The sequence below is a fragment of the Saccopteryx leptura genome, chromosome 1 (assembly GCF_036850995.1).
Source record: "Saccopteryx leptura isolate mSacLep1 chromosome 1, mSacLep1_pri_phased_curated, whole genome shotgun sequence".
Classification (NCBI taxonomy): Eukaryota; Metazoa; Chordata; class Mammalia; order Chiroptera; family Emballonuridae; genus Saccopteryx; species Saccopteryx leptura.
The window spans coordinates 330,963,361-331,035,449 of NC_089503.1; the positions used below are offsets into that span (position 1 = coordinate 330,963,361).

Sequence of the window (72,089 nt, forward strand, 5' to 3'; positions counted from 1 at the left end):
CTTAACTCCTTTGACTTGGTGAATAATCAACCACAAACCCACTTTTTCCATTCCATTACTTCCTAATAGAGTTCCTCCACTCCAATCAAGTCAAGCCTATTATATTTTCTCACAAGAAATGCATTTGATCTTGTTTTTGGAAATATATATACTGTGTTTTCAAGTTTCTTTTAAGCTTTCTTTTTTTTCCCTCCAATACAGAAGTTAAGCTATAAGTCAGCAAAGATATTGTCAGTGAACTTCCATGACTAGTGCTTGGAACATTTAAATGATTAACAAATGTTGTTTACTTGATGAAAATAAATGAAATATTATAATAAAGCATCAAAATCCACAATGATAGCTTTGATAATACAACATTCTAGTGAGTGTATTCTGTGGACCAGCTTTCTAATTTATTCTTCAATTTTGACAATGACTCTATGAGAAAGAAACCACTATTCTCATCACACTTGTCAAACTAAAGCCTTAAGGTTAAGTTGACAGTAATGTGTGAAAATATCATATATATGGTCACTTAACATATTGCCTTTTATACTTTTTCATGTCTTATTGGCATGCTTTTAGTTTTTATTGATAGATGAATCAAGAAATGGCGTTTTGTATTTCTGCAAAGATATATTAACAAATACATAAGGCCGTAGGGCCAGAACAAAGCAAAAAAAAAAAAAAAATAGTCCTCTTAGAAAATGGAATTCTCAAGTGATTTTCATTCTTTACTTTTATTACAACTGCTAAAGCATTACTCATTCAATAAATGAAGCAGTTAGAAAACACAAAATATTTTTTGCAAGGTTGGGGATGTTAAGGGTAACAAGAAAGTGAAATTGAGGCTGAGGGAGGGGAAGGTATGGTGCTCCAGCTGCTGGATCACAAACCTGGAACTCTGGGATTTAGAAAACCGAACCCATCTTTAATTTCAGGAGGAAGCAAGATTCAAAAGTCACTGAACCCTCCTTCTGCCTGTGCATATAGAAAAACTGCAGTCTCTTCTAAATAAAATTAAATAAATGAATGAATGAATGAATGAATAAATAAATAAATAAATAAAAATACTGCAGTCTTGCAAAGCACTGAGGCTTCACCTGTCCTGGCTCCACTGCCAGTTTGGAAGAGGGTTTGTCTGCCTTTGATCTTGCAGCAATCCATTTCTATGACCCTCAGTTCCTCTACAGAGAACGAAAGCCAGTATGTCTCTTATACTTCAGTTAGCAGCATCGAATAATGATATTATATATATCTCTATTATCACAACTCACCAGGAAGTATTAGTGCTCTGTTTACTACTGGAAATAAAATACTAGTGTATATTTCTTGCCCGCAGGATGCAAGCTAGGATTAAAGCTAATGACCCACCAGTTCTTGGCTCCATTGTTTTATTACCGTCTGTCCGAATCAAATGCACACCTGCATGGGCCAGGCGACTGTGATGGTGGCCGTGGCTACTGGCTTTACATCATCTCTCTCTCTTCCTATCGGTCTGTATGTCTCTCTCTCTCTCAAAAGAAAAAAAAAGATTCTGATCTTCTAGAATCACTCTGGGCACCAGAATCTTTATTAGTTAGTGTTCTAAAAAAAAAAAAATCAACAATGGATTGTGCATATGTATATGTACACGGAGTCCTTGGGTTACAACAGTCTCGACATACGATGTTTTGAATTTATGATACTCACTCTCAAAAAACTTAAAACTATTGAGTGAGACATGAGTGTGCCAGCTTAAACTGTTAGCATTGTACCTACAGACTATGTGTGTGTAGTAGTACCAGACTAGCCTGGAAAAATTCTTTAAGAAGGTAGAGAGGCCTGCAACAGAACCTGTACCCTCTACATCAGCTGCTTCTTGAGAAGAAACACCTGTAGTACAGGTAGAATCATCTCCAGCATCTCCTGCATGTTCCTTAGGCAATCCTGATTCACCTGACCCAGTATCTCCAGCACCTTCTGCAGGTTCTCCTGCCTCTCCAGCTTCCTCCTCCCAATAGGTCACTCTCTCCCACCTTGCAATGCCCTTCCAGTGTGCAAGCCAATCACAGGAATAAAGGAAAGGGATTTTTTTTACTCATTTTTCTTGTTTCTACAGTACAGTGTACAGTACAGTATATTTATGGGTTTTTGTACTTCTTTTGTGGCTTAGTTGTGTTTTTATGTTCTAGATCAGGGGTCTACAAACTACAACCTGCAGGCCACATGCGGCCCCCTGAGGCCATTTATCTGGCCCCTGCTGCACTTCCGGAAGGGGCACCTCTTTCATTGGTGGTCAGTGAGAAGAGCACACTGACCATCTCATTAGCCAAAAGCAGGCTCTTAGTTCCCATTGAAATACTGGTCAGTTTGTTGATTTAAATTTACTTGTTCTTTATTTTAAATATTGTATTTGTTCCCGTTTTGTTTTTTTACTTTAAAATAAGATATGTGCAGTGTGCACAGGGATTTGTTCATAGTTTTTTTTTTATAGTCTGGCCCTCCCACAGTCTGAGGGAGAGTGAACTGGCCCCCTGTGTAAAAAGTTTGGGGACCCCTGTTCTAGATTATGATTTTACAACTATGTTAGGATAGGTTAATGACAGACTACAGTGTGTTTCGACTTACAGCAAAATCCAAGTTACATCACTGTCGTAGGAATGGAACTGTGTTGTAACCCAAGGACCCCCTCTATATATGTGTATACACATACACAAAAACACATAAATACAAAGAGAGAAAAATTGGGAATTAGGTTACACTATTGTAAAAGATGTCAAATCCAAATTCTTCAGGATATGCCGGCAGGCTGGGAAACAAGAGAAGTTGAGGTTGCACCTTGACTCCCAAGGCAATCATGAAGCAGAATTCCCTCTTCCTCTGGGTATCTCTGCCTTTTTCTTCCTAACATCTTCAACTAATTAAATGAGGCCTACTACACTATGAAGAGCAATCTGCTTTTCACACATTGCTGCCATTCTATGCCTATTCATTCTCAATTCTTGCCAAATTAAATAGGTTGTAAAGTAAGCATTTAAAACTATAAATCACATTGTCACTCTTTTGTTTAAAAGAAACTGTCTTTCCATTACAATCAGAACAAAAGCCAAAATCTGAACATAATTGGACTCTTTCTGATCTTTGAACACCCTCCTTTGAGGAAGACACACTTCAAATGAGCCAGCTTTGAGTAGTTCTTCTTTCTTCTGTGAACCTGGGCTCAGCAGGATGGGAACACTGGGACTAGGAAGGGCAGATCCAAATCAAATAGTCTTCAGTTGGGGGTGATGTCAACAGGCGTGTAGGAAGGCCAGCATTTATTCCTATCCCTGGGATAGTGTGGGCTGAGCTTGCAAGAGAGATAGGAATGGCCCCCTTGTGATGTAGCTACACAACCCAGCACCCACCCATCTGAATCCCAAACAAAAGCCTCCCTGGGAGATGGCAGTCCAAAAGTCCCAGCTCTGCCTAGAACTCTGACCCCCCTGTGAGACTGAGCTCAGCAGTGCAGGGGGCCACAAAGTGGTAGGGCAGGCAAAGTGATTCTTCAGTTGCGGAGGTGGGGATTGTGTGCTCGAGGTTAGGAAGAACGGTCTCCTTTCCTCAGCTACACAGTTCAATCTCTCCCTAAGTTTCTGCCAAGAGCTCCTCCAGATAAAGAGCACCCCAACGGTCTCCACTGGGAGCAGCCAGCAGACTCCTCTGCAGGTCTCAAGCACAGCAGAGTGGTGTTGCCCTTAGTTGGAAGACCAGACAGTGTACTCCCCAGGCTGGTGCCATAACAAGAGGAGTGCTTGACTCTGGGAAGGTGGTGTCTGGGTCTCTAGCAGACCCTATTCTCTCCCTGGTGAACTGAATCTCCACTGAATTTTACTACCAGATGCGATGGGATCACCTCTTCCCATCTCTGTTGCTCTGAGTTGGGGATCCTTCCCTGTGTGGGGTTGAGAATGCATGCTCCTGGGGGGAGGGAGATTTGCAGTTGATAGATCTCTCTGGCTTCTCAACCTCTTCACATGAGTGTGGGGGCCAGCCCTTCCACATCTCCATCCTTCTTACCAGTTCCTATGTGGCTTCTTCTGTAAATCCTTGGCAATGATATTTCAGTTCAGTTAAGCTTCAGTTGTTATTCAGTTTTATTGCTCTGTAATTTAGCTTTAAATTCAATGTGGGGCCAGGATCAGGTGAGTATAAATACTTTACAGTGATCTTGGAATCTGTTTATATTTGTTATATAAATTAAAAATACACTAACAAAAATCCTTGCCATATATGCTTTCCCCCCTTATTTTAAGGTAAAAAATGTACACAATAACTTTATAGTTATAAAAGCTTTTTGCTTATTTTTTATTCCCCATGCGTCTTTTTTATATTGAAGTGTTGGCATATAGGCTTTATGCAATTTTACCTTAATAAATATGTGCTTAATAAATCTAATTAGAGACACTAGCTAACACTGAAATTTGAGGTAAATTCTATTCCAGGCTTTTTATATTAAAATATTTTTAAAATAACTCATACTGAGACTAAACTAAAACCAGAAAGCATTTTTTGGCTTTATCCGTATTCAATTTGCCCTGGCCAGTTGGCTCAGCAATAGAGCATCAGCCTAGCATGTGGATGTGCCCGGTTCAATTTCTGATCAGGGCACACAGAAGAAATAACCATCAGTTTCTCTACCCCTCCCTCTCCCCATTCTCTCTCTCTCTCTCTCTCTCTTTCCTCTCTGTATCTCTTAGATCCCTCCTGCAGCCATGGCTTGAATAGTTTGAGCAAGATGGCCCTGGATTATGGCTCCATGGCTACACCTCAGGTACTGAAATAGCTCAGTTGCAGAGCAACAGAACAGCAGCCCAGATGGGCAGAGCACCACCCTGTAGGGAACTTGCAGGATGGATACCAGCCAGGGAGCATGCGGGAGTCTGTCTCTCTGCCTCCCTGCCTCTCTGCTTTTCACTTAATTAAAAGAAAAAAAAAAGCCAGTATAAAATTCCATTTAAATTCATGCTTATTATTTTTTGGCATTCTCAAAGGAAAAGCAATGGCATTGTTATGTTTAATTGTAATGCAAAAGAGAAAAAAAAATGGCTTTAGATGTAACCTTGATAATGAACTTATTAAAGTAGTCATTATTATTATGTTAGTATTTGTTTAACTCATGTTTATAACAGTATTTATTGAATGAATGAATAAATGAGTTGGAAAATAAAAGATCTTTAGCTTTTTGCCTTATGAATAGTTTAAATGCCAATCTCATTTAGATAAAGTAACTTGAAGAGCTAGACAAGTATCCTAAAAATTGTTTCAAATGACAAATCTTATACCATCCCTTAAGAATTCTATAAGATTATCAAAGGGAGACCTGACGTGTGGTAGCACAGTAGATAAGCATTGACTTGGAATGCTGAGGTCACCAGTTCAAAATCCTGGGCTTGCCTAGTCAAGGTAAATATGGGAGTTGATGCTTCCTGCTCCTCCCCCTTCTCTCTCTTTCTCTAAAAATGAATAAATAAAATCTAAAAGAAATTATTTAAAAAAATATTCAAAGGTAGTCTCCCTTTTATGGGGCCAAATTAACAGCCTATTTTTGCCTATTGTTTACACAGTCTTTTCTATATTTTTAATTATATAGATTTAGACACTTTTATATAAATTTTTCTCATACTTCCAGAAGTTAAGTAATATCTTCTCTTTAAAACTTTTGGAAAGCTAATTTTTCAAAAAGTCAGTTCTTTTTTCTTTATTTTTTATATTTTTACTTCTTTACTGTCCTTACTTTATCAACATTTTTCCTATACTTAAGTATGCAATCTGAGCAAGTAATCAATGAGAGCAGATATTGCAAATAATTACATTTTCAAATGCCCAGTCTCCTTTTTGATTCATACCAAGTTTGATTTCTGTTATTAGTCTAATTCTCTTTTAGCCTAACTTGGTTTCAAGATCCATTTGACCATAAGTATTTCAGTATTAGATTATGTTATTTTCCTCCAGGCACAATTATTTTCTCAAAATAAATTTATTTCTACTTTTTTCCAAACCAGGGAGTGAAACTGAGAGTTTTGAACACCCCTCGATGCTATCTTCAGTTCATGGTGTAGCATCATCACCATCCTACATCTGCATAACACCATCCTGCACAAATCTGCCACTCCATATGTTGCATTGTGCAAGATTACAGTGGGCTTGAATTTGGATCTTAGTCAGAGACATTCCACAGGAAAAAATATTGCTCAAGCCAACATTTAAATCTTTGCCTAGAGCTACCCCCACTTCAAAGAGAAATATAATGAGAATAAAAGCACAAGCCCCCAAATTCAATTGCCACTTTTTTTCTTTTGAAGTTTGTCCTGGTCTTCTTGTTGTGATTTCTTTCTGTTGGTTCTGGCAGTTGCCAGATGGGCTTTATTTTTTAAATTTAAATTTTGAAATTTGTGGCAGTGTTTCCCATTGCATCATATTCAATGCCAGCTCTTTTTTCTTTAAAATATATGTGTTTGGCACATCCTAAATGGCTTAAGGATCAGAGATTAGAATCTTATATAAGAAAAAAGGAAAAGTATACATTTCTATCACTTTAATATTAAGAATAAAAAAAAAGAGTAACTGAAGCATAGAATGTTTATTAAGGGGAATCTTTGAACCTAATTCTTTGTTTTAATCACAAACAATGGATAAATACTGCTTAGAGTATGCATACAAATACTGAAACCTAAGAGAAAGTAAGCTGTTAAAGAGATTCAAAAATGCAGAAAATGAAATTAACTTGAAAAATAAAATTGATACATCCCAGTGCCCATACTTCTCCCTTACCAACACAATGGACAGAAACTGGGAGGAGTGAGAACATTGAATTTTAGAAGGCATTTACTAAAGCAAAGAAGTATTCAACTTGCAAATGTAAGTAAAAAAATAGATTGTGTAAAGATACTTTTTTCTTTTGTGAGTACAGTGATATATTAACATTTATTAAAATGAGTAGAAGTTATTGTGGTATGTATAGTTTTCAATAATGTTCTTTAAATCTAGCTTGGCAGATCAGTGAATTTAAGTAGTAAAATTATATTTAAAGGTGAGTTTTGATAACAAAAGACCAGTTCTTTTGTATGAGCAAATTATTCTCTGCATCATAGCTAGAATCCGTGTTGAGTAAACTGGCTTCTCATTATATCTTTCTAGTACTGAAAATTAGTTTGGTTTTTTTTTTTTTACAATCTATTCAACCTGGTGGTCAATAGCACAACACACCTCAATTTGCCTTTCATCTTCATTTAAAATACAGGCATTTGGCAAATTCAACACTTTATAACATATTTCACAAGGAAAGCAGAATTTTCAGCCCCTAAGCAATAACAAAATCATTGTAAAATCCATTTTTTCACCTTTGCCTTCACCCACTCTTTCCTAAAACTCTCATGTCCTAGAGATATACTTTTCTTCTTTTAAAATCAACTTAAATGCTTCTCTGACCCCCAGAAGCAAAATTAGTTGCTCTGTCCTCTGCTTTGCCATTTTATTTCTATTATAACTTTTATTTCCTTTGTGTATTTCTTTTTTATTATACTAAATTATAAGTATTAATGAGAAAAGACAAAAGTTTTTATCTTTTTATTTTCCAACAATTATTTACTTCATAGTAAAAACTCAGTAATAACTAATTAGTGGAAAAAATGTCAGTAAGTGAAGTTCTTGCATTTACCCCTGCTTTCAAATAAACTTGGATTGGATTTTGTAAACAGACCAGAGATAAAAATATATGAGACATTAGAGAAGATCCAGGTACCAAGAATTGGGAAATTATGAATCAAGGTCATAATGCTAAAACAACAACAACAATAATAAGCAGTATTCACAAACATGAGAGAGAATTTCAAAAGCAAAAGTTGAATTAAAATAAGTTTTGGTTTATTAAGATAGAATATGATTATTGAAGTTCAAAATCACTACTGAGAGTCATCAAGAATATTAATGAAAAAAGTAAACAACAAAGAATAAAAAAGACATTTGTCCACTTGATTTCCTCATTGTTATATATGACAATAGAGTAAAGCACTGAAAATCCATCTTTACTTAAAAACTGTGGTGCTGGAATTTTTGAGTGATATATCTGACATTGTAAATAGTGACATTAGAAGACTAAATCTGTTTTAAAAATATATGCATTATTCATAAGGAAGTACTATTTTTTTCCAAAAAAAAAATTCTCTAAGTAGATAGTTCTTCTTAATTTCTTTAATAAAAAGGCAAAATAATAAAAGAAATACTATCTCTGTTAAGTGTTACGCTTTGATTGAAGAAGAATGCTTATTGTTTAACCATTTCTATAAGACTTTGTTCTTCTATTCTGTCCATCTTTGTAGGCACCAGCTTATGGAGCCCTTTAAATGATGTTGGAAGAATGAGACAGAAGCAGAAACCTGACAGAATATGTTGAGTAATGGGTTATCTTGAAACATCTACCAAACATCATGTTTGGTAGAATAAGGCAGCAAATTATTCCCTTTACACTTCAATTGTCCATTTTCCACATTTTTCAAAGTAAAGGAAGGACTGAAGAGTTGAAGATAGTATTGCAGCACAGTTTAGGGAATATTGACATGTCATTTTCCCTCTTTAGGAAGATTGTTCCAGAAGAGAAGCCCAAACAAGGTCTACAACTAAAAGAACAGAGCAAAACTTTTTGACTAATAATGAGTGTTTTGTGAGATTTTGCTAATATTTTATAGTTTACTGGCACATTGATCTTTAATTGTCTCCTTGGTTCAAAGATCATTTGTGATAGATAGATGAATTACAACTGCCCTTTTGCTGTTTCACTTGGCTGCCTGACCCCATCCTTAACTACCTGACAATCACCCCTGGGACAAAGGAATTCCAGGAAGCTGGTCAATCACCCCAAAGACGACTATTCCAGAAAGGCGAATATACCAGCACACCCTTGCTTGAGGCTATCCCCAACCCTATAAAGTTTTACCTCAGTCTGTTTTTGGGAGCCCTTCTTTTGAAGAAATGCCCTGGCAGGTCTTTCTTCTCTAATAAAGCCTGCACACCTGGTGTTCAAGTGCTGGCTCATTCTTACATCTGGTGCCGAAACCCGGGACGAGGCACCGGCTGCCTGGACGATCCCCTTGCTGGCTGAACTCCTGTTTGGCTGTATGAGCGTGGTTGTGCAACCGGAAGTCCAACCTTGTCCTGAACCCTGCCGGACCAGGAAGGTAAGGAGTTTCTCCCCCTTCCCCGGTTGAACTCCAAGTTTTTCTCAAAAAAAAAACCAAAAAACAAACAAAAAAAACACCCTTCCTGATCGAACGGTTTTGACTTCGGACCCCATATCTACAAGTGGTCTGCCTCTACTCTTTTATGGATTTCTACAAAAATCTAGGCGCACCTAGCCAGGCCCCTCTCCTACATCCCAGGATCTCAGCCTTGGGGTGATGACCTCTTGTCTGAGACTCTCTTTCTACAGAGATTTTTTTCCTTTTGGCACTGTGACTGAAGGCGGGGATGCCCCCTTCTCTCACCAGTCTCCTCTACTGTGGGCTCCTCCCAGTCCAAACCATCCAGCCAGACTCCCCTCGGAACATGAGCTCCTCCCAATCTCAGGCCTCAGAGACTACTCCTCTACTTCTTCGGGACTACTCCTTCGGGACTCCTCTACTCCTTTGGGACTCACTCTACTACCTGAGGTTCACAGTTTGGGAGGTTTCTACTCTGAGCGCCTAGCTTCTACGGACTTCCTTAAAAATTTAGGCACCTAGCTAAGTTGCTTTCTACTACAATTACAATATCCTAGGAGATCTTGACAACTTTTGCCTCTGGACGGAGAGGGCATCAGAGATTTTTTAAGTACAAGCTTTCTTCTCCCTTCGCTCCTGTCCTTAATTTCTGTGCTGCTTGTTCTACACGCAGGCCACTTTTGGCCAGAGAAACCTCACCTAAAACCTCCACTCCTAATCCTTCCTTCTCTGCAGACTCCCAATTTTTTCTCCCTCCTGCCTGACCTCCAGGGGCACCCCTTTCTCGGGACCCCTCTCTAGTTCCTCTGCATATCTCTTTCACTCCAGTCTTTTCCCTCCAGAAAACCCCCTTCCTTCTCTTCATTGAATCCTCTTTCTTATTCACTTGCAAATACCAGTCTCTCTTTCTCCTCCCCTGCTGGCCAGGGGCCCCTCCCTTCTCCACTGTGTTCTTAAATCCCTTCTCCCTCCTTAAAAGCTATGGCTTCGGCTGTGGTGCCTGTCTCTCTTCTTCAACCCCTCCCACCGGCTTCTACTACAGCTATGCCCTCCCCCCCCTCCTCCTGCAGATTCTAACCCTCTTTTTTTCTAACCAGCTATTCACGCTGTTCATCCATCTGCCTTCTCTCTTCCTTCCTTCTATGCTGGCAACTCTTTGCCATCTCAAAAAACTTAAAAAATCAGAATTACATATTAAGCTTTGTGGGTAAGTAATCCATCTTGTCTCTTTGTTAGAAAATATCTCTAGTATAATTTTAATTGAAACAAGTAAAGCACACTCATTTAAGTTCCTTAATTCATAATTTATATATAAAATCTTTGTTTACTGTGTAACTGTGTCTGTTTCCGAGGCCTTAAACCAATAATTATCCACCTCTTAAATCAAGGCTTACTCATCCTCATTGACTCTCCCTGCAATACCCCCATCCTTCCTGTTTGAAAACCTTCAGGGGCTTATCACCTCATACAAGCCTTACACATAATCAATGAGGCAGTAATTCCCCTCCATCTAGTAGTCCTTAATCTCTACAAGTTACTGTCACACATTTTCTCAAACACCACTCACTTTATAGTCCTAGACCTCGAGAATGCCTTCTTGGCCCTGGCCGGTTGGCTCAGTGGTAGAGTGTCGGCCTGGTGTGTAGAAGTCCCGGGTTCGATTCCTGGTCAGGGCACACAGGAGAAGCACCCATCTGCTTCTCCACCCCTCCCCCTCTCCTTCCTCTCTGTCTCTCTCTTCCCCTCCAGCAGCCAAGGCTCTATTGGAGCAAAGATGGCCCGGGCACTGGGGATGGCTCCTTGGCCTCTGCCCCAGGCACTAGAGTGGCTCTGGTCACAGCAGAGTGATGCCCCGGAGGGGCAGAACATCACCCCCTGGTGGGCAGAGCGTCACCCCCTGGTGGGCGTGCCGGGTGGATCCCGGTCAGGTGCATGCAGGAGTCTGTCTGACTGTCTCTCCCTGTTTCTAGCTTCAGAAAAATACAAAAAAAAGAAAAGAAAAGAAAGAGAATGCCTTCTTTACCATTCCTCTACACCCTGACTCTTACTTTCTGTTTATTTTTATTTACACTGACCTGGACACTAATGCAGCCCAGCAACTTACGTGGACTATCTTACCCCAGGAAATCAAAAACAGCCCATACCTGTTTCGGCAAGCAGTAGCTTAGGATTTAGCAGCATGCAATCTCAAAACTAGTATTCTCTTACAATATGTAAATAACCTACTCCTCTGCAGCCCCTCCCTGGCTGCCTCAAGGAGACACATGCCACCCTTTCTAACTTCCTCACCATGGAGGGATATCGTGTCTTCTCTGCTAAGGCTCAATTTCATTCTCAGTCCATAGTCTATCTAGGCATTGCCTTAATCCCCACCACCTGAAGTCTCACCCTAGATCAAACTCAGACCCTCTGCCATCTCCAACCACCTACCACTGCAGATCAAATCTTTTCTTTCCTCAGTCTAATAGGCTTCTTTAAACACTGAATTCCCAATTTTGCTCTCTTAGTCAATCCCCTCAGTGAGATCTGCTGAGCATGGCTTTTAAGGTCTATCCTGGCCAAGGAAGTAACAGAAAAGACAAATAAGGCCAAAAAAAAGTCAGGAAATACCAGCTTTTGGCATACACTCTTAAAGGCTCCAGCACCCTAAAAGGGCTTCATAGGATTCTATCATGGCCCTACTTCAAGAATGAAAAAAAAGGTCATTAAACTGAAGCCTGCCAGGCTTCCTGGCCCAATCAAAGGACACATCATTGCTGTGGAAAGAGGGACATGAGAAGGTAAGCTGCCCCCTTGCTCCATGGAGGGAGGGTTCAGTCCCTTCTAGCCCTGCTCCAGCTACCTGTGACCTGACCTTGCCCAGCATGCTGGGAATTGCCACTGAAGGTTCAAGGACATCATTCACAAGCCTAACAAATTTCTTCCAAGTAGCAGATAAGCTGATCTCATTTCTTATAAACACAAGAGCCATCTGCTATGCTTTGCCTGAATATTTGAGTTTTATTTATCCCTAAAAGATCTCTACTGTGGGTATTGACAGTCTGAGTTTGTTACTTTACTTAATGTATAGCATCTCGTTTATTCCTCTTGTCTCAGTGCCCCATGCCTACTGTAGTCTGAGACCTGTTGCTAATTCCAGCTAGAAGCAGTGGTCACTAGGACTTAAACTCTAACTGCAAAGTGTAGAAATGTAACCACCCTTTCCCTAAGTACTTGCAGGATTTACAGGTAACTCTGCAAACTGTTCAAAGACTGTCCAAGTGGCGCTTCCAGCATTACATCACCCAAAGACTGACTTTCACATGGACAGGTCCACACACACCGTAATCCTGACAACTCCCACTGCTGCTAAAATAGAAAAACGGCATGCCTTACTCCAACCACAAACCCGAAGCTGGTTAGTCTATGTATGGTGAATATATGAAAACTAAGGACTCTTTTAATCAGACTTTGGGAAAAGGGAAACTAGGGTAAAAAGAAAGTCAACTTAACTATCACTAAAGGTTAAAGATTTTTAAATTAAGAGTTCTGACTAGAAAAGAATTGTATGGTTTTAATAATAGAAGGTGTAAGGTATGAAAATGCTTTTGAAAGAAAAAAGAAAAGCAAGTTGTTATGAAGGCCAGTTATTTCTGGATAAGAAAGTTTATGAAAGTTGAAGGTTTATAAGGTTTGTGCAGGTTTTAGGAGGTTTGTACGGAGAAAAAAAGAATTTAAACAATCAGAAAATGGGTTTTTAAAAAATGTTTAATTAGTAACCCTAACTAACAATCCTCTACTCTCCCCACTTATTGGGATGACTCTTTCCTCCACCTTAACCATCTGGAGCTCAGAAACAGAGAAACAAAACAAACCTCTTGTCCTTCTATTCTCTATTCACCTCTCAGCCTGCCTCACCCAATCAGGGGCTTTCTACTCGTAGGGACCGACACCTATCATATATATATCTCCTTATTAATTGGACAGAAACCTGTATCCTAGTCTATCTCACCCTAAATATCAACCTAATCCCAACCCATGAGCCTCTTTCAATTCCTAGTACACTACCCATCAATCTAAGGACCAAATGAGCTGTATAAGTAATCCCTCTTCTTATTGCTTTAGAAATCTCTACAAAAGTAAGTCTAAGGGCAGGGGGACTGGCCACTTTCTTGTCTTATTCCTACTCTCTCTCTCTCTCTCTCTCTCTGAAGCTCAGCAAATTCATATACATGGAATCAGTGGTTTCACACAAACTGGACATCTTGACTATTGCCTTTCATTAGTCCACTCACTCTCCTATTTATCTTTCTAACTTTTGGACCCTGCCTCTTACATTTGTTTACTAGTTTTTTACAGAACCAAGGGAAATATCAAATAGGTAGGGATAACAGAAGGAAGAAGCCGCCCCTCAGCCCAAGAAGTTCCCTCCTGAATGTTCTCCAAACCCCCTTCCTTTTAACCACACATATTCAGTTCTTCTAAAAACTTACACCAACAGGTTCCCTGTCTCTAAAAATCTCCACATGTCCTCCCATTTGAGAGGAATCAGAATGGCACGTCTCAGGAAGCTCATCCAGGAGACCATGTATCACCATGTCACCCTGTTCAATTAGCACTCGCAGCAAGCAACTAACAATTATTACCTCGCAAGATTTTTTTTACTTCCTCACTCAAGTTTTTGAAAATATTGCCTGGTTCAAACCTCACAAGCACGGAAATTGATGACCTCCTTTACTGGATGGGGACTTGGCTTAGCAAGGTTCTTTTCTTGAGTTCTCTCCAGAAGAAACAATAATTTTCCAAATTTTTTCTCCTCGTCACCCCTCACCATATATTATAAAATTAATAACTGCCTTTCTTTTATATGTTGAAAAATGATAGATACATAAATTACAACTGCCCTTTCACTGTTCCACTTGGCTCCCTGACCCCACCCTTAATTACTGGACAATCGCCCCTGGGACAATTCCAGGAAGCTGGTCAGTCACCCCAAAGAGGAGTATTCCAGACAGCCAAACATACCAGCACACCTTTGCTCGAGGCTATCTCCAACCCTATAAAGTTTTACCTCAGTCTGTTTTGGGGGCCCTTCTTTCCGAGAAGTGCCCCGGCAGGTCTTTCTCCTCTAATAAAGCCTGCACACCTGGAGTTCGAGTGCCTCTCATTCTTACAATTTGATAATAATGAAATAAAAAAAACTCCTCCTTTTACCATTTGCCTTTATAGTCCCTGGTTGCCATTTTTCTCAACTTCTAATTATTTTATAGTTAATAAAGGAGACGGACTTCTTTCTAAAACTTTTGTTTGCAGCTCAGGGTTTGAATTCATGCTACTGATTGTATTACTTAACATGAAAAGGGAAAAACTTTATGACAGCCTATAAGCAGTTATAAAATTATTTTATTAAATTAATGACTGATAAAAAATCTTTTTCTCTGAGGAAGAAATAAAAGAAAATTAAATTAAATTTTGAATAGCAAAGTTTAATGTACAGAAACATATATATTTTTAACTGGAAGAACCACTAAACATTGATGATTATAAATCTGTAGAAGAACAAGAAATTGTACTATCTTTTTAAATTAATAATTTAAGTAAATGTATATTAAAATCACTATAGTTTGCTTTTGAGGACAACTTTTGCAAAGAGGAAAGCTTCCAGATTTGTTCCTAAATTAATAATTGAATGACCATCTATATATACAAGTTAATGTGTTATAAGTAGAACAGTAAGGTCAGGATCTACAGTAAATTAACATAAATATATATAAACATTTAATCTCTCATATCTGATATAGCTACATCTTTAATTAATTAATACAATTATCTAAAACTAAATATATGTAGTTTTCTCAAAACTAGGTAGCCTCTGTTTAACACAGAAACATATCCTATAATAAAACACAGATGAAAACCTCAGGAGGCTATTAGAAAGCTTTTTACACTATTGAATAAAGTGATAGAGAAATGCAACTTCATGAAGTTGATAGCATGTAAAATAAGAGGAGTTAATTTAAATATAGCTGACATTCAATTGTCCCTAGGCTTCTCCCTATCAAAAAACTCTTATGTAAAGTCATCTATTCAAAGTTTCTCATCAACTACATTGAAAACATTATTCTTGGGAGTCAAATCAAAAATTTAACCTAGGTTAAACTAGAATATTTTAAATAATATATGTATATATACTAAGTTTACTTCTTTGAGTAAAGATATGAGAATTGTGGGAGATCATGTGAGTCAAATCAGGAGACTTAATGTAACATATGTTTTAAAGATTAATTCAGTAATTATGTTTTTTTTCCCTAGAAATACTTCTTTTTATGACAGAGAATGGGAAGATAAAAAAAAAAAAAAAATGAAAGTTTGTACAATCATTATCCTTAACTGTCTCTGTTCAGCTGATCATTTTTCCACCCCACTTCTGTTTGTTTTCAGTAATCCATTTACTAGTAGAGCCTTCTACATTACTTCATGGAATATGTGCCCTAAACAGCTTGTGTTGCTATAACTACATACACCAACCCCCAAGAAGCCTAAGAGAACTTTGAGGACAATATTCATAGTTTATTAACATTTGTATTCCCACAGAAAATATGGTTAAAAACATAATAGTAGGAACTCTCCTTTTTTAAAAGGAATGATTAATGTTTTAAGTGAATGAAATAATGTGATGAATATCTTTTCTGGCTAACACAAATATTAGTTTTAAAATGCCAATTACTTGAGTGACTCTAAAGATAAAATTAAGAACAAGAGTTATGTGAATCACACCAGAATATTGAAAAAAAATGTATTTTTTTCAGCCAATATTAGACACTATTTCTTCTAAATCATATTACCTGGTTATCAATATCTTTCTATATATTCCTGAATTTTTCCTAGTAATCAAACAATAAGAGAGTTGGTAATTAGCATAAGGGTCAGGATAGAGGAGTAAAGTAGAAGTAAACACTATTTAATTTGACATTTCATGTATATATATCCAACAATATGCATATTTTCAGGTAGATACTAAAATCTAAAATGGAATTTTCACAAGGAAAAAATATGTAACATTTAAAAATTCTCAGGTAACATAGAATGAATTGAAAACCCCTAAAAAGTGGTAATAAATATTTCACATTACATCTGTTATTCTAAAATAAACAAGTTATTACAATAGCACCTCTTTAAACTATAACAGAAAATTAGTTTAAATACTCCACCTATAGTTCAGAATATATACATTGCAGTTGTAAAAAAAAAAGAAAAGAGAGACAGACAGAATAAATGTCTCAACTCCCACACCATCTTTATGTGGCATGGGCAGAGTGGTTATAAGCCTCTCTGTTATGTACATTTTAGATTTGTGAACAATTACCCCATTGTATCTGACAAGTAGCTGCTGGAGGGTGGTGGCCTGCTGAGACAGGTCAATGGCATTTTAGATTTGGCAACTCAGCCATCTGGTTTCCAACTAAGTTTTCAGATTTGTGGTCATCTTGAATTTAAGTGTAACATTTCAATCCATTTTATAGAACAAATACACCCAAAGGAGTTCTTCATTCAAATCAAGTTTGTGTCCACTGAAAAGTGAAGTACTTCAGGGATTGAGAGAAGTGAAGTCTATACATAGTTTTCTTTTATTTCATCTATAGGAAAAGAATTTATTATTAACTAGCTGTACCCGGCCACACCTTGCTGTGGCTCAGTCTGGTTAAATGGAAAAGAAAGAAAAGAAAAAAGCACATGTTTCTAATATGTTTAATTTCACAATGCTTGTGGGTATACAATATTTTTTGTTGTTCTATTGTCTGTGCAGATATAGAGATTGTCTGGTTTGCTGAATCTAGAACACGCAACATATAATTGTCCATGTAAGAAGCAATTCATGTGTAGATTTAAAGCGCACAGTTCTAAAGATTGGCCCTGAGCTTTGTTGATGGTGATTGCAAAAGCTGATCGAATTGGGAATTGCAATCTCTTAAATTGAAATGGCATATTCGTTGGAATCATAGGAATGCAAGGAATGAGGACATCTTCACCGTTGAAAGGTCCTGTCAAGATTGTTACTTCTACGATGTTGCTCGTTATTTTTTTACAGCGCACAGACCCAAACACTTCATGTTTTACCATGAAATTCATCAGCAATTTCAGCTTCTGTCTGAAAACACGTGCTGTGATGTCATGCCTAACCACTGGTGATTTGCCAGGAAGTAAGAGCTATTGTATATCATCCCAAACTGGATTGCATGTGAATATAATGAATAGGTCTGGACACTCATAGTGACAAACATACGCAATTGTATTTTGAACATACTCATGCATATGATGTGGACTGCCTGTCTATGAAGATGGCAAAATCATTAGTCTTCCAATGTTAGTTGCATTACCATCATTTACAACTGCATCTCGCAAATGAATGTATTCTTCAGAGTGAAGCTTGGTCTGATTCAAACGAATGAATATCAAATGTTCTGTTTCAATTTTTGCATACATATCTATGATGTATTGGTGAAACAATTGACAGCATTTCAAAATGTGATTGTCTTCATTCCCTCGAATCATTAATTGGTATGGATACTAGTTCATTGTGCTGCATTTCATATTTGTTTCTTCACCACTGACTGGATTTATCATCTTAATATTAAAGTGATATCCATCGGCACTATCCCAAAAAATGATTGGATATCACAGGGCATCGTAGCATCAATGAGTTTCTGCAACTTTTGTCAATTGATTGTTTCTCCGATGAAGAACAATATTTTTAGATTAGAATTGATCTCTGACTATAACAATTGCCACTTCATCTATAATTGAAGAATTGAATCTTTGCACATGTTCTCCAGCAGCCATATTGTCACATGAATAACAATCTTGTGTATATCAGACGGCATTATGTCACTTGCTGTTTTGAACAAACACACTAAATTGCTTTTTTTGTGAAGAAGCTCTTGCAGTTGGGAAATGATGGACCTTTTTATGCCAGTAGAAATTCCACAGGGTGCATTCAATTCATCATTGATGAAATACACTCCTAAGAATTTATGTTGACCATCTGGGAATAAAAGCAGGAAGCCGGCTTTATGATAAATTTGTCCTTTCACTTTGAAAGTTGGCATGAATTGAGCTGTTGGGATTTCTGCACCGAACAACGTCATTTGGAAGCATGACTTCTATTTCCTGATGTTAGAGAGAAAATGCTATGATTCGGTGGTATATCGGCAAGCAAAGTTTTTAATGGCTCTGGTGGTTCTCCAAGTTGAGGCACTTTAATTTTTCCGGCGGCGCAACAAATTCCTTTTGTTTCTCCATTAAATTTCAGAGCCTTACAATAAGAACACACTTCAGTCATAGTGCCGATGAGAACATGCCGGCTCAAACTATAATCATCAACTGGGTTGTACCAGAATGCAAGGCGATTGTAATCATGTGATTGCTGAGCACGGAGTGGTGTTTGATGCTGATCTGCTGTTTCTTGTTGATGTCTTTCAGCTACTCTCAGCCTGTCACATTCATCCTGTTGAGAACAAACCAGATCTGAAGCTGCAAAATGCGATTGCCGTGCTCGCAATCATGCATCCTCAAGTCTGGCTGCACATAAATGGATTGTAAATCGGAAACATTGAAATGGAATCTTAAAATAACTAGTATAGCGTGTGTTGCTTTTAAGTCCAACAGATGGTGCTTTTTTTAAAAAAAAATGTTTTTACCTGTCACAGGTGTGACATCTATGTCTATATAATAGTAGGTATATAAAAATGAGTGCATATTCGTATGCAATGTTGTGTCAAACTTTCAAACAATCAGTGAAGAAGCAATTGGTTTAAGATTTTGAACAAACAAACATTACATTTTTATTTATATAGATTTTCATGTGAAATATATCATTTATTGAGTCTAAAATGTTTCACTTTAAACCATCACAAATTGCAGAAGTTTTTTATTTTGAAGAGTAAATAACATTAAAAGTTAGTAAATTTCAAAAAATGTTTTGAGGTTGGCTCATTATCTCAAATTATCCAACAGTCTGGGCATTGATGTGTCAATGTGAAGAAGGGAAACATCAGACACAGATGAATGCTGTCTACATACCCTTAGATAATGCAGAAGCAGGGTTAAGAACTTGATGATATGGAAGAACATGTTAAGATAATTTTGACAAGTCGGCTTTAGTCCATCCAGCCCTTCTCTCCGCTCCCACTCATGCACTCTTCTTGATACTATGACTCTACAGATTATTCTTTATTGTTCATATGGTTATTAGTCTTGCAAAATATTGATCCTGATTTGAATAAGATTAATTGAATTAAAAGTTAGATATTGAATATGATTTTGGAAGCACAGTTATATTTCTTTTATTAAGTTTAATGCAGTAACATTGATAAATCAGGGTACATATGTTGAGAGAAAACATCTCCAGATTATTTTGACATTTGATTGTGCTGTATACCTCTCCCCCAAAGTCAAATTGTCTTCTGTCACCTTCTATCTGGTTTTCTTTGTGCCCCTCCCCTCCCCCACCCCCTCTCTCCTTCCTTGCCACATTCCCCCTCCCCCACCCCCCACTCCCGTTGCCATCACATTCTTGTTCATGTCTCTGAGTCTCATTTTTATGTCCCATTTATGTATGGATTCATATAGTTCTTAGTTTTTTCTGATTTACTTACTGAATTCACTCTGTATAATGTTATCAAGGTCCATCCATGTTATTGTAAATGAGCCGATGTCATCATTTCTTATGGCTGAGTAGTATTCCATAGTATATATATACCAAAGCTTTTTAATCCACCAGTCCTCTGACGAACACTTGGGCTGTTTCCAGATCTTCGCTATTGTGAACAATGCTGCCACAAACATGGGGGTGCATTTCTCCTTTTGGAGCCATTCTATGGTGTTCTTGGGGTATATTCCTAAAAGTGGGATAGCTGGGTCTAAAGGCAGTTCGATTTTCAATTTTTTGAGGAATCTCCATACTGTTTTCCACAGTGGCTGCACCAGTCTGCATTCCCACTAGCAGTGCAGGAGGGTTCCCTTTTCTCCACATCCTCGCCAGCACTTATTCTGTATTGTTTTGTTGATGAGTGCCATTCTGGCTGGTGTGAGGTGATATCTCATTGTGGTTTTAATTTGCATTTCTATAATGATTAGTGATGTTGAGCATTTTTTCATCTGCCTATTGGCCATCTGTATGTCCTCTTTGAAGAATTGTCTATTCATTTCTTTTTCCCATATTTTGATTGGATTGTTTGTCTTCCTGGTGTTGAGATTTACAAGTTCTTTATAAATTTTGGTTATTAACCCCTTATCAGACGTATTGTCAAATATGTTCTCCCATTGTGTAGTTTGTCTTTTTATTCTGTTCTTATTGTCTTTAGCTGTGCAAAAGCTTTTTAGTCTGATATAGTCCCATTTGTTTATCCTGCCTTTTGTTTTACTTCCCCGGGGAGATAAATCAGCAAATATATTGCTCCGAGAGATGTCGACGAGCTTACTGCCTATGTTTTCTTCTAAGATGCTTATGGTTTCACGGCCTACATTTAAGTCTTTTATCCATTTTGAGTTTATTTTTGTGAGTGGTGTAAGCTGGTGATCTAGTTTCATTTTTTTGCAGGTAGCTGTCCAATTTTCCCAACACCATTTGTTAAAGAGGGTGTCTTTACTCCATTGTATTTCCTTTCTTCCTTTGTCAAATATAAGTTGTCCATAGAGCTATGGATTTATTTCTGAGTTCTCTGTTCTGTTCCATTGATCTATATGCCTGTTCTTATGCCAGTACCAGGCTGTTTTGAGTACAATGGCCTTGTAGTATAACTTCATATCAGGAAGTGTGATACCTCCCACTTTATTCTTCTTTTTTAAGATTGCTGAGGCTATTCGTGTTTTTTTTTTTTGTTGTTGTTGTTTTGGTTCCATATAAATTTTTGGAATATGTGATCTATATCTTTGAAGTATGTCATTGGTATTTTAATTGGTATTGCATTGAATTTATAGATTGCTTTAGGTAATATAGATATTTTAATGATGTTTATTCTTCCTAACCATGAGCATGGTATATGCTTCCACTTGTTTGTATCTTGATTTCTTTTATCAATGCTTTGTAATTTTCTGAGTACAAGTCTTTAGTCTCCTTGGTTAAGTTTACTCCTAGGTACTTTATTTTTTTGGTTGTAATAGTGAAGGGGATTGTTTCCTTAATTTCTCTTTCTGACTGTTCATTGTTGGTGTATAAAAATGTCTCTGATTTCTGAGTATTGATTTTATATCCTGCCACTTTGCTGAATTCATTTATCAGGTCCAGTAGTTTTTTGACTGAAACTTTAGGGTTTTCTATATACAATATCATATCATCTGCATATAATGATAGTTTTACTTCTTCTTTTCCAACTTGAATGCCTTTTATTTCTTCTTTTTGTCTGATTGCTGTGGCTAGAACTTCCAGGACTATGTTAAATAATAGTGGTGAAAGGGGGCACCCCTGCCTTGTTCCTGATCTTAAGGGTATTGCTTTTAATTTTTGCCTAATCAGTATGATGTTGGCTGTGGGTTTTTCATAGATGGCTTTTACCATGTTGAGGTATGTTCCCTGTATTCCCACTTTGCTAAGAGTTTTGATCATGAATGGGTGCTGGATTTTATCAAATGCTTTTTCTGCATCTATTGAAATTATCATATGGTTTTTCTCCTTCTTTTTGTTTATGTGATGAATCACATTGATTGATTTACAAATGTTGTACCAGCCTTGCCTCCCCAGAATAAATCCCACTTGATCATGGTGTATAATTTTTTCTACATATTGTTGGATCTGGTTTGCTAATATTTTGTTGAGGATTTTTGAATCTATATTTATCAGAGATATTGGCCTATAATTTTCTTTCTTTGTGTTGTCTTTGCCTGGTTTTGGAATCAGAATTATGCTCACCTCATAAAAGGAGCTTGGAAGTCTTTCTCCCTCTTGAATTTTTTGAAATTGTTTGAGAAGGATAGGAGTTAGTTCTTTTTTTAATTTTTTTTATTTCTTTTTATTTTTAATAATTTTATTTTTAATGGGGCGACATCAATAAATCAGGATACATATATTCAAAGATAACAACTTCAGGTTATCTTGTCGTTCACTTATGTTGCATACCCATCACCCAAAGTCAGATTGTCCTCTGTCACCTTCTATCTAGTTTTCTTTGTGCCCCTCCCCCTTCCCCTTTCCCTCTCCCTCTCCCCCCTCCCCCCGTAACCACCACACTCTTATCAATGTCTCTTAGTTTCACTTTTATGTCGCACCTACATATGGAATAATGCAGTTCCTGTTTTTTTTTCTGATTTACTTATTTCACTTCGTATAATGTTATCAAGATCCCACCATTTTGCTGTAAATGATCTGATGTCATCATTTCTTATGGCTGAGTAGTATTCCACAGTGTATATGTGCCACATCTTCTTTATCCAGTCATCTATTGACAGGCTTTTTGGTTGTTTCCATGTCCTGGCCACTGTGAACAATGCTGCAATGAACATGGGGCTGCATGTGTCTTTACGTATCAATGTTTCTGAGTTTTTAGGGCTGCCATGGCTGGTTGGCTCAGCGGTAGAGCGTCGGCCTGGTGTGCAGGGGACCCGGGTTCGATTCCCAGCCAGGGCACATAGGAGAGGCGCCCATTTGCTTCTCCACCCCCCCTCCTTCCTCTCTGTCTCTCTCTTCCCCTCCCGCAGCCAAGGCTCCATTGGAGCAAAGATGGCCCGGGCGCTGGGGATGGCTCCTTGGCCTCTGCCCCAGGCGCTAGAGTGGCTCTGGTCTGGGCAGAGCAATGCCCCAGAGGGGCAGAGCATCGCCCCCTGGTGGGCAGAGCGTCGCCCCTGGTGGGCGTGCCGGGTGGATCCCAGTCAGGCGCATGCGGGAGTCTGTCTGACTGTCTCTCCCCGTTTCCAGCTTCAGAAAAATACAAAAAAATAAAAATTAAATAAAAATTAAACAAAAAAGCACAGGTGTTCCTCAGGAGTTAGTTCTTCTTTGAATATTTGGTAGAATTTCATTGTGAAGCCATCAGGCCCCGGACTTTTCTTTGTTGGGAGTTTTGTGATAACTATTTCGATCTCACCTGGTGTAATCGGTCTGTTTAGGTTTTCTGATTCTTCCAGATTGATTTTTGGAAGATTGTATGTTTTAAGGAATTTGTCCATTTCATCTAGGTTGTCAAGTTTTTTGGCATACAGTTCTTCATAGTATTTTCTTACAGTATTTTGTATTTCTGTTGTGTCAGTTGTTATTTCTCCACTCTCATTTCTAATTTTATTTATTTGAGTCCTCTCTTTCTTTTTCTTGGTGATTCTAGTTAAAGGTTCATCAATCTTGTTTACCTTTTCAAAGAACCAGCTCCTAGTTTCTTTGATCTTCTGTATTGTTTCTTTAGCCTCTATGTCATTTATTTCTGCTCTGATCTTTATATTTCCTTCCTTCTACTACATTTGGGCTTTACTTGCTGTTCTTTTTCTAGTTCTTTTAGATGCAGGGTTAAGTTGTTTGTTTGAGCTTTTTATAGCTTCTTAAAGTTGCCTGTAGTGCTATGAACTTCCCTCTCAGTGCTGCTTTTGCTGTGTCCCATAAATTTTGAGTTGTTGTTTGCTCATTGTCATTCGTTTCTAGAAATTTTTAAATTTATTCTTTCATCTCATTCTTAATCCATTTGTTATTTAACAACCTGCTATTTAGTTTCCATGTGTTTGAGAATTTTTGAGCTTTTCTTTTGTGGTTCATTTCTAGTTTCATGCCGTTGTGATCAGAAAAAGTGCTTGATATGATTTCAATCTTCTTAAATTTGTTGAGAGCACTTTTGTGCCCTAACATGTGGTCTGTCCTAGAGAATGTACCATGAGCACTTGAAAAAAATGTATATTCTGCTGCTTTAGGGTGAAAGGTTCTGATGATATCTATTAAGTCGAGTTGATCTAGTGTGTCCAATAAGTCTGCTGTTTCTTTGTTAATTTTCTTTCTTGAGGATCTATCTAGTGATGTTAGTGGGGTATTGAAATCCCCTACTATTATAGCATTGCTATTGATCTCGCCCTTTAAATCCATCAAAGTCTGCTTTATATATTTAGGTGCTCCTATATTAGGTGCATAGATATTTATAATAGTTATATCATCCTGTTGGATTACTCCCTTTATCATTATTTAGTGGCCTTCTTTATCTCTTACTATATCCTTTGTTTTAAAGTCCACTTTGTCTGATATTAGTATTGCTACCCCAGCTTTTTTTTCATTTCCATTTGTATGAAATGTTTTTTTCCATCCTTTTACCTTCAATCTATGTGTATCTTTTGTTACAAGGTGTGTCTCTTGTAGACAGCATATGTACGGGTACTGCTTTCTTAACCACACAGATACTCTATGTCTTTTGATTCGATCATTTAATCCATTTACATTTAAGGTTATTTTATTATTGATATGTAATTGTTTATTGCCATTTTATTCTTTAAAGCTGTATTCCTTTTTTGCTATATTCTTTTCCCACTTTGATCTGTTTATAACAGGCCCCTTAACATTTCCTGCAGCATTGGTTTGGTTGAATGAATTCCTTGAGTTGTTTTTTGTCTGGGAAGCTTTTTATTTCTCCTTCAATTTTAAACGATAGCCTCGCTGGATAAAGTAGTCTTGGTTGTAGGTTCTTGTTCTGCATTACTTTAAATATTTCTTGCCATTCCCTTCTGGCCTCAAGTGTTTCTGTTGAGAAATTGGATGTCATCCTTATGGGGGCTCCTTGTAGGTGATAGCTTTTTTTGTCTTGCAGCTTTTTAATATTTTCTCTCTATTGCTTAGCTTTGGTATTTTAATTATGATGTGTCTTGGTGTAGGTTTCTTTGGGTTTCTCTTTAATGGAGTCCTCTGTGCTTCTTGAACTTGTGAGAGTTTCTCCTGCATTAATTTAGGGAAGTTTTCAGCTATGATATGATTGAACAAAGTCTCTATCCCTTGTTCTTTTTCTTCTTCTTCCAGAACCCCTATGATGCAGATGTTATTTCTCTTCATGTTGTCAAAGAGCTCTCTAAGAGTTTCCTCAGACTTTTTGAGTCTCTTTTCTTTTTTCTTCTCTGCTTTCATGCCTTCATTCCAGTTGTCCTCCAACTCGCTGATTCGATCCTCAGCTCTATCTATCCTGTTTTTATTTCCTTCCATTGTGGTCTTTATTTCTGATATTGTTTTTTTCATCTCTGACTGATTCTTTTTTATACTTGCTATTTCTTTATTTAGGTGTTCATAATGAGAATCCATTGTTGTTCTAAGATCCCTAAGCATCCTTACAATCATTATTTTGAACTCCGCATCTGGAAGTTTGATTATTTCCATATCACTCAGTTCATCTCCTGAAGGTGTCTCTAGTGGTTTCATTTGGATTGCACTTTTTTATCTTCTCATTATGTCTGTGTTTGGGTGTTTTCCTTATAGAGCTGGTTGAGTCTAGGCTTGGTGTTGTCTGCCTCCAGTTTTCAGTTGTGTTATTTCTAGGCCTTCTTATGTTGGTATCAGCTATTATTTGTAATCACTTTTGGATTTGGGCAGCTTTGAAGTCTTGATTTGTTTGTTTTCTTAACAGGTGATAGTCTTGTTCACTGATCTCAGAAGGAGGCTTACTTGAAACTGTATCCAGGAATGTGATGGGTGTAACCTGAGACTCTGAAGGCCTCTTCCACCAACTAGTCTCTCTGGGGGCAGGGTGTTTTTTCAGCTTCAGTAGGGGGAGCTGTATCTCAGATCTCCATGGAGACCTGAGTTACTGCCCCTCCCCCCTTCTTGTTTTCAGCTCTGTCTTGTTGCGCTGATTGGAGCTGGAGAGATGTCTGGAGATCTCTGATCTGGAAGCAATTCAGTACTGTTTTGTGGGGAAAGATCAGTCCCTCCCCCAGCTATAGCCACCTCCAGCACAAATGAGTCAGCTTTTTTTAGGTCGTTTTCTGCATTCCTTAGCCCCTCACAGTCTGTCCTCTCTCTTTCTTTTCCACTTGGGAGATAAGCTGGTCTTTTCAACGCACCTCGCTCCCTGGTCACCAGGCAAATGGCTGTGAGCAGTATTTTTTGCTCTTTTCCCTGGAGTGTGATCCCCTCTGGGCTCTCAGCCTCACCCCTCCCCTCCATTCCTATAAGCAGGGGAGATTCAGGCGCTCCCTACCAGGTTTGTTGTGGCTTCTTCTTTGCTCCTTGGTTTTTGAGAGCTGTTCTTTTAGTCCAGAGTTGGTTTTTCATGCTGATTTTTCTAAATTGATTTGTATTCCAGTTTGATGGTGAGAGCTGGGCATCTGTGAGTCCGCCTACTCCGCTGCCATCTTCAGGTCCATAGGTGGCTTACATTTCGTACACTTCTATTTTCTTGTAGTCCTTTCAGTGGTTTCTGTCTTCCATCAGGCAAGGGTTGAATCTGGGCTTGAACTTGGCTACACTCATAAGCTGCACATGTGCATCTTCTAAATTGTGTGCATCTCTGCCGAGCAGCCTGCTGAGACAGTTGTATTTTTTTTTAAAGAAAGTAAATGTCCTTGACTGTGGTAAAAATTAGATATTGCCATACATATATATATAACTTCAAGTTATATTACAAAACCTCAAGTTACGCAGACTTCAAGGTGTCTGTCACCTTTCCTTTAATACCTGGATAACATGGATCCTTACACAAAGCTTTATTCCTACTTGTCAGCAGGTCCATCCTTTCTCCTTAACTCCTTCATGCTTTACCCCTTATTTTCTCTTTCCTTCATCCCTCAGGCATACCTTGTTTTTTATTGTTGAAACTTTCTAGAGTATTTTTATTGACTCAAATGGATTGCAATCTTGTTGATTTCTGCCGAGGCATCTCTTTGAGTCATCTGTTAGACTTTCAGAATTGCTCTTACCAAGTACTGCAGGTATCACTGGTTTAATTTTCTCTAAACAGAACAAAGTAGAACTAATAAACATTCCTGAAATGTTAAAGAAAATGAAAACTTTATAACATTGTGAAGAAGTGGTGAAAAAATAACAAAAGATAATACCATGAGTTTACTATTATGACAATTTTGCCATGTCTCTCTTTGACTCCTTGCCCTTTTAGTATTATCAAAGATCTTATACTCACAGTACCCCATATGCAGGGACTTATATTTGAGCCCACTTTATTCTTGCTCAAGACCCAGTGTTGCAGCTAGAGAAGTACTAAAAATTCACTTAGTAGTAGTATTAGTCTTTTTAAAAATTAAATTATATCCTCAATATAAACAAATATTAACATATTTTTTGCTCCATAAGATGCACCTGACCATAAGACACACCTAGAGTTTTAAGGAGGAAAATGAGAAAAAAAAAATCTGAAACAATTGGTGTGTTAAAATATTTAATAAAATGCTGTATTTTTTGCTCCATAAGATAAACAGGCATTTTCCCCTCCACTTTTTTTTGGGGGGAGTGCATTTTATGGAGCCAAAAATATGGTAATTTTTAGATTAAAGTGCCCTTATTGGATTAATTTACTGGTAAGGCCTCTGACAATTGTCCACTTGTATTATTATGATACATTATGACACCACCTCCTCGCACACCACAAACAACCACCTGTCATTCCAGAAATAGGAAAAAGGGCAAATTTACAAGTACAAATCTTAGTTTAAAAACATCTCTACAAGGCAATTCTACAGCCAACAAATTTAGATCCCACCCTCAGAACAGGAAGAATACCATAGTTCTTTTTCTGCATTAAACATCCTTCTACATACAGAAAGCAATTTTAAATATATATTAAAATAATGCATTACCAATACATACTCAGAATTTTAAAGTCATATTTTATTATAATATTATTGTTTGTTGCACACATCATTTTAAGGCATAAAAAGACATACATACACACATACACATATATGCTATATACTGAACTCTATAATTTCCTTCACTTTTCCCTTAATTTGTAATTAAAATGATTAATGTATTTAAACAAAAGGCAAGATGTTCACATCAATTGCTTTGGTAAATGGGAATTCATTTTGTTTGAATTTTTGGTTGAGTGTCTAATTATGTTGTTTTAGGGACTTTGGGGATTTTACAATTACCTCTTCAAATGAAAATTGATCAAGGTTGACTATCAAAGGAAACAGAAAAAACCTTTTAAATAGATTTGGTTTCAAAAACTTTAAAAGTAGTGTAGTTTCTAGTAGGTGCTATTTCTACTTAGAATTTAGTATCTATCTCTAGTGTTTGCTAACTTTCAGGTATATGATTGACCTAAAAGTTCAAGCTTCTATTAGAAACATTAGCTGATAAATATTTTTTAACTGTAAATGACCTGAACCTGTATGTAATTTGTTTATTAATTCTACAAGTTCAATATTTACTTGTTATATTTTCCAGCGAATATAATGTTTGATTTGCTTTCCTTTGTGGATTTTTGTTTGTTTGTTTTCTTATTATAAGATCTAAAGATATAGTTATTATAGACAAATACCTGTGTCAACTGGTACTTACAGCAATAATACATAAACATTCATGTATTGTTGCTGATTGAAACTTTTCTAAAGTAAAATAAATTTTTAATCAAATAATTTTGCAAATTCTTGCATTGCATTCTGTTTTATAGCAAAGTGCAAAGTTGATCTCAATTCACATCTCACCCTGTATTGTTTCCAGAGGGTTTTTAATTTTACTGGGACTAAATATTAAACTATGAACATTATCTATTAAAATCAAATGATTTTTCATGCATGTATAAGGCAATCGTCATTAGTACTTGTGCAATCATGCCCATAAACAAACAGAAACGTGACTAGTATATTCAAACCATAAAAACAAAAAATAATAATCAAATTAATGAAACAAGGAAGAAATTAATTATTCAGTTGTAGATACACAAGTTGATTTTTTTCCTTTTTCATACTTTTCTAGAATTATAAAAACCATAATGGAAAATCTATGTAGTCATAAATGAGCATTTTTTTTATTTCTATAAATGTAACTTGTAAATTTTGTCAAGAAAATTCTATTTGGGAAACACAAATAACAGTTTTTTTCACTTGCTTTGCAGATAATATCTAACTTGGGTTACTTTAAACTCTTTTACTTTGTAGGTAAAAACAAACAAACAAACAGGCATTTAGACTGACACTAATATTCACTCTGTTCAAAATAGTCACAGAATGTTTGCTCACTAATTTGTTCAAATAGGTCAGCCATAACTTGCTAGATGACATCAGTATAGACCTACAGAGAGGAGCTGTATCTGACCAAGTTAAGCAAGAAATTGTATTGTAATCACTCCTGATACTGCATGTGTAAAAACAGCCATCGGCTGTTCTCCTAATACATCCTGTTAACTTTGGTATATTGGTATTATGTGAGATATTGGCACTCTTCTGAAAAGAAAAAAAAAAACATTAAAATCCAATTATGGAAATTACACAAGTTATTTATACCCAGGACGGACCCCAGGCAAAATCCTGAAATTGGCACTTGTTCTAAGCCTGTGCAGGTTTTTATGCTTAATATCTGTGGAACCAATTATATGCAAGGTGCAAAATGATAAAGGCTTAAGGTGGTACTCCTCCTAAAAATTCCAATATTTTTATAAAAGACTCAACAAGCAAAATTCTTTATAACTTTTTATATATCTCAGTGAATGATGTCAGTGGCCTATTCATTTGCCTGAGACAACCAGTGGGCATTCTTGATATATCTCCTCCTTATATCATATGCACTTGTTTATCAATTCCTATTGATTCTCCATCTGGAGGATACCTTACAATCCTCCTTCTGTCCTTCACACTCACTGCCAAGACTTTAGTTCAGGCATTCATAGTATCTATCCCCTGGGACAACTGAAATAGCCATCTTTGCCAGCTGTCTGCCTCATCTTCACCTTGAACCTTCTTTTATTCCAGTTCATCTTCTATGGTTCCTCCAGAGGCATTTCTCTAAAGTACAAATATGGCATCATTTTTTCACTTAATTTTAGCCAGTATTTTCTTGTACTTTTACAAAATGTCTTTGGTTATCAAGACTAATTTTTTCAGACTCTATAGAGGGCATTATATTTGAATTACTTCAATTCAGATTGACAAGAAGGAAAAAAAGGGACCAGAAATTCCAAGCGAGGAAAATAGCATAAAATAGAAGCAAGCTACCAAAAAATCAAACAACAAACAAAGGAAAGTTATATATTCAGAACCCACTCAACTTGTTTTCAAGTTGAGTGGGTTCTGAATGCACAGTTCCTGGTATAGGCCACTCAACAGTTCCTATATAGGCCACTCAACTCTACAAGAAACTAGGTTTAACCACATACAATGTACGCTTTGTTTGTTGTTTGATTTTTTGGTTGCTTGCTTCTATTTTATGCTATTTTCCTCGCTTGGAATTTCTGGTCCCTTTTTTTCCTTCTTGTCAATCTGAATTGAAGTAATTCAAATATAATGCCCTCTATAGAGTCTGAATAACTGAGGACATATTAGTATTTGGATCACCAGCAATTGTGTCTAACACGCTGAATGAATGAAGTAAGGATGAGTTGAAACATAAAATGAAAGAACTTTGAGCAACGGACATGTATGGGAAACTTTCTAAATCCTATATTGGCATTGGCCAAATGCTGCAACATTACAGTGAATGATGCTACAATTAAGGGCAGTACATTTTCAAATGAAAATATTTAAATGTATGTATATATATATATACACACCTGCGTGCACAGGTCACATATATAAGCATGCCTCTAAATGACTAAATGGTTGAAAAGTGTCCTCGTGCTTCTCTTGCAGGTACTTTGAAGCTGTGTTGCATGGAATGGCTGAGCAGTTTCGTGAATTGTGAGACTACTTGTTTTCAAGTTGAGTGGGTTCTGAATGCACAGTTCCTGGTATTCATTGTGTCCCTTCCCCTTCTCTTGACAGACCCTGAGAGATACGACAGCATGAGAAAGTTTGACACAGATAAAGGAGAGAAAGACTGGAGTGTTCCATAAAATCATTACAAAGTCATAGGGATTGAATGAAGGATAAGTGTATCTGTTAAATGTCCACTATCCTGAGTCATAAGTATAAAAGAAAGCATGAAATTTTATCAAGTGATTTAACCAAAGTTTTTTGTTGCTGTTGTTCATTTGGTTCCAAGATTCAGTGTCCTTCACTCTGATAACATAGTTACTTCTTATCCCAATCTAGTTTGACAATTAAGATAACATAAATACATTTCATGATATCTTCATTCCACAATCTTTGGGTTCTTTTTTCTTTAAAAGGATGTTATTTAATGGTTTTGAGTCAAGAAAAATGTAGGAGCACTAATATTAATGGTAATTTTCTCAATTGCTATGAGACAGACTCAATTATTTCTTCATATCTGTACCCTTTACTCTCACTTGCATTTGGATACTTACAATATCAAATATGACTTACATGTATATCCTTCTACTTCTTCTGAGATATCTTATTTATCTTTCTACCCTGAATTCTCCCTAGCATAAGTAGAGAAACAGTGCATAAAAGAAGATTTCTACCATGCAAGATCTGTTAAGACACCACGTAAAGAGAGAATTGGGGAAGGAGGCACTAATAAAAACACTGGTTCAGACTATCTTTAATCATGGCGCTACCACTGCTTTTGCTACAGTCTTTTCCACACATTCTTAACAACTAACATCATCTTTAGTACTGTTGAAAAAGAACTGACTTTGCCAGACCAGGTGGTGGCACAGTGGATAGAGTGTCAGTCTGGGATGCAGAGGACTCAGGTTCAAAATCTGTACCTGTTTAAGTGGAGGCTCATCTGCCTTGAGCAAGGGGTTACTGGCTCTGTTGGAGGCACATATGAGAAAGTAATCAATGAACAACTAAAGTGCTTCAATGAAGAATTGATGCTTCTTATCTCTCTCCCTCCTTTTCTGTTTGTTCCTATCTGTATCTCTCACTAGAAAGAAAGAAAAAGAACTGCTTCTGTAGAAAGTTTTCCAAGGTAGCTAGCTACTGTTTTATTTGCCTTTTCCTCACTATTCTCTTGTGCCTTTTTGAAAACACATATTATTAAGTAAGCATTTGCTTAGTAAGTGACCCTTTTATTGATGAGGGTTACTGCTAATATAAATGTTGGACTGAGAACCAGTCTATAGTTTGGCTAAATCCCAATGATCATAGACACATTTATCTACAGTTGAATAAGAGAGACTAAATTTGCTTGAGCAAAGTCATACAATCAGGCAGAAAGTATACAGGTTATAAATCAAGTTCTCAGCAATATTGCTACATTTCCCTGGAAAGTTAACTTTCTACTTTCTAAGATAAACTACTTAAACTTTTCACTTTCTTAAATTTTCCCATATTAATTTATTCTTTTACTCAAATACCTATACTGAAATGATAAACTTGTTTCATTGCAACATACTTTATTGACTAAAAAGTAATTGATTGAAGTTTCTCATTTTCCTATTGTTACAGGTCCTGTGTGACCTATACCTGTATTTTCTGTTAATCCATCATTTCAGTAAAAGAGCTTCCTCTTCTTGTATTAAAGCTTAGTCCCTTGATTTGTGCCCTGGGTTTCATCTCCTCTCTGAAATTCTTTTTTCTGGATTACTCATTTCTCCTATTCCATTGGACCGCTTTTATAGCTGATATAAAAACAACAGAATCCTTAAACCAATAAATGTCTTAAAATTAACAAAACTAACACTGTGATTTTCTGCTCTCTTTTCAAACAATTGAAAAAAATTGAAATGCATATTTCCATTTTCACATTCCTCATTCAATTTGTAATCCATTCTTTTTTCCAATTCTTTACTTTAATAAAACTGTGGTGTTTGTTTTCTTGATACACTAGAATGTAAGCTCTATAATGCCATACTTACCATATTTCCCCATGTATAAGATGCTCCCATGTATAAAACACAGCTTAATTTTGGGGCCCAAAATTTCAAAAAAAAAAAAGGATTACATAAAGTTATTGAACTTAAGTTTTATTCATCATAAAATTCATACAACTCCACAACACTGTCAAAACTCCCATTGATTAGCTTGTCCTCATCTGTGTCTGATGAAGAATCACTGTCTTCATATATTGCCTCGTCCTCAGTTCCATCTATAGCATTTGAAATGCCACACTTCTTAAATGACTTGACAATGATCTCAATCTTGTTATTATCTCAAGATCTTTTCCCCAGGTACAAATTTCTCCTATAGTTGGTTTCTCCACTCTTCCTGATGGTGTCAAATTGTCTCAGAAGACTTTGTCCATTGGTTCCATTCACCTCTCATGGCAGCTTGAAAGGATGCTGACATCAAGTGGTTGGAGCTGGAATGTCAAGCCTCCAGGTATGATGGCAAGTTTTGAGTTTTGCTTTGCAGCAATCTTCTTCATGATTTTTGTTGTGTGAGCCTTGAACTGATCAAGCACCAATAAAGCAGGTTTGTGTAAGAGCCCATCTGGTCTCCTTCTCCAAACTTTCTCAAATCAGATCTTCATCCAATCCTGATCCATCCAACCCATGTCATAAATGTGGACTATCACATCTCAAGAAATGTCTTCTTCTGACATTGTTTTACATTTGAAAATCAGCATAGTAGGCAGCTTGTTTCCGTTGGCACAATAAGCTAGAACAACTGTATAATGGCTCTTTTTATGTCCACTTGTCTTCACAGTTACAGATTTCACCCCCTTATCAACATTTCTGTTACTTGGAACATCAAATTGAAGGGGGACTTTGTCCATTATTGCAATCTGTCCCAACTCAAACTGAAGTGTCTTTCAACATTGAATGATAAAACAATGAAATTCAAGGACCTTCTGCTCATAGCTTTCAGGCATCTTTTGGGCAAGTCTGGTGTGTGTACACATGCTTGGTCAATTCCATTTTATGAACCTGAAGCAGCAATTGTGTCCTCCTTTGAATCAGTAACTTCTTTTTCATCAGCAATTTTTCTTGCCTCATGCCAAACCATCTTTGTGGACACAGGAATTCCATTTGCCCTTTCCTCTTCAATGTATATCTTTAGAATTCCCTCTCTAAATTAAGCCATTTTGCTGAATTACCTCTCATGGCCTTCTTTTGCTGTGGTGTTTTCAGTAGGGTTTCTTATTTTCATAGCCAGTCTCAAATTGATTTCTCAGTTGGAAAAGGATCAAACTTATGTTCAGCAGCAAAATTTCCACTCACTTTTGCAAACTGGATCACTTTTAACTTGAATTCAGCACTGTATGAAAATCTTTTCTGAGCCATTTCTGGGCAGAACTTGGTAAAACACAATCTACTGTGATATATACCAGTAACAAGTGCAAAACAAAGCACAAAGACAACAAGTGTGAAATAGTGGGCAATACAAGTAAAATAATCTACAACCACTGTACAAAATGCACCCAGTTCTTAGACTCTAAAGTTTTCAGAAAAGAGTGTGTCTTGTACATTGGGAAATATGGTATATGTATCTTATATATAATACCAACTTCAAGTTGGAGAAATACTCCTTGCATATATTAGATACTTGAATATTTATTCATTAAATACATGAATGAGTGAATGCACTGACATCCTTTTAACCAAAATCAAACAACTTCTATTTTGTAATTTTAAATATTAACATATGATATAAACAAATGCATACTCAAAGAAAATTTAGAAAGTGCTAAAAAGTGTCTCAGATAATTTTTTTAAAGCATATAAATTTTACTTCATGGAGATTGCCATTGGTATTTCAGGTATTCATTCCATTATTTTTCTATACATTTACTACATATAAATAAATACGTTATCATTTAATATAGACTAAGCAATTCTTTCTAAAAGTATTTGATGAACATAATTTAATGATTACATTTTAATTTACTTATAGATATACTACAAATCAAGTATTTTATTATTGCTAGACATTCAGTTACATCCACTGTATTACTACTTGTTATAATAGACATATTTTTTATATTCTGGTTATGTCCTTAATATAGACAACAATAAGTGAAATTATTGGCTAAAAAGACAAAAATTAAAATATTTTGAGACAATAGTGCACTGCCTTCCACAATGTTTATGACTATTTCTATTCTCACAATCAAATTATGGAAGTGTCATATCTACAAATTTTCCCCAACCTTGAATATTATCATTTGTATAATTACTAATTTAATTGATGAAATAAACATCTCATAATATTTAATCAATGCTTAAGCACTCAAATAGAAAATTAAAATTCATGGGGTACTTTTGTTTACCCTTCAGGCCAATACTTATTTATTTATTTTTTGTCCATATGTAACTCAAGTTCTTAACTTTCTCATAATAATTTGAATGATGTCTTAAATATAAGGATATTAAATTTTTCCACACTTGTTTTACTATTTTCTAGTTTTTGATTGGTATTCAATTACTTAGGATGACTTAGAAATAATTTTGTTTTTAATGTACACAACTTTTAAATTTATTTCTAAAATTACTATTGTTTTAGTAAATTTAATTTAATTAGTAAATTTATTTTAATTCATAGTACATTTAATTTCATTAAATTCATTTCTATTCTAGGTCTTTTCTTATTTAAATGCTTTATATTACATTTTTAGTCAACTATAGTTTTTGCTGAGCTATTTAATCATTAGGAACATAGCAATTTTATCTCACTAATGTGTACAAACATGCAATTATGGTCTCTTGAAACTGAGGGTTTTTAGGGGCTTAATGGGTTTATTCAAAGGTGACTTTCTAAGTCAAAATTGTCTTTCTTCATAAAATATAAGGAGAACTACAAAATAAAAGGTAATTTTCCAGACAATGAAAAGATAACATTTGGGGGAGAGGGGCCACTTGTAGATAGCGGTACAGTCGAAGATCCCTAATTTAGGAATGGCTTCATAACTCTTTATAATTTTAGGGTTTGTTCTCTACTTTTATTTTTGAGTACACAGATTTTCTCAAAACTCTGTCCCAGGAGCTGCAAGATCACTTTTAGCTGAGTGAAAAAAAACTGAACAGCAGGCAAAAGATAGTATAGGGAAAGTAGAAACCATTTGTGTGCCTATATTTTTGTAAATGACCTACCAGAAGGGTTTTTGTAGACAAATGGTTAGCAGATTGTTCAGCTATAACTATAGTTTATTTATTAATGGTCTTTTAAAATATATATCCATATACTTATTTAATAAGAAATTCCCTATAATAGTGACAGAGAATGTAATCTTCAAAACAGTTTGGAATGAGCACTATATCAGTAACTTAAAAATGAAATGAAATATAGTGAATTTAAATAAAGAATCCAGAAAATGTGACTAGTTCATCTTCTAGTTATTTCAGATCCAGTGGACAGAGGAATCTATAGTGTCTAAGCTGAAATGTGAGTCTTTTCCTATCATTGCCAGGAAGTGAATTCCAGCAACATCATCTTTCCTTTTGTAGGCCAATTGTGTCTGATTCTGCCATTGTACTCATTGCATACACCTGCTACAGAAATTTAATATACTAAACAACATGCCTCCTTTTCCTGTTGCTACCAATTGGATCTTAGACATTTGTATTTAACTCAGAAGGCTGTCGAATTATATGTAACAATTCAGATTCAGCATACTTTAATCACATCTAGAGATGATTCAAAGTAAATTTAATCATACATTTTTTTAGTTAGAACTAATTTTTTAAGTCAGTACTTTATCTTGTATTTCATTTTTACTGAATAATTTATAAAACGTTAGCATATTCTATTTAAAAGAATGCAACTTTCTTAAGAAATATGTTAATATGATAGCAATAGAGATACAGTTTGCAATCATTCTCATTGTTTCTTTAGAATGCACTGTTTGTGACAACTCCTTTGACATCACAAGGATCAACACTTTTCCCTTACATGCATTTCTTTTTCCCTCTCAGTTCTAGACTGCTGAGTTGAGACATTAAAATCTGCCCAGAACAGATGCCCCTGAAGTTCTCCTACAAGCAGAAAAGTTCCTTGAAAACAAAAAATATAAGTATAATAAGAAAGACCATTTTTAAAACACAAAGTTTATTGTTTTCTGTTTTGCTCTGACACATTGTTTTTAAAAGATTTTCTTTTATGTAGTTATTTCTGAATTTGATTTAATTTATGCAGTTGCTTTCATCTCTATACTTTTCAAAACTAGAATTATTCAAGAGAGTTTAATTTTTATTAAATTAAATCCATTAGTAGTTTACCTGTATCTTCAAGCCATATTAAATAATTGCTTTTTATGGTACAAAGGGCATAAAAAGAATATTTCAGAGAGAAAAATATGTGTTAAAATTTATAGAAGATATTCAACTGCAATTATATTTGGAATCTAAAGAACAAAATATGGAAACAAACAAACAAACAGAAAAGGACTTGTAGACACAGAGAATAGACTGATGGTTGCCAGAAGGGATGGGGGTTGGGAACTGGGTGAAGAAGGTGAAGGGATTAAGAAATACAAATTGATAGTTACAATATAGTCACAGGGATGTAAGTTATAGCTTAGTGAATATAGTCAATGATACTGTAATAACTATGTATGGTGCCAGGTAGGTATTGGAAACATCTGGGGGAACACTTGGTAAAGTATATGATTGTCTAACCACTGTACTGGACACCTGAAACTAATACAAAGTAATATTGAATGTCACTTGTAATTGAAAAAGAAAATTTAAATTAAAAAAAAAGATATTCGATTGCATTAGAAACAATGTCACTTTTAAAACTGAGGTGTTAAACCTATTCTTACTGAATTGCCAAGTATTTAAGAGAGGAGAAAAAATAACCCTCTCTCCCTTTTTTGTACCAAAGTTCTCCTTCACTTCCTCCTGCCTGCATGCACTTCCTGCTTGCATGCACTGCACCTAGAGATCAACCAGCAGGTTGAATGTTTAAGGTTTTCTCAGATCTTTTTCTGAGTAAGCACCAGGGGTATGCTTGTGTCTTTCTAAACTCCCTTAGTGTACACGGACACTTTGTAACGCCCCAATTTTCCAAAGAATCTCTCTCCCAGGTTTTCCTGCCATGTCTTGGATTGTTCATTCATCTTCTGTTTTTGAAGAATGCATTTAACTCACTTTGAGAAGGTTCCTAGTTAGGTAAAACAAAGACAAGCACTTTGCATCAGTCCTTCAGTAGCTCCCAGAAATGACAGTGCTTTGCAAATAGGTCTGCTCTGCTTCCTTTAGAATACCTGCTGCATTGGGGAGGGGGTGGGGCAACAGCAAATAAAAAATTGTCACAAACCTTTTTTCCTGTTTAAGTGGCTTTTACTTGAATCAACATTTGCTTGGTTGCTGTAAACCTATGACTAATTTTTTTTTTCAGAGTACTAACAATGTTGGTTCTGTCCTTTTTTGCTTGATTTTTTAAAAGCTCTGTGGAGGTACGACAAATGGTTTAGAGGTGCCCACTCCATCATTTTTACCACATTACATTCTAAGCAGTGGTGATATTTAGCCATTTTGCACCGGTTCAGCGATACCTAAATTCTTGCTGAGTTTGGCGAACCTGTTGTTAAAATGACAGTTCTAATCAAGGTTCTCTCTAAGGCGGGCACCTGAGCAGCTGCCCAATGTGGAAATCACAAATATACATTCCTCACTCTTTTTAAAAATTAAGCTGCAGAGCAGCATATTCTAAATGCCCACAGTAATGTTCATTACGTCTATAGGTGAAAAAAAAGTTGCATTTGAGGACACCAATCAAGAAACATGGAAATATCTTAAAAAACAGTTTTATTGTTTTTTGTCAGGTATTAGTTAATATTTTTTTCATTAATGTTTTAAAACTCATAACAATCTAGTTTTGAGTATATCTTTTATTGTTCTTATTTAAGTATTAAATGCATGAAATAATAAACTACCTTTCAGTATATCATTTTTTTATACTTCAAATGGACATTAGTGCAAAGAACCGGTTGTTAAATTACTTGAATCCCATCACTGATTTTAAGTCTTTGCATTTCTGGTACATCTTAAATTGTATATTAAACATTGCAGTTGAGCAATTGCATTGGGCTTTGTTCTGGCAGGGAGTTCTACAGGGTGGAACAAATGCAAGTTTATAGTTGTGAGTATGCAAAACATAAAGTTTATTTACATATTATTATTTATTCATTATTGTATTTTTTTATACGAACTACTATAACCCTACTTTTGCCACACTCTGTATTAGTGGAAAATTCTCTTGACATTCGTTTCTGGTTTTGTTTGCTTGCTTTAGTGTTTGTTTTTTGGATTGTTTGTGATGAGTTTATTTTAATTTTGTCCATAGTTTTTAGGTCATATTCCCTAGAGCAGCAATTATCAACTGATGTGCTGCTGTACACTGGTTTGCTGCAAAACTTTTTAAACCATGCAATACCTGACTATTCAGTCAGAGACACAGATGTCTTTTCCTTTAGTTCAGTGATTTTTAATCCTTTTTTTTTAATTTATGGCATACATAAACTAAACTACTAAAATTCTGTGGCACACCAAAAAGTATATCTTTGCCCATCTGACAAAAAAAAAAAAAGGTATAATTTTGATTCACTCACACTGGATGGCTATTGTTATGTTGGCTGTTGTCATTTTTTTTATTTGACAACCCAAGGGAAAAGAGGTCAGTGCCCCTGACTAAATAGTCAGCTATTTCATACCTTGAAAATTCTTGTGGCACACCAGTTGAAAAATGCTGCTTCAGATTTTCAAATCTTTTTGTTTGCAATATTCTTTCCTTCTAAGCCTTTACGAATTCTGGCTGTACACATTCTGGGCTTATCTCTTCCTTTCAGTCTAGAAAAGACTGCTCTTCATTTGGATATCATTTTCCTGCATGATAATCTGTGAAGTAATTGCAAGTGAGAATCTGTGATAATTGGGGCTGTCACCTAATGTATTCCCCTTCTCTCCAGGATCCCACCTATATCTGTTATTTGGTGCTGGGGAACAGTTACTCTTTATATTTTGTTTATTCTCATGGTCAGACACAAATATCTCTGTCTTGACTGAAAGTAAAAATCAAAGATATTTTTAAATTGTTTATGTTTCTTAATGCAATAATGGTCTAGGAAATTATTTGCAGAAATGTCCAGAAATTTTAATGATGATATCTTCTCAGGTTCATTCAATAGAGTTGTTCAGGTTTTAAAATGATTTGGTTGTTGTAAACCTTTGACTTTATTCAACAATTCATAAATCAGGCAACATACATTTCAGCAGATAGAAAGAGGCCCTGAGGACCCATATGAAATGAAAGACTATAATAGGCAGAAGAGAGTGAGAATGAGAAAGTTAGTTATTTCAACAAAAAGTGAATTGGTTATAGCAAGATCTGTTTCCTAAACTGAGACTTCAGGAATCTATCAGAATTCTTCACTATTGCTGACCAGGTAATTCCTAATTGACTGGTTTAAGATTTCATTTCTTAAACTAATCAATTAGGAAAGCCAACATTGTAATTAAGTTAAGTATTAAGTCTCAGTTTGCTGGTGTGAGGCTTAGCATAAGTGACTCCATTTTGAGCCTGTGGTCTCATTTTTAACACTATCTGTTTAACATTTAATTGCCTGGACTGCAGTACTGAAGGATATATATTTATCATTGAGGATATATAGAGCCTGAAAAGAAGTTAAAGTGATCACAGGTCTGCCGCCATATCTCCTACTATAATCCGTAATAGCTGAAATGTCATTGCACCTGCAACTCATCACTGACTTAATTATCTTTCTGCTCTTATCTAGCTAGGCCAGGAATGGAATAATAAAATAAATGACAATTTTTGTTGTTAATGTTATTTAAGAAAATTTCCTGGATGACAGTTTTCCCTCTGAAGGAAGAACTTATATTGAACTATTGGTGGCAGAGACTGAAAAAAGTACAATTTTTTACTGTCACATAAAGGCTCTCAGGAAAACTTCCCTGGTTATGAGCTTTACTTGTATGTATGCAAATACCTGCATCTCTTTTAGGACTAAGATGCTAGGTAGCATGCATATGTATTTCATATAAATTTTTAGCATGATGTTGATAAATTAACATAACAAACATTTATTTTTAAACTGCTATTACTTTGACAGTTAAGAAATATGTTTCATCTGACATCCTAAGTTGGAGACATAGGGAACCTAGTGAATGAAAGAAAGGGTGAGGATTGCTCAGAACAGAAATTGAGCAAGTGGGAAAGTTCAGTTCTTTTTCAGGTGTAACTACAATGTATACGACATATTACTGTGAATCAGATGGAGAGATTAAGCCTTGATTTGGCTAGTACTTATGTGGGGCAGCTGTGTTAGGCTTCCTGGCTGGTTTACTGGCTGCAAACCCTTTGCGTGATTGGTACGTGAATGTGTGACTGTGCCACATGTGTATGGCCTAAGTAAGGCTATGTGTGCTTGCACTAAGGGGGATTGTGGATGGCAGATTGCCTGCTCACCGCTGTGAGGGTCCAGTCTTACTGTTTCTTTGCCTGAGAAGCAGTTTTCCCCACCTTGTGTGCTTGTCTGCCATTGTGAGGCTCTATTAAACAGAACAGCTTAACTCTTCCTGACTCCATAATGTGTCTACCGTCTGCCCGAATGTGGAGCTTCCTGGCCTCAACCACCAGCATTACAACTTATTTCTTTTTTACTAGTTAAATAAGAAAGTAAATAAATCAGCATTTTGTTTTGTTTTAGGTTCTTATGTGGGAAAATGACCAACAGATTAAACCTGTGGTTATCAAACTTTTTGAAGTTGGGACACATTTAAAATTTTACAAATAATTGTAGGAGCACTATATACAAATTTCTGAGAAATATGTTATAATAATTAAGTCTAATATTTAAAAAATATAAAGTCCAAGCATGCTCTTATGGCAATTAAACAAAATAAATATGACAAAGTTAAATTTATTCTGACATTAAAAACAAAATGTTACATTTTTTGAGTTATGCTTTTTAGAATTCATAAAAAAGAGGACTAAAAAAGACAAAAAAGTTATCTTTATATATATCTCTATATATAGATATATGTAAATACATTCTTAGTAAGATTTATTAAATTCTGCAGGTCCCGGAGTGAATGTGTTAAGTTTTTTTCACTCTTGTGTTTATGAGAAACATGAGCCTGATGTGCCCTAGCAACTTCTTCAATGTTTGGGCATATATTTGAAAGCAAACTCTCATTTCTTCATCAATACATTGAAGAATTTTTCTCTTTTCATTCTTTTCTTTTTCTTTTTTTTTGTATTTTTTTTTTGTATTTTTTCTGAAGCTGGAAACGGGGAGAGACAGACAGACTCCCGCATGCGCCCGACCGGGATCCTCCAGCACGCCCAGCAGGGGTGACGCTCTGCCCACCAGGGGGCGATGCTCTGCCCCTCCGGGGCGTCACTCTGCCACGACCAGAGCCACTCTAGCACCTGGGGCAGTGGCCAAGGAGCCATCCCCAGCGCCCGGGCCATTTTTGCTCCAATGGAGCCTCGGCTGCGAGAGGGGAAGAGAGAGACAGAGAGGAAGGAGGGGGGGTGGAGAAGCAAATGGGCGCTTTTCCTATGTGCCCTGGCCGGGAATCGAACCTGGGTCCCCCACACACCAGGCCGACGCTCTACCGCTGAGCCAACTGGCCAGGGCTCTCTTTTCATTCTTAAATGTACTGAGGGTAGAGAATTCTAATCACATAAATAAGATGTTGAAAATTGTAGTAAAATGTTCAAAGCTTTTTTAGATATTGACACATATTCTTCTTTCATAGAAATCCAAAAGGCTTCAAGAGACAATTCCTTATGTTTAATCATCAATCCACAATCAGTGGATATAGCCACCATTTCTACATCTTCTGTTAATGTTAAACCAAAATAACTTGAAGCTTCCATGAATGGGTTTTGACTCCAATTGTATTATTCAGTGTTAAGTGATGGAAAATGCTATAAATTAAATTCTGCTCATCAGCCTTCAAGTCCTATTTTATTTACACTTAACTGTGGCTCACTTCCAGAATTGGATTCTTCACTATCACGTTTCTTTTTGAGAAATCTTTTTATATTATTTGGGTGTATTTATCTAAAATTAATATAATGGAGAGTGACGTCACGGAAATGGCGCCGTGAGCAGTGCGTCCGACAGATCTCCCCAAAATCACAACAAATTTATCAACTAGCAACAGAAAAATTTATCCTCGGAGCATTCCGGAGTTCCACACAAACTGAAAGTGAAAGGACTGTTATCACTTGAATCTGAGAAAGGAGGGTGTAGAGGAAGCTACCGCAGGGACGTTCATTCAAGCCGTGGAGGGAGTGCGCCTGCGGTGAGGTGAGTCGGCCCACACTCGGGAGCGGCAAGCAGCTGCCGGCGCGCGCCCGGTCCGGTTGCAGAGCGAGCACCGCCCACACTTGGGAGCGGCGAGCAGCCACCAGTGCGCGCCCGGTCCGGTTGCAGAGCGAGCACCGCCCACACTTGAGAGCGGCGAGCAGCCGCCGGCGCGCGCCCGGTCCGGTTGCAGAGCGAGCACCGCTAATGTTCCCAGCGGCCCGCGCACTGCGAGTGAGAGACCCCAGCCACCGGTGCCCGGAGCACCCCATTCGCGCGCGTGCCCTGGGCAATCCACGCGCCCAGAGCGCCCTACTGGCCCGCATACCCAGGGTGCCCCATTATCCTGCGCCCAGTGCGCCCTACTGGCCCGCACACCCAGGGTGCCCCATTATCCTGCGCACAGTGCGCCCCAGCCGCCAGCAGCGGGAGGAGCGGGAGAGGAGCCAAGGCAGTCTTCCCTACTTGGGAGATTCTCTCCGTGGGCGGGGCACCTCACCCAGCCATTCAAGCTAACAATCAAGCGTTGGGGGAGGGGTGTTCAGGCAGCCTGAAATACCTTCAGGAGCACAGCTGCGGACCCAATCACTGAAATTAGCTTAACCCATGAAATCTGCGCACCCACGGGTTCTAATTGATAAGATCTCTCTCAGTTCAGCGATCCAAGACAAGAGGCGTGATATTTTTTAGTGCCTCTCGCTAAAGGGGCGGGGGCAACTTCTGATTGATAGAGCCTCCATATTCAGGGATAAACGCTAACAAGAGGGACTTGGCAGATAATAAGATCTATACTACACTAGTCGCAAGCAGAGACTAGTGTCTCTTCTTCCCAGCCAAAACAGGCTACAAAGTGTGGAAAGCCTGGGTTGAGTGGTCCAACTGAATGCTAGGTGCTAAACAGTCACCTTGACAACAATTGACTCCCACTCCTGCCTGCCTGATTACACTGGAGGCTCTGACTGCCAGAGCCTTTCCCAAAGCCTTGCGCTGAGTGGGGATAGAGTGGGGATTTCCCAGCTCTTTGAGCCTCTTACTCCCCAGGCAGAAGCAGTTGCAGCCTTATAGCTGGATCACCAGGCTGCTAATTCAGGAAGGGGAGACTAGGAGAGAGACTCCAGGAAAGCAAACTCTCTCATCGTTGGACCCTGCAAACGCCAACAAGCCTTGACTACCAGCAAGACTACAGCCAATTATGACATTGCCATAGAATCCCATCAACTGCAAATCCCTACCTAAGTGTGACACAGGGGCAGAGCCTGGGGTACAGAGTCACCGACCAGGAAAAGGGAGAGAAAAGAAAAAGGAAGAAGTTAACCTCTCAAAATCAAGAAAAATCCACAGACTTTACAACTTGTTCCACTAATTTTTTTTTTGTTGTTGTTTGTTTCTTCTATCTTATTGCCTTTATTATTATTATTTCTATTTCCTCCACCTCGGTCCTTCTATTCTCTGCCCATCTTATGCTTCCCTTTTCTTGAACTACACTACCCATGAGTGTTACATTTTATTTCTCTTCTTCATCCTCACCTTCCTTTAAGGTTATACTCCAAAACACTTAACTCTCACTCTCTCCTCTTTTGTTTTTTTTTTTTTTGTTTTGCTTTATTTTGTTTTTTTCTCTTCCTTTTTTTTTTCTTCCTTCATTTTTCTCTTTTTCTTATTTTTTCCTTTCTATTCGTTTTTTCTTTTCTCGTTTTACCTTCCTCCCATTTAATCCTTAATCACGAACAAATTAGTTAATTTGGGACTCAAGGGTTTTTTTTGGCTTTATTTTTCTTTTTTGCTTTTGTTTTTTTTCTTGTTTGTTTGTTTATTTTTGTGGCATTTTGGGTACTTTTTACGTTGCTTTTTAACTCACTAGCATTCCTCCCAACCCAAGGTCTCCATTGTATTTAGTCTTCGCTCCACTTAATACAACAGATTTTTACTTATTATTTTTATTTTTTTCTTCTTTATTATTCCTTTTTTTTCCCTCCTTTTTTCTGGTTCCCTCTTATTCCTCTCATTATATCTCTTAGTCGACCATCACTTACAAGCAAATCATCTTATGCTTGTCTAAGATTTTCTTCCTTTTTTTATTTTTTTTATTTTTTATTTTTGCATTTAGTAGGTCCCTACTCCCTTTTTTTGCCCCTTGAACTCTTCACCACAAATCAGGCCCTCCATTATAGGCAGTTTTTGTTCCATTTAGCATAATATAATTCACAGGTCATCACGATATTTCCCTGAGGAGGGGAGAGGAGGGAAAGAGAAGAAAGAAAAAAGGGGGAAATAATAAATTATTACTGTTTTTTTTTTGTGGGGTGTTTTACCTTTTTTTTTTTTTTTTTTTTTTTTACTTTTTACTCTTTATTAATTCTAATTAGTGCTATCAACAAGACCACCCTCAGATGCCAATAAGAAAGAGGAAATTGAATATTATGGATACAAAAGAAAGAGAGGTAACACAAATAGATGTGGAAAAATCTATGGAGAAAAGACTTAACATATTGGAAGCCTTGGAGCTAAATGACAGAGAATTTAAAATAGAAATCTTAAAAATACTCAGAGATATACAAGAAAACACAGAAAGGCAATTTAGGGAGATCAGAAAACAACTCAATGAACACAAAGAATATATTACCAAGGAAATTGAAACTATAAAAACAAATCAAACAGAAATGAAAAACTCAATTCACGAGCTGAAAAACGAGGTAACAAGCTTAGCTAACAGAACAGCCCAGATTGAAGATAGGATTAGTGAAATAGAAGACAAACAACTTGAGGCACAACAGAGAGAAGAAGAAAGAGACTTAAAAATAAAAAAAAATGAGAAAGCCCTACAGGAATTGTCTGACTCCATCAGAAAGAATAACATAAGAATAATAGGTATATCAGAGGGAGAAGAGAAAGAAAATAGAATGGAGAATATACTCAAACAAATAATAGACGAGAACTTCCCAAGCCTGTGGAAAGAACAAAAGCCTCAAATTCAAGAAGCAAACAGAACACCGAGTTTTCTTAACCCCAACAAACCCACTCCAAGGCACATCATAATAAAGATGACACAAACCAATGACAAAGAAAAAATTCTCAAGGCAGCCAGGGAAAAGAAGAGTACAACATATAAAGGAAGGCCTATTAGATTATCATCAGATTTCTCAGCAGAAACTCTACAAGCTAGAAGAGAGTGGACCCCAATATTTAAAGCCCTGAAAGAGAGGAACTTTCAGCCAAGAATACTATACCCATCAAAGCTATCCTTCAAGTATGAAGGAGATATAAAAACATTCACAAATACAGAAAAGATGAGAGAATTTATCAGCAGAAAGCCCCCACTCCAGGAAATACTAAAGGGGGTTTTCCAACCAGATTCAAAGAACAAAAGAAAACAACACCACAAGTAACAGCTCCACCAAGAACACAATAAAACCAAACTTAAATTGTGACAACAAAGGAAAAAAAGGGGGGAGAGGATGGAGATTAACAGTAGCAAAGGACGATGAAGTGCAGAAATACTCATAAGATAGGGTACTACAATGAATATGGTAGGTACCCTTTTCATTACTTAATGGTAACCACCCTTGAAAAAACCACCACAAAAACACTTGACTTAAAAAAGGTAGCAACAGAGGAAAGAAGTATGGAACACAAACAAACAAAAACAAATGATAGAAAAACAAAAGAGAAGAATCAAACAAGATACAAAACTAACAGAAAGCAATTTATAAAATGGCAGTAGGGAACCCACAAGTGTCAATAACTACACTAAATTGAAATGGATTAAACTTACCAATAAAAAGACACAGAGTAGCAGAATGGATTAAAACAGAAAATCCAACTATATGCTGCCTACAAGAAACACATCTAAGCAACAAGGATAAAAACAAATTCAAAGTGAAAGGCTGGAAAACAATACTCCAAGCAAACAACACCCAAAAAAAAGCAGGTGTAGCAATACTCATATCTAATAATGCTGACTACAAGACAGAAAAAGTACTCAGAGACAAAAATGGTCATTTCATAATGATTAAGGGGAAGTTGAATCAAGAAGACATAACAATCCTTAATATATATGCACCAAACCAAGGAGCACCAAAATATATAAGACAGCTACTTATTGACCTTAAAACAAAAACTAACAAAAATACAATCATACTTGGAGACCTCAATACACCGCTGACGGCTCTAGATCGGTCATCCAAACAGAGAATCAATAAAGATATAGTGGCCTTAAACGAAATACTAGAACACCTGGATATGATAGACATCTACAGGACACTTCATCCCAAAGTGACAGAGTATACATTTTTCTCTAGTGTACATGGAACATTCTCAAGAATTGACCATATGTTGGGCCACAAAGACAATATCAGCAAATTTAGAAAAATTGAAGTTGTACCAAGCATATTTTCTGATCATAAAGCCTTGAAACTAGAATTCAACTGCAAAAAAGAGGGGGAAAAACCCACAAAAATGTGGAAACTAAACAACATACTTCTAAAAAATGAATGGGTCAAAGAAGAAATAAGCGCAGAAATCAAAAGATATATACAGACAAATGAAAATGAAAATACGACATATCAGAATCCCTGGGATGCAGCAAAAGCAGTAATAAGAGGAAAGTTCATCTCACTTCAGGCCTATATGAACAAACAAGAGAGAGCCGAAGTAAACCACTTAACTTCCCACCTTAAGGAACTAGAAAAAGAAGAACAAAGACAACCCAAAACCAGCCGAAGAAAGGAGATAATAAAAATCAGAGCAGAAATAAATGAAATAAAGAACAGAAAAACTATAGAAAAAATCAATAAAACAAAGAGCTGGTTCTTTGAAAAGATCAACAAAATTGACAAACCCTTGGCAAGACTCACCAAGGAAAAAAGGCACAGGACTCAAATAAATAAAATCCAAAATGAAAGAGGAGAGATCACCACAGACATCATATATATACAAAGAATTATTGTAGAATACTATGAAAAATTATATGCCACCAAATACAACAATCTAGAAGAAATGGATAAATTCCTAGAACAATACAACCTTCCTAGACTGAGTCATGAAGAAGCAGAAAGCCTAAACAGACCAATCAGCAAGGAGGAAATAGAAAAAACTATTAAAAACCTCCCCAAAAATAAAAGTCCAGGCCCAGACGGTTATACTAGTGAATTCTATCAAACATTCAAAGAAGACTTGGTTCCTATTCTACTCAAAGTCTTCCAAAAAATTGAAGAAGAAGCAATACTTCCAAACACATTTTATGAGGCCAACATAACCCTCATACCAAAACCTGGCAAGGATGGCACAAAGAAAGAAAACTACAGACCAATATCTCTAATGAATACAGATGCTAAAATACTAAACAAAATACTGGCAAACCGAATACAACAACATATTAAAAAAATAATACATCATGATCAAGTGGGATTCATCCCAGAATCTCAAGGATGGTTCAACATACGCAAAGCAGTTAACGTAATACACCATATCAACAAAACAAAGAACAAAAACCACATGATCTTATCAATAGATGCAGAAAAGGCTTTTGTTAAATACAACACAATTTTATGTTTAAGACTCTCAACAAAATGGGTATAGAAGGAAAATATCTCAACATGATAAAGGCCATATATGATAAACCATCAGCCAACATCATATTAAACGGCATAAAACTGAGGACTTTCTACCTTAAATCAGGAACAAGACAGGGTTGTCCACTCTCTCCACTCTTATTTAACGTGGTGCTAGAAGTTCTGGCCAGAGCAATCAGACAAGACAAAGAAATAAAAGGCATCCATATCGGAAAAGAAGAAGTAAAGGTATCACTTTTTGCTGATGATATGATCCTATACATCGAAAACCCGAAGGACTCCACAAAAAGATTATTAGAAACAATAAACCAATACAGTAAGGTCGCAGGATACAAAATTAACATACAAAAGTCCATAGCCTTTCTATATGCCAACAATGAAATATTAGAAAACAAACTCAAAAAAATAATCCCCTTCACGATTGCAACAAAAAAAATAAAATACCTAGGAATAAACATAACAAAGAATGTAAAGGACCTTTATAATGAAAATTACAAAGCATTGTTAAGGGAAATCGAAAAAGATACAATGAGATGGAAAAATATTCCTTGTTCTTGGATAAGAAGAATAAATATAATCAAAATGGCCATATTACCCAAAGCAATATACAAATTTAATGCAATTCCCATCAAAATTCCTATGAGATTTTTTTAAAGAAATGGAACAAAAAATCATCAGATTTATATGGAACTATAAAAAACCCAGAATAGCCAAAACAATCCTAAGGAAAAAGAATGAAGCTGGGGGCATTACAATACCTGACTTTAAACTATATTATAGGGCCACGATAATCAAAACAGCATGGTATTGGCAGAAAAATAGACACTCAGACCAATGGAACAGAATAGAAAGCCCAGAAATAAAACCACATATATATGGTCAAATAATCTTTGATAAAGGGGCTAACAACACACAATGGAGAAAAGAAAGCCTCTTCAACAAATGGTGTTGGGAAAACTGGAAAGCCACATGCAAAAGAATGAAACTCGACTACAGCCTGTCCCCGTGTACTAAAATTAATTCAAAATGGATCAAAGACCTAAATATAAGACCTGAAACAATAAAGTACATAGAAGAAAACATAGGTACTAAAATCATGGACCTGGGTTTTAAAGAACTTTTTATGAACTTGACTCCAATGGCAAGAGAAGTGAAGGCAAAGATAAATGAATGGGACTACATCAGAATAAAAAGTTTTTGCTCAGCAAGAGAAACTGATATCAAAATAAACAGACAGCCAACTAAATGGGAAATGATATTTTCAAACAACAGCTCAGATAAGGGCCTAATATCCAAAATTTACAAAGAACTCATAAAACTCAACAACAAACAAACAAACAATCCAATAAAAAAATGGGAAGAGGACATGAACAGACACTTCTCCCAGGAAGACATACAAATGGCCAACAGATATATGAAAAGATGCTCAGATTCATTAGTTATTAGAGAAATGCAAATCAAAACTACAATGAGATACCACCTCACCCCTGTTAGATTAGCTATTATCAACAAGATGGGTAATAGCAAATGTTGGAGAGGCTGTGGAGAAAAAGGAACCCTCATTCACTGTTGGTGGGACTGTAAAGTAGTACAACCATTATGGAGGAAAGTATGGTGGTTCCTCAAAAAACTGTAAATAGAACTACCTTATGACCCAGCAATCCCTCTACTGGGTATATACCCCAAAACCTCAGAAACATTGATACGTGAAGACACATGTAGCCCCATGTTCATTGCAGCACTGTTCACAGTGGCCAAGACATGGAAACAACCAAAAAGCCCTTCAATAGAAGACTGGATAAAGAAGATGTGGCACATATACACTATGGAATACTACTCAGCCATAAGAAATGATGACATCAGATCATTTACAGCAAAATGGTGGGAACTTGATAACATTATATGGAGTGAAATAAGTAAATCAGAAAAAAACAAGAACTATATGATTCCATACATTGGTGGAACATAAAAACGAGACTAAGAGACATGGACAAGAGTGTGGTGGTTACCAGGGGTGGGGGGAGGGAGTACATGGGAGGGAGGGAGGGAGAGAGTTAGGGGGAGGGGGAGGGGCACAGAGAACTAGATAGAGGGTGGCGGAGGACAATCTGACTTTGGGTGAGGGGTATGCAACATAATTTAATGACAAAATAACCTAGACATGTTTTCTTTGAATATATGTACCCTGATTTATTAATGTCATCCCATTACCATTAATAAAAATTTATTTAAAAAAAATAAAATAAAATTAATATAATTATGTTAATAATAAATATAATAATGATGTGTTGTTAACAACAAGAGCTGTATTTCCATAATGAAATTGTATAATAGAGTCGTTATATTTATTTTTATATCTGGGCACATGCCGCGAACCAGCACAGCTAGTAATTCCAGTTCCCAAGTTGGATTGGTGTGGAATTAAGAAAATATTTGGAATTCAGAATATGGGGTCGGGAGAGCCCTGTAATTACTGCTGGCAAGAACAACACGTGCCCAAAGACCACATCTTGCTTTATTTATAGGGCAAAGTGAGGCCATTAGCAAATCTTAACTTTACACCAAAGGATAGAAGAAACTTGCTTCCAGTCTTTCCAGGGAACATGGGGAGTAGTGTAAACAATCCAGCACCTTAACAACCTTTTGAAACCTAATCAGGCAAGTGATGTGAGGGGTTGGGCAAGCTGTCAGTTTACAGCCAATTCCCCACACTGCTGTCCCCCAATAATCTAAACTCCAAGCACCCTGTTTGTTTTTTGGTCCCCAACAGGCACATATTTCTCTGGAATACCATAGGGTGCACCTGGAAATCTTCTAGGGTGCACTAGTGCACCCTGGTACACACTTTGAGAACCACTGGATTAGACATTTATATGACTTATGAAGTCATCGCCTCGATAAGTCTAGTACCCATCTTCACCACATGTAGTTATTAAATTGCTATTGACTATATTACTCATGCTGTACAGTACATTCCCGTGACCGTTTATGCCACAATCTTAGATAGCTAAATTGACTTTTGTATTGAGAGTCAAGAAGGAAAATCTCATAAAACAAATAAAATCATAAACAATTATATAATATTTGTTTAATTGCTTGATGCATAATCCTAGCAGATCAAAATTAAACAAGTCACAAACTAAAAACTAATAATCTACAATATCAGTACTGAGAAAGTCAAATCCAAATGTTTTCAATTGTGTTACAATTTGGTTGAACCATTTTAGCTAGTTGGGAACCATTAGAGTCTGGCAATAGTATAGAACAGGGGTCTCAAACTCGCGGCCCGCCCACCAATTTTGTGCGGCCCGCAGACTGGCCCACAGATTAATCCACGAAGTTTGATTAGTCTGCGGGCCGCACAAAATTGGTGGGCGGGCCGCGAGTTTGAGACCCCTGGTATAGAAATATATTTAAGTTACTCACAGAAGTTCTTGGGCCTTGTTATTATTATATTAATGCCTTAACATGTGCTATGTACCATTAAACAAAAATATAAAATAATAGTGACAATATGTAATATGAGTGTGGCAAAAATAATGCAAATAAATAAAAGTGGAAAATTTGATAAATTGTCTCCTTCCCAATTTTCCTATTATTTTAGTTAGAAGCCAGAGTGACTTGGAATTAAGGGACTACCCAACACTTTGGAAAAATACTGGCTCAATGTGAATGCCCATCAACTTTTTTCATGTATTGTTCCATTCCCTCAATATCACTTCATGTCTCTTCAGATGTCCTCTTTGTTCAATCCCCATTATCATCAAAGTAATCTGAGACCTCTCATTTTGACTTTGCTAGCCAATCATTCACTACAGCTATATATACTGGCATAAATGTTCCTTATTCCTATGCCATTCAATCTTTACCTCCACACTAATGTAAAGCCTTTATTTAAAAGTGAAAATTTGATATTTAGCTGCTTTCCTACCGTTTGTCTTTTCTAGAGAACTCCAGGCTCCATGAAACAGATAAAATGCATTGTGTTAGTTTTCTACTGATGTGTGGGACATTACCACATGCTTAATGTCTTAACAAAAACAAAATTATTACCTCACAGTTTTCATGAGTCTGAAATCCAGCACAGTGTGGTTGGGTTTCAAGAGGTTGAAATCAAGGCATCTGCTGGATATGCACTCTTCTGGAGACACACCAAGGTCACTTCCAAACTTTTAGAATTTATTTCTCTATGATTGCATTACTGAGATTCTTATTTTCTTGCTGGCTTTAGCAAGGCACAACTCTCAGCTCCTAGAAGGTATTATCAAGTCTTTGAGATGTGCTTCTCTCTGTTGGCCTCCCACATATCCAGTCTCACATTGACTGAACTCATATAATTCCTCTATTCAGGAAGGGTCCACTCTCTTTTAGAGCACCTCTGATTAAGTTATGCTTACCTAGGATAATCAACCTTTTCAAAAGTAAACTGTTCCATATAACATAACATAACCAATAGGTCACCTAACCATGAGATAACATCTATTATATTTACAGGTACCACCCATATTCAAGAGGAGGAAATTTTGTAGGATACCCACATCAGGGGCAGGGATCTTTGTTGTCACTATAGTTCCTACAACTATATAATATTCCTCTTAATTTTATTTCCAGCACAGTGCTTGGCATAATTGATTCTTAGTACAGATATTTTACTCAGCTGTGTTTACTGAGCTCCAAATTATACAATACCCATCTGCCAACCTTATATTGCCATTTGAATGCTTAGTAGCCATGTAAAATTACTGTAACCAAAGTAGAATGCTGAATTTATGTTCACTACGTCTCAAATTTTATCAAGGCCAAGGAATTGTATTACCACTCAACTGCTTCTCATACTTAAATTTAGACCTCATTGCTGGTTCTTCCAATCCATTTCATCTTATATCAATCCATCCATAATTCCCATCAACTTTACTTATAAAATATATGCCACATTTGATACTTCATTGTTTTTCTTTCTTTCATCTTAGTCCAACTGACATTACTCTCTGGTATACTTACTGTTATAACTGCCAAACTGGTTTTACTACTACCATGCTGTATGCCTACATCTCCTTCAGTCTATTCTTTAGATAGGTTTTTTTGTTTGTTTGTTTGTTCCTGTTTTTGTTTTGTTTTGTTTTTTGGTGATAGTGAGAGAGACAGAGAGAGAGACAGGTAAGGACACACAGGCAAGAAGATAGAGAGATGAGAAGCATCAATTCTTCATTGCGGCATCTTAGTTGTTCATTGATTGCATTCTCATATTTACCTTGACCAGGGGACTACAGCAGAGTGAGTGACCCCTTGCTCAAGCCAGCAACCTTGGGCTTCAAGCCAGCAATCTTTAGGCTCAAATCAGTGACCATGCATCATGTCTGTGATCCCATGCTCAAGCTAGTGACCCAACACTCAAGCTGGCGACCTTGGGGTTTCAAACCTGGGTCCTCTGCATCCTAGTCCAACACTCTATCCACTGCATCACTGCCTGGTCAGGCTCTAGAGAGGTTTTTTTTTAAAATGGGGATGCAATAATTTCTTTACAATCTCATCTTTTAGCCTTCTTGCCCTGTCTTTTTATGATCCAGCCACCAAGGCTATCACTCTTTCCCTCAGACAACAGGTACATTACTGCTATAGCACTTACGTACTTGATGAAACCTCTTTGCATGTTTGGTTCATTTTCACTGATAGTTCAACTCAAGTGTTACTTTTGTAGAGTTTCTTCTCCTGACTTTCCCAGCTGAAGTTCTTCACATCACCCATTTAGTTTCCTTTTTTTATCCACTGCTGTCTTTAATTTTCTTGGTAACATATGTGTTTATGTATTGGTTTTCTGATTTTAGTTACAACCATGGCTGATGCATGAGAGGTATATAATAAAAATGTGTTGAATAAATAAATACCACCATAATAGAATTTGAATGGATTTTAAAAGGACTTCTGCTTAACATTCTTGATAGACTTGAACTTTCTAACATAAGATTAACATATGCCTTAACTAACAATGGAGGAACAGCACTATCTCCTGGAAACTGCCATAAAAGTGTACTAACTATTGTAGCATGCAGCCTTGCTATGTTAATGCAAAAAACTAACTACTTAATTACTAAAAACAGGAGTGTATGAAATTTGATGGTCAATTTTGAAGCACATTACAACAATAATGCCTGGAAAGTTCTCTGATATTTAGTACATACTGGTTAATATAACATAGCCATGGCATGCCATACTTATATAAGAGAGATGGATGTGCTTTGAGGCAAAGTTTTTGGGAAAGTGAGTAGCAATTATTATAGCCTACCACTTTATGCACATTATTTCATGTCTAAGATACTATCATTTCCCCTTATTTTTCTGTAGAGAAAATTGAGTCAAAAACAGGGTAGAAGACCTGTCCAAGGTCAAGCAACTAGTAACTTGCAAAGCTGCTATCTGGTCACAGGAACTGAAACTCCAGAGCCATTCCACTCTTACTACACTGTGCATGGAAATAATAAGAAGTATTAGTTTTTCTTTTTCCCTAGAGCAGGTCCCATTAGTTTAACATATGTTTAATAGGGAGATGCAATTAAATCAGAATTTCCCAAAATGTGTTCCATAAAACACTAATAACTCCAGACAGTCTGTGAAGTGAAAATATTCCAAAGCAATATCATTTAAAGAAAACCATATAATTGTAATGCCTTTCTTAGGAAATCCTGTTTGATGGCAGCCATAAGAAGAGTTCAACTGCCCCAAGTAACCACCAAGCACTGAGGTGGAACATCCCCACACTGCTTTTACAGTGGAACTTCTCCCCCCTCCCTTTTGTGTGGGTTACACTTATTGATATCCCATGAGACAAAAACAGGTTCCTGGAAGTTCTTTTTAAAATGAATTCTTAGGACATTCGAAATACTTCACAGAACTAGCACTAGAATATAAAAAGAAGAGAATGGGGACCAGTGTGTTGTACCTACGTCATTAATGACTATCGGAATTAGCTGACTGAAAATGCTTTAGTCCCCACTTCACTGATAGGCTATTTATGTGCAGGGAAACAGAGCAACATGTGGTATGTTCATATGAAGTAAGTCAGCAACTCAGGAACACAGATCTCTATGTGGGTGCCCATATGGGCTGTGAGAGAGAGAAGCAGGGCAGCTGAGAGGGAAAAAAAGGATCTTAGTTACATACATATTTAAAAGTCAAGAGAATGTAGTGCTTAATTTTTGTGTGTGTAGATCCATTATTCTTACAATCCTTGACTTTGTTACCTTTAATTTTTACTGATTAAAAGGCATTAGGTGGGTGGGTTAGTCAGTGCTGTGGTGTTACTGAACAGCAGGTAGACAATAGCTATAATTCTTTTTGCAGCAAGACAATTAAAAATGTAATCAGCTTTGAAAACTGAATGGTAAAAAAATAAATACCACGAAAAGACATAGATCTAAATAACTGCCATGCTAGCAGACGATCATTGCATGTCTCCAGAATTCAGACAAATTCTTAAAATTAGGAAAAGAGTCAGATTAGAAAAGATAATTTTTCTGATTGATCATTGCATTAATAAAGGCTTGACTTATGCGTTTTGCAACAGAACACAATGTAAAAGCTGAAAAATAAACCATAAAATACAATGCTGAAAATTTCCATATCACAGCTGCCCAGAGCGCATAACAAAGAGAATATTAGTGATGTCCAGATGCACGTAAGTCTGCAGGGATGCCTCTTGCCAACAGCAAAATGAAAGGAATGACAATGTCATTCACATCCAATAGACTATGTTAATGTTTTTTCAAACAGTTCTTTCACACTCAGAAATAGTGCTCATTAATAATGGATAGTGCTATATGAAGAAGGCATGTTGCCTACTAAAGTAATGGCATTCATGTTCAGTGCTCATCTCCTCCCAGGGATGAATGGCACTTCTGCAGGATAATTTTTCTTTTGTCTTTAAAACTATGCCAAAATGGTTTAGAAAGTTTTAAGCTAATTGAGCTTTTATTTTCCCTGAGCTAACATTTCATATGTGCCATTAATGCACTGACTATTCTCACATTTCTCTCTTCATCCCTAACTGTTCCTATTTCAAGTCACCTCCTTTTTAATCACAGTTTTTGACTAGAACTGCTGAAATGTGCAGGAAAGTCCTCAAGCTTTCAAAACTACATTGAAATCTGGTAGTAAAATCAAGATTGAGGTGTTTTTATTTTTTTCTAAATTCTTTTCTTTTCTTCCTCTGCTTCACTGTTCAAGCAGCTGTCAGTAAGGCCTATGGGTTTGCTGATATATTTGGAGTTTTCCAGATTGTATAATCAAATAGAAGAACTGAAAAATCACTGAAATTCAGAAGGGTTACTAATTCCATGGAGATTAATTTTCTAATATACCACTTTCTTCAGGGAAGCACCTAATTATCTCTCTTTGAGTAAGAAGCCATTTGGAGTCAATTTTGTATAATGACCTCCATTTTTAACGTTTTTAAGCAAATGCTTTTCTGAAATAGCTTTGAATATCAGACCAGCTGCTTATTATTCTCTTAACATTAAAAGCTACCTTTTAACAATATATTGGGAAACCATGTACAAAAATGCTCACTGGATACAACTTAGAGCTATAGAAAATAATTATATTTATACTACACCAAAAATCTAATGATAATACCTTTCTACACCAAAAATCTAATGATAATACCTTTCATGTAAAAAGTGAATGCCAGTTGAAAATGACAGTTTATGTTAGGATGTATAGCAATGAAAAGAATAATTATATCTTTGGACATAGATCCAATTGCCAGTTGATTGACAAATTCAAGTTTTTTCATCTCTATAATTTATCACCGGGGTAATTTCCTGTCAGTTGGGATTCATTTATATCAGTAAAGCTATGTCTTATCAAGATGAAAAGAAGAGCAGAAATGTTTAGTGATTCCAGATCAAAATAAGCAAAGACCACATGTATGGTAGGCAGTATAATTGTCCGATGTCCCTCCACTGCCGCATCAAAGTCCAAATCCCCAACACCAGTGACTGTGTTATGTTACATAAAAAAGTAAATTAAGTTTGCTGATGGAATAAAACTTGCAAATCAGCAGCGTTTAAAATAGGAAATTATCCTGGATCATCTGAATGAGTTCAATGTAATAACATTAGCCTTTCTAATGGAAGAGGAGGCAAATGAGAAAGTCAGAGTAATGTCCTGTTGAAAGGACTCCACCTTCCATTGCTGCCTTTAAAGATAAGGAAGGGAGCTCCGAACCAAGAAATGCAGTGGCCTCTAGAGGCTGGAAAAGGCAATGAAATCAATTCTCTGCCAGAGCCTCCAGAAAGGAACTGATTTCTGCTGGTAGCTGATTTTCGTCCAGTGAGAATTGTGTTGTACTTCCCACTACAGAATTGTTACCTAATACATTTGTATTCTTTTAAGCCAGTAGGTTTGTATTAATTTCTTATAGCAGCCATACAAAAATACATCACATACCTGTATTTTTGGATGTAGCCCTTTAAAATGAAACAAAATACAAACCATAAAAAAAGCTCCAACAAATTTCCAGTAAAAATATCTGAACTCATTAAGTGTGAACTGAGGAAAGAGAAAAGATAAAAAGTATTGTATTGGAAGTATTTATAGGTAATTCTGTGACCTGACCTCAGCCTCTCTGGATTTGGTGGGCATTTAAAACTGACTGATAGATATTCCCATGTGTTCTTTGGTGTCTCCCATGCTGAGTACCTCTGAAGGGTACTCCTTGTATCGATCAGGGTTTGCCCAGTGAAAGAACTAGTATGAGTCATATGGATATATGGGTATTATTAGTAATTGGCCTATCCAATTATGGGGGCTGCCTAAAAACTGTGGAGTTCACAGAGCAGGCAATCAGCAAGAAAGGATCACAGCAGACTGAAACCCTATGAAAAAGGGCTGATGCCGGTTGCCCACTAATTGTCCACACTTTCTCATTCTCATGGAAGGATTATGTCCTCTTTTACAGGACAAAAACAAAACAAAAACTGATTAAGTCAGGTATATCCAAAATAATCAAATTAAAGTCAACTGATTTAATTATAAACTTTTATTACATCTGCAAAATTTATAGGTCTTAGAGACAGCATCAAAGGTCATCATGCAAAGTTGCCCAGCATGGTAGTACATCTCCTTGCTGAGGGGCAGCAGTCCTGATACCGGCCCTCAACAGCAGCTTCTTGGGCACAAGGGCTGAGATTATGCCAGTGCCCCAGGGGCTGGGTTGAGGCACATCAGCACAGAGCCACAGTGGCCAGTCACCTTGTAGGGGAGTGGGTGGGTCTTGCTGATCTTATTTTCAGTAGCCTCCCTGTACAGGGACAATAGAGATCATGGCCAGGATGATGGCCCCATGGATGTCAGAAGCTATTTCCTTCAACATTTAACACTGAGACTGACATGTTCATCGTCTCCAGTGACCACAAATGCTTTGAACCATGTCCACAGGCCAGCATGTGTCTGCTTTGCACAGGCATTGTCTTTAAAACCTGGTCCTTTTGGGATGGCCCCAGGAAAAAGTCAATGATCTCAGATTCTTTGATGGGCAGGGAGACAATGTATATCTCTTCCAGGGACCTGATCTTTAGACCCTTTACCAGGTGACCCAGCTTGGTGTTGGAAATCCACTCATTGCCCATGGCCTTGCCTCTGGGAGATCATGGACTCAGCCTAGACCCCAACACCGGCCCACAACCTCCACTTGGATGCTGTTGCCAAACCCCTCAGGATGCCGCAGTGGCCTCACATTCAGGGCCCAGGCCTCCAGGCCCGTTGGCAGCACTGGTGTCTTTGCCATTTGGTGTTTCCTTGAAGAATAAGCAAGAGAATATCTTTTGATATTCCTTTGAACTGTCTTTTCTCCCTAAAAGGGAATTCCTGAAAGTACAGTTGAGCCTAGAGAAATTGACACACCACAAAGTTATTACAGATTGTTATCTACTCCACAACTCTCAATCTCCCTGATGCTTCTATTCCCAAAGATACAGTTTCTCGCCTCCAAGTATATTTTGCTCCCTACAGAGTACCAGAGATAACAGAGATATTTTTAATGTCAAGGATAACAGGTGGTCATAGATGGTAAGGGGTACAATTGACCCTTAGACAATATAGGGGTTAAGGATTCTGACCTTCCAGTAAAAAATCTAATTTTTTACTGCCCCAAAACTATAATTGCTTACTATTGATTGGAAGCCTTACCTATAACAAACAGTCGATTAACATATATTTTGCCTGTATTATATGCTGAATTCTTACAATAAAGTAAGCTAGAGAAAATAAAATATTACAAAAATAATAGAAAAGAGAAAATGTATTTACTCTATTTATAAAAAAAAAAAAAAAAAAGACTTATATAAGCAAACCCAAACAGCGAAACTGGTTTGGTTCAAGGGTCAACTGTGTACTGTGCATAGTTCTTGGTAATAAACAAAACAAAATATTTAACATTTCATTTTGAGTGGAATCTTGTATCTTCTCTAAATTTATCTCCTTGCCACTTATCTTGCTCACTGACCTTCTTGCTGCCAAACTGAAAGCTCTTGTCTGTTTTCACCTGGTGGCAAGGGCTTTGCCCTTTCTTTTCCTCTGGCCTGGAATGCTATCTGCAGAATTTCACAGGACTTTCTGCATTTCCTAAGTCAGATGTGGTCTATAACCATATCCATGTTGGTCACTTTATGTCTTCATACTATTTTGTTTTTATTACTAGAAGTAATTACTACCTTAAATTTCATAATTTGTTTGCTTCCTTCATTATTTCATACTTTTTCATTGGAATTATAGCTTCTTTTTTTTTTATATTTTTTATTTTTTGTATTTTTCTGAAGCTGGAAATGGGGAGGCAGTCAGACAGACTCCCGCATGTGCCCGACCGGGATCCACCCGGCACACCCACCAGGGGGGGCATGCTCTGCCGCAATCAGAGCCATTCTAGTGCCTGAGGTAGAGGCCACAGAGCCATCCTCAGCGCCCGGGCAAACTTTGCTCCAATGGAGCCTTGGCTGCAGGAGGGGAAGAGAGAGACAGAGAGGAAGGAGAGGGGGAGGGGTGGAGAAGCAGATGGGCGCTTCTCCTGTGTGCTCTGGCCAGGAATCGAACCCGGGACTCCCGCACGCCAGGCCGACACTCTGCCACTGAGCTAACCGGCCAGGGCCTGGAATTATAGCTTCTTGAAAGCAAGAGCTGTCTCTTTTTTGTTGAACATTGTCTCGCAACAAGAAAAGTACCTAGCACTGTCAATAAAAATGTGATTCATTCAGAGGTTTAAGCACGAATGAATAAGTGAGTGAAAGTTCTCAAACATTAATGGGAAAATTTCTAGGACTTTAAATATCTTAGTATGAATAGATAACTTCAAATTTTTCAATGAATAAATATTTCACGAATGGCCATAAGATAACCAAGCCAGCTTTTCTTTATATTAAAAAGATAAGGTTCAAAGTTAATTATATTTTGAGAGGCTTTTGAGTATAGAATGATTATTTACTTATTAGTGGGAATTTTCAATATATCGTATAGGAACAATGATATGGACAATTTCAGAGACCTGAGTTGAATCATAATTGTACTACTTCTCAGCTATTTGACTTGGACCAAAGTAAGAATCAGATTTTTCATCTTCCAATTGAGGATAATATCGGACACACAGATATTAATTAGGATTACATGACATCCACACATATTTAATTCTCAGTGAATGCTATCTACCTATTCATTTCTCATTGATGTAATATAGATAGATTTCACTTATTATAGCATAGAAGTTACATATAATCTCATTCAGCAACAAGTACTTTCCACTGGTTATCCATAAAATGTAGATAGAATTATTTTCTCATTAATTATTAAAGTTTAAAATATATGTCTAATTTTAATTTTATTAAAATATATTTTGCTTGGTACAACCACAACAATGGCTAAAATAGAAGAAAATTGTAAAAAAAAAAGTCACAGTGAAATGACAAGAATATGAAGCAAATTATAGATATTTACCTGGAGGCCACATGTCCCATCTTGCACTCCAAAGTCACATCTTTATTATTAAGGTTCAAGTAATAGCATCTTCTTTCATTTGCAAAAGTATGTGGGTTTGGCTTATAAAATATATTGTTGGCCTAGTTGAAATAACATGAAAAATGTAAAGAAAAAGGTTTCAGAAATTAAAAAAATTTAAAAAATGGATATTGTGAATAACTGCATATCAACGTATTAGAGCACGTAGCTGAATTAGATATATTAATTTAAAAGCAATGTATTAAAATTTATAAATATATGTAAAACTATATATATATATATATACACATACATATATCCTGAGTAGTCCTGAAATTATCAGAGAAGTTTAATGTGATTAATATCTTTCCACCAAGAAAACATTTGACTGAGATGGTAGCATCCAAAGAATAAATAATTCAATTTCAAATTTAACATAATCTTTGCAGAGACAAAAAAAATATATAATGATATCCCAATCTTCATGAGGTAAGCATAAGTTAATAGTAACACTAGATAACTACAATATTGCAAAAAAAGAGAGAAACTAAAAAATCAATCCTCATGAACATAGGTACAAAATCCTAAACAAATAGTGGTAAAGCAAATATAAATATTTACTTTCAAATAAAATCAAAAGTGTGATCTAATGGACATTTATAAAACATTACACCCCCCCCCAATGCACATTCTGTTTAAGACTAAAGTGCTGATCTCCAGTCTTAGTCTTTTCCTTAATATAAGTCCACACATTTAAATTTTTTACTACAGAGATCCATTAAGATAAACCCATTAGTCCACCATAGTCTCCAAAATCTTCAAAACTTCCTATACAACCTATTTAATAAATCTTTCTAATATTCTCTTTTCTATAAATTGATCAGTTTACCAAGCAAGAACCCTTGCAGTCATCAGAAATTACTTACACTCCTTGCCTATTGTCCCAATGGGTTACTGCATCTTGCTGTTTTATTGTCAACAGAGAGCAACCTTCTTTTTCCATCTCTGTTAATAACAACTTAGTTAGGTCCTCGTTATTACCATTTAGACTACTGCAGCAGCCTTGAATGTCATCATCCTCTTACCCTTCTTATCTTGAGACTCTTGCAGATTAATGTCTTTAATACATGTATCTGATCATCACTCTTTAACTGTTTTGATGGTTTGATATCCCCTCTCATATAAAATCTAATCTCAGCATAACACATACTGGATTTCTGGCCCCTGCCTTCTAGATATTGCCATATTTCTGTACACTGTGCTTTATCAGTACTAAATTACTTCCAGCACCTGAAAACCAACATATTAACTTATGTTTCTTTGCTTTTTCAAACACTCCTAGCATATGCACTCAATGAAGGTTTGTTGAATAAGTGAATACATGAATATAAAAAAGTATAATATGAAAGCATATGTACACTTAAAATTTTGAAAGTGATTCTTTCTGTTTTGACTAAATATAAAATAATTTTTCTTTTTAGTATCCTTCTTAGTTTAAATATGGAGAAATAATGCATACATATACAATTTGTATAGGTGAACAAATAATATGGCAGTTCACTGTTGAATAAGATAAAGTATGTGCTAGGCTTCTTGTGTTCCTTTTGAGTAACTAAAAAACTTTAATATTAATTTTGAAATACTTGAAAGAAAAAGAAACAGAGTAATCAGTAAAAACTACATCACTTTTTGGCATGTGGTGTGCATTTGCTGAAGCAGAAACCTGCCATATGCCATAGATGCTATGCCACCCAACTTTGCCATCATGTCAGTGAATGCATTGTGTTCTGCAGCCAAGCCACATGGGCATGACATGCCTTCTACTTCGGCATTTATACAAACATTTTTCCACTTAATTCTGTCACACATGGTATCCATAATCTGTTAGGAGAAGTTCTGCCCATTTTGTCACCTCTAACATCTGAGAGCTCTTATGATGGTGCCAAATTGATTGTTCTTCTGATTTGAATCAGATGTGAGTCATTCTGGGTGAAATTCTAAAAAGGGTTCCAGTAGTCAGTTCACCATAAAAATTGAAACAAGAATGGGTAATGGCACATACAAGAAATGACTTGGATTTTAGATAATTGTGTAAGCAATTATTTTTTACTCATACATTCATTCATTGGCTAGATATTTATAGAGCCTTCATGAGGTGCCAAACACTGTGCTGTATGCTGTGGAACAAAAACAACAAAAACAAATAGAAACTAAACCATCATCTTCTTCCTCAGGCCTGGGGGAAATAAAAACAATAACTAAAACTTTTTAAAACCAGTTTTTTTCATCTATTTCAATTCATTTTGTTATTTAAAAATGATTTTATTTTACACATTCATTCATTCATTTTGTCCTTGCCATTTTGCAAAAATAAAAAAAAATACAACCTATGAAGAGCTATCTTTTTCAAGGCAGAATGCCATGAACAGCAATTTAGAAATACAAAGAAGAATCAGGAAACTCTATGTATAAATGAAGCTAAGAAAAAATGTGCATCCCCTTTCAATATTTTTTTCTTATGCATATATTTTGGTGGTTATATTAACAAAAGTGCTGTCCTCAAAATAAATAAAAAATAAATAAAACATTTGCTATTTTGAAAAAAAATTATAAGTAGTAAGGAATTAACTACAGACTGAAATAATAAAATAGGTAATTTTCTTTAACACTGATATAAATTTTATTTTTGCTGCCTTCTTTCCCTGACTCCCTGGCCCTCTCCCTCTGGGATTTGCTGTCCTGTTATCTGTATATCTCTGTGTTATGTTTATATAATTTCACTAATCCCTTCACTTTCACTGATTCTGTCCCCTCATCCCCCTTCCCTCTGACAGCTGGCCCTCTGTTTACTATGATCCTGCCTTTGCCTCTGTTCTGTTCCTCAGTTCACCATGTTCATTAGATTCCACATATAAATGAGATTGTATGATATTTTTCTTTTTCTGCCTGGCTTATTTCACTTAGCATAATATTTATAATATCCAGATCTATTTATGCCATCACAAAAGGTAAGATTTCCTTTTTTCATGGCTATATATTATTCCATTGTGTATATGTATCACAGCTTTTTGATCTACTAGTTAACTGATAGACACTTGGATAGTTTTCACATCTTGGCTATTGTAAACAATGCTGCAATAAACATGGGGGTGCATATCTTCTTTTGAATCAATGTTTTGGGATTCATAGGATATATTCCTAAAAGTGAAATAGCCGGGTCAAAAGGCAGTTCCATTTTTATTTTTTTGAGGACACGCCATAGTGTTTTCCATAATGGTTGCACAAGTCTGCATACCAATACTCCTATTTGTTTATTTTGCCCTTTATTTCACTTGCCCATGGAGATACATCAGCAAAAATACTGCTACGAGAGATAACAGAGTTTACTGCCAATGTTTTCTTGGATGATGTTTATGGTTTCATGACTTACATTTAAGTCTTTTATCCATTTTAAGTATATTTTTGTGAATGGTGTAAGTTGGTGATCTAGTTTCATTTTTTTGCATGTACCTGTCCAATTTTCCCAACACCATGTATTAAAGAGACTGTCATTACTTCACTGTATGCTCTTACCTTTTTTATCAAATATCAATTGGCCATAAAGGTGTGGGTTTTCTTCTGGGTTCTCTGTTCTGTTCCATTGATCTGAAAGCTTGTACTGATGCCAGTACCAAGCTGTTTTGATTACACTGACCATGTAGTATAACTTGATATCAGAAAGTCTGATACCTCCCACTTTGCTCTTCACTTTCAAAATTGCTGAGGCTATTTGGGTTCTTTTTTGGTTCCATATAAATTTTTGGAATATTTGTTCTAGATCTCTGAATTATGCCATTGGTATTCTGACAGGAATTGCATTGAATCTTTAGATTGCTTTGGGTAGTATAGACATTTTAATGATGTTTATTCTTCCCATGCATGAGCAAAGTGAATGCTTCCACTTGTTTGTATCTTCCTTGATTTTTTTTTTCAATGTCTTATAATTATCCAAATACAAATATTTTACCTCCTTGGTTAAATTTATTCCTAGGTATTTTATTTTTGTTGTAATTGTTGTAATAGTAAAAGGGGTTGTTACCTTAATTTCTCTTTCTAACAGTTTATTGTTGGTGTATAAAAATGCCACTGATTTCTGAACATTAATTTATATCCTGCCACCTTGCCAAATTCATTTATCAGATCTAGTAGTTTTTTGACTGAGACTTTAGGGTTTTCTATGTACAGTATCATGTCATTAGCAAATAATGACAGTTTTACTGTTCTTTTCTAATTTGGTTGCCTTTTATTCCTTCTTGTTGTCTAATTGCTGTGGATAGGCTTCCAGAACTATGTTGCATAAGAGTAGTGAAAGAGGGCACCCCTGCCTTTTTTCTGACCTTAAAGGGATTGCTTTTAATTTTTGCCCAATGAATATAATGTAGGGTGTCAGTTTGTCATAGATGACCTTTATTATGTTGAGGTATGTTCCCTGTATTCCCACCTTGCTCAGAGTTTTGATGGTAAATGGGTGCTGGATTTTATCAAACGCTTTTTTTGTATCTATTGATATAATCATGTGATTTTATCCTTCATTGAGTTTATATGGTGAATCACATTTATTGATTTGTGAATATTGTACCAGACTTGCTTCCCCAGAATAAATCCCACTTGATCATGAGGTATGATCTTTTTAATGTATTGCTGAAACCATTTTGCTAATATTTTGTTGGGAATTTAAGCACCTATGTTCATCAGGAATATTAGCCTATAGTTTTCTCGTTTGTAGTGTCTTTACCTGCCTCATATAATGCTTGCCACATAAAATGAGCTTGTAAGTCATCCTTTTTTTTTTTTTTTTTTTTTTTTTCTTTTTGCATTTTTCTGAAGCTGGAAACAGGGAGAGACAGTCAGACAGACTCCCGCATGCGCCCGACCGGGATCCACCCGGCACGCCCACCATGGGGCGACGCTCTGCCCACCAGGGGGCGATGCTCTGCCCATCCTGGGCGTCGCCATGTTGCGACCCTCCTGGGCGTCGCCATGTTGCGACCAGAGCCACCCTAGCGCCTGGGGCAGAGGCCACAGAGCCATCCCCAGCGCCCGGGCCATCTGTGCTCCAATGGAACCCCGGCTGCGGGAGGGGACGAGAGAGAGACAAAGAGGAAGGCGCGGCGGAGGGGTGGAGAAGCAAATGGGCGCTTCTCCTATGTGCCCTGGCCGGGAATCGAACCCGGGTCCTCCGCACACTAGGTCGACGCTCTACCGCTGAGCCAACCGGCCAGGGCTAGTCATCCTTTTTCTTAAACTTTTTGGGATAGTTTGAGAAGTAAAGGTGTTAATTCTTCTTTGAATGTTTGGTAAAATTCTCCTGTAATGCCATCTGTTTGCTGGGAGTCTTTTGAGAGCTGTTTTAATTTTATTTGTTTTAATCAGTTTATTTAGGTTTTCTGATTCTTCCAGACTGAGTTTTGGAAACTGTATGTTTCTAATTTATTCATGTCACCTAGATTGTCCAATTTTTTTTTCATATAGATCTTTACAGTGCTTTCTTACAATCCTTTGTATTTTTTGTGGTGTCAGTTGTTACTTCTCTACTTTCATTTCTAATTTTATTTATTTGGCCTGACCTCTGGTGGCGCAGTGATAAAGCGTTGACCTGGGAACACTGAGGTTGCCGATTCAAAACCCTGCACTTGTTTGATCAAGGCATGTAAGGGAGTTCATGCTTCCTGCTCCTCCCTCCTCTCTCTCTCTCTCTCTCTCTCTCTCTCTCCCTCTCTAAAAATGAATAAATAAAAAAATAATAATTTTATTTATTTGGGTCCACTCTCTCTTTTTTTTTTTTGATGAGTCTGATTAAAGTTTCTCAATCTTGTTTACCCTTTCAAAGAACCAGCTGCTGGTTTCATTGATCTTTTGTAGTTTTTTAAGCCTTTATGTCATTTATTTTTACTCTGATCTTTATTATTTCCTTTCATTTACTTCCCCTGGGCTATATTTGTTGTTCTTTTTCCAGTTCTTTTAGTTGCAGGTTTAGGTTGCTTATTGGCGCTTTTTCTTTCTTCTTAAGATATGCCTGTAATGCTGAGTTTTCCCCTGAGGACTGCTTTCACTGTGTCCCATAGATTCTGGCTTGTTGTCTGTTCATTTTTATTTGTTTCAAATAAAATTTTATTTCTTACTTGATCTCATTGTTAATCCATTTGTTATTTTTCTAACATACTATTTAGTCTTCAAGTGTTTGAATGTTTTTCCGTTTTTCTATTGTAGTTGATTTCTAGTTTCATTCCATTTGTGATTAGAGAAGATGCTTGATATGATTTTAATCTTCTTAAATTCATTAAGACTTGTTTTGTGTCCTAACATGTGGTATATCATAGAAAATATACCATGAGCACTTTGAAAAGAGTGTATATTCTACTGCTTTGAGATGAAAGGTTCTGAAGATATCAATTAAATCAAATTGATCAACTGTGTCATTTAAGGCCAGTGTTTCTTTGTTAATTTTCTATCTGGAGGATCTATCCATTGATGTTAATGGTTTATTAAAATCCCCTACTATTATAGTAATGCTGTTGATATCGCCCTTTATGTCCATCAAAATCTGCTTTATATATTTCAGTGCTCCTATATTAGGTGCATAGATATTTACAATGGTTATATCCTCCTGTTGGATTGCTCCCTTTACAATTATGTAGTGACCTTCTACCCATTACTATATCCTTTGTTTGAAAGGCTATTTTGTCAGATATAAGTACTGTTATCACAATTTTTTTCATTTCCATTTGCATGAAATTTTTTTTTTCCACCCCTTAACTTTCAGTCTATGTGTATCTCTTGTTCTGAAGTGGGTCTCTTGTAGAAAGTATATTTACGGGTCCTGTTTTCTTATCCATGCAGCTATCCTATCCTATGTCTTTTGATTGGAGCATTTAATCTATTTACATTTAAGGTTATTATTGTCAAGTACTTATTTAATGCTATTTTAGTCTTTAAATCTACAATCCTCTTTTTCCCAATTTGTTTTTTACTTTTCCTTTGCTCTTTTTAGAGCAGGCCCCTTAACATTTTTTGAAGTACTGGTTTGGTTGTAACAAATTTCTTGAGTCTTTTTTTGTGTGGGAAGTATTTTTTTTTCCTTCAATTTTAAATGATAGCCTTGTTGGATAAAGAGGCCTTGGTTGTAGATTTTTGTTTTGCATCACTTTGAATATTTCTTGCAATTTCTTCTAACTTCAAGTATTTCTGTTGAGAAGTCAGATGTCATCCTTATAGGGGCTTCTCTGTAGGTAATTAGGTGCTTTTCTCTTGCAGCTTTTAGTATTCTTTCTTTGTCTCTTAACTTTGGCATGTTAATTATAAGGTGTCTTGGTGTAGGCCTCCTTGGATTCTCTTTAATGGGACGCTCTGTGCTTCTTGAATTTGTGTGACTTTTTCCTTTATCAATTTAGAGAAGTTTTCAGCTATGATTTCTTCAAACAGGTTCTCTATCCCTTGTTCATTCTCTTCTCCTTCAGGAACTCCTACCATGCAGGTGTTGTTTCTCCTCATGTTGTCACAGAGGTCTCTTAGAGTTTCCTCAGTCTTTTTGCACCTCTTCATTTTGCTGCTCTACTTCTGTGCGTCCTGTTTATCTTGTATTCTAAATTTCTGATTCAATCCTCTGCTTCATGCAGCCTGCTGTGATTCCTTCTAGTGCAGTCTTCATTTCTGATATTGTGTTTGTCATTTCTGACTCATTCTTTTTTATGATTTTAATTTCCTTTTTGATACTTGCTACCTCTTTATTTACGTTCTCATTTTATCCATCCATTATTACTCTAAGATCCTTGAACATCCTAAAAATCATTATTTTAAACTCGGCATCTGGTAGTTTGTTTACTTCCATTTTATTTCGTTCTTTTTCTGGGGATTTTTCTTGTTGATTCATTTGGGTCACATTTTTTTCTCTGCACATTTTCTCTTTGTATTAGGTAGCACTCTCTGACTTTGACATTTTTTGTAGTGTCTTTATGAAAAAGATGGGCTCAGTGGTACTGACTTTCAGGCCACCTGAGTTTCCTGGTCTAGGAATACTTTTTGTTGTTTTTTTGTTTGGTTTGCTTTTACAGAGACAGAAAGAGAGAGAGAGAGTCAGAGAGAGGGATAGACAGGGACAGACAGACAAGAACGGAGAGATGAGAAGCATCAATCATTAGTTTTTCATTGCACATTGCAACACTTTAGTTGTTCATTGATTGCTTTCTCATATGTGCCTTGACCGTGGGTCTTCAGCAGACTGAGTAACCCCTTGCTCGAGCCAGCGACCTTGAGTCCAAGCTGGTGAGCTTTTACTCAAAACAGATGAGCCCATGCTCAAGCTGGTGACCTTAGGGTCTCGAACCTGGGTCCTCAGCATCCCAATCTGACACTCTATCCACTGTGCCACTGCCTGGTCAGGCTAGGAATGCTTCTTGAGGGTAGTATTTACTCTCCTGCTTTATGTTAATCTTGAATGCAGTTGGTCCTTTCATGGGTACAGTTATCCCTTTAGGCTGGCTGGCTCTAAAGGTCAACCTTGATGATGTGTATTAGACACTGTGCAGTGTCTGTCCTGTTGGGTGTATTAATTCTCTACAGTGTCTGGTGCCTTCTGGACTTCTCTTTGGGCATGCTGCTTCTGTAGCTAGCTGAGCCTGGCATTGGTGCTGTCTGCCAACCACTGCTAGTTGTGTTTTTGAGGGTTTTTTTGGATTTGTATTAGCCATTGTTTATAACCTGTCATAGGCTACCTGTCTGGAGCTACTGCTCTGCTCACTGTTTTTGTCTGCATTTTCTGTGCCTGAGTAGTGTGAGAGAAGCCTACCTGTGTATAAGGATCAGCTTTGTCCTACTTAGAGATGACAGCAGCTCTGCAAAAGCACCAAGATCTGTAAGATTTGCCTCCCATTTTCAACTGCTCCACATCTTCTTGCATCTGTGTGGTCTTCCCACAGGATCTTCTGTAGAAAAACTGTAGTATGAGCTCAAACTGGCCTCAACCCACCAACTCCTCTACAGGTTGAAAGTTTGATGGATTAGGGCAACTGAGGGTGGGAATACACTGTTAATGGGACACCCTACTCCAGAGGCCTATTGGTCAGGAGTTTAGTATGGTGAGAGTGGCACCTATTCCAGATCTTAAACCCTCAGACACTGCTGGATATTCTAATGTTATTTCTCCTCAGTGAGGTGAACAGCAAGTTCAGATCAGGTGGAGCCAACAGACCCCTCTGCAGAAATTTGTCCAGCTGGTGAGCCCCTGATCTCAGGATGGAATACTGAGAGAGTCCTCCCCTGGGGATGACTGTGCTCCCCCCAAGAAAGTGGCTAAGCCTCTCAACCAGACCCAACAATAGGCTCATGAGGACCCACACATTAACTGTCTGTGTTCCAAGCCTCTCTCCCTTCCCTCTGTGGAACCTAGCCCAGCAAGGCAGGATATCCAGCACCCAGGCTGGCTGACTGTGAAGCTCCACTCTATGAAATGCACATGAGCTGTTATGCTGGTGCTGACCACAGAAAGAAGAACTTGCCTCAGCTTGGTCCAGGTCTAAGGAGCCCTTCCTTAGGACATGCCAACAGCAAGGTTGCTTAGGTCCCAAACTGGGGCCCACCAGAGCTGACCACTGTATGTACCAGCCTTGGGCATTCCTGGAGGAAACCTGATGCAGATCAGTGAGGGACAGAGCCTGTGACTGGCCCTCAGCAATCTTCTTGGAGCCACAAGCAATCCAGAGTTTGTGGCTGCCTCTTCTGGGCCCAGATGCACATGAAAATATCAACCTGCACACCTAGGCTGGCTTTTACCCACTCTGCGCCCAGGGGAAGGTCTGCAAAAGGCCAAGGTTACCTGAACCCTGTCTTCTGCAGCCTGTTGGCTGGCTGATTATTGGGCTTGGCCACTGAAATAAAACCTCTGGTAGAGTCTAGAGCTTGGGGAAATTCAGGGATTAGGAAGGGTGGTTTCTGTGGCTCCCTCCCTTTTGCCCCAGGTGTCAGTCTGTCCAGACTTTATTCACAGATCTCAGTGGGGCGTGGCCCCAGGGGTCTGGTTGATATGGCCTTTGAGACCCAGAGATATGGTTTATCCATAGTCTGGACAGTTTCCTCTGCATTTTCCATGAGGCAAAAGCACCTGTCATAGACTCAGAAGTATACAAAGGAAGGCTC

The 72,089-nt window shown here is 36.8% G+C and overlaps 1 pseudogene; it reads right to left on the reverse strand.

Moving 5' to 3' along the window:
* Positions 1 to 18,321: 18,321 nt before the first annotated feature.
* Positions 18,322 to 59,566, reverse strand: LOC136388421 (small ribosomal subunit protein uS5 pseudogene; annotated as a pseudogene).
* Positions 59,567 to 72,089: the final 12,523 nt, after the last annotated feature.